Genomic DNA, 59,178 nt, shown 5'->3' with positions numbered 1-59,178 from the left:
GTGACCTTGGGTAAATCACTAAGCTTTGGTTTCTTAAACTATACAATGTTGAGAGTGTCACAGGTGATTTCTAACTCCCTCCTAGCACTGACTGTTCTATGTGTTTGAACTGGTCTGTAGGAATTTCACGCATCAGAAAGTTTAATATCATTTTGATTTCTGAACTCTCCAGGTGGCCATGAACATACATATGCACATGTATATAGACACACAATTCTTGTTGCCTTTTATCTTTGGACAATTGGCAGATTTGTTTTTTCCTTTTGCTCTACTTTATCAAAGGTAAACAGTGGTGATGGAAAAGACAGAAATCATTATAATGTCAAAAATCCCTTCATGAATTAGGAATGGAGCATGCTCAAGGAGAAGACATTATCAGTAATGTATAATGTAGTAAGGATTTAGCAATTATATGGATCTCATCATTATAGAAAATCAAAGTAGGTAATTTAGGCCATTTTTTTTTAGATTAAACAGGGCAGTATTGTCTTAATTTCCTTTCAATTTGCTCACAAAGGACATCATGCCCTGGGACTATGCATGCCAAGTGCTAACGTCAAACTGATTTAGGTGTTAACAAGTGGTTTACTGGTTTTCAAACCCTTTACATGTATAGACTAGTACTGATGCATGGAGGAGAATCGATACTGCCATAGACCAGTGGGTGATTTCACCCACCTCCATAACTGCAGCTATTCCTAGGAGTCAAATTTAGGAGATGTCAATTAAGCAGATAACACCGACAACTTCTCACCTATTTGTTTACAATAGATCTCATTTGTTTCAAGAGCAGCCAAAATAAATGGCTCAGCTCTGCTATCCTCTGGTCCTTTCAAGTATTCAAGAGTCCATTCTTGACAAATGCTATAGGGAGTGACCAAGGATAGACACAATTGAAAGGAAAATGTGTCTATTAGAGAGATACCTTGAACTTAACTCTATTTTTATTTTGTCTTCAAAAACAAAAGGTAATTTGATCCAAATTACTTCTTATTCTAAGCTGTCATTAAATTAAAAAAGGGGGGGACTCCTCTAGGAAGTTTACCAGTATCTTTCATAGGCTATTTTTTCAAACTAGGGAGAAAATAAATATGACAGGAGACAGTTCTTTTCATTAGAAGTATGCACTTTTATGAGCATCATTAAAAAGAGATGAGATGGTGTTTTGTGAGGCTTCATATTAGATTGCAGAATAGATTGGCAAGAATCAGGTTTTTTCTGTGAGTTATGATTCTCAGATTGACTGCAAGGCTTGCGCTTTGAGGGGCTGGTAAGGTCTGTTGAGAAAGGATGAGTGGATCACTAGCCCCTGATTAATAAAACCAACCAGACCAAAAATTCTAGAGGCAGGATATTCTTAAAATATAATTTTTCTTCTTCGACTAAGACCCTTCTCTCAGAAACCAATTCCTGAAATTTGAATGAAGAACCCTCCTATTTCGCTACAGCTCTAGGAACCAGAAGCTTATCCTGACCAGAGGAAGGAGTAAAAGAATACACTTTGTTTTGACTGAGCTGGGCTGCTCTTAATTACTTGTAACATTGTAAGGAAAAGCATATGTTGCAAAGGCTTCAGTCTCAGAGTATCATGAAATCCCAATGGAGAGGAGGAACTTCTGTAGACAGGTTGAAATCCCTATAATAATTAGGAATTAAAATAAAAAAAAAATGCTGCCCTTCCCATCCTAGTCCATGGGGTAAGAGAATGAAAGCAACGACTACTTTCTGGCTGTCCCAGTTAAAGATCTCAGGATGTCCAGGAGGACAAGGGCAAGCTGCCAACATCTCTCCCATGCTTGAGGCATCTAGAATCTTGAGGGCCCAGACTAGACGATGCCTCTACCAAGTTATTATCCTGTTGCTTCCTTAAGGATTTCTTAGGCTGTAAACAGCAATGGCAGGAGATAAGTTTGCTCATATGTGGGTGCTATTTCATGCTGTTTTGATGGAGCCATGTGGTTCTTTAAAGCAATAATTAAGGTGCTTCATCATTCTTTGAAACAATGAAATGAGTTCCGAAGTCGAAATTATTGCCCAATAATTTTTAGGATCATTAAGGCTTCTTTAGCTAGGATCCAGACCATTACTTCTCCCTCTTCTCTTTCCATCCCACGTCTGCCTCCTTCCACTGTCTCCCTCCACCTCCTCTGTTTCATCAGTTTGTTCACCTTGTTTTTGAATCCCAAGTCTGCCAGAAGATGTGGATGTATTTCTGAGGGGGTGGGGAATGGGGTACTGGCGTGGGGACTAGAATGGCTTAGTAGCTCCTGTCTCATTTGCTCTAAGGCTGTGATTTCTATTCTTCCTCTAGCTCTTGCATTTTGAAAAATTCAATGCTCTGGGAAATGTTCACTGGAACACTGAGTCAGTAAGTCAGACTATAGAGAATGGCAAGCCAAAAATATACCCTTCAGAGAGCGCAATAACAAAAATTATACTCTACGTAAAGCTATTAATCAGCTTTAGGGCAGAACCAGGTCACTAACCTGGGGGGTGAAAGATGCTGACTGGTGACAAGATTCTAAGCACGATGGGTCAGTCGCCCTGCTTCCCACTTCCTCACATTGCCTTGTTTTAGGCCTGCCTTTCTTCAGACTCAACTGTGTTCTCGTGCAACTCCAGAAACCCAGTGCTCTATGTAAACACACCTGTCTCCTGAAGTGGACAGAGGTCAGTGGGAAGTGGGTCCTCATTCTGGCACTACCTCAGGCTCACCAAGGAAATATAGGTAAGCTAGCTACTCCACCTTTCTTGGCCCAAACACCCCCTGTAAATAGAGGGTGTTGAAGGAGATTTATCAAAGCCAAATTCTGGATACTTTGATGGGCTGATCAAGAGTATACTGTGTGTTCTAAAAAGGTTCCATTGCTTCCCCATTTCAGTGTCAGGCTTGGGACCCCACCCCAGCCCTTCAGTGGGCAGGTAGGGAGAAATTAAGAAAGTAGAGCGTCTTGGTCCTCAAAGAGATTATCATCTTAATTTTCTGGCCATGAAAGTCTTAGGTATTTCACAGTACAGATGAAACTAACTTCTCACCTGAGAATCCCATCCAACATCAGGACAACATTCTGCTCTTGTAGTTTAGCATGTATGTCCTGTAAAGACTGTACCCCACTTCCCAGGGCAGTTGTTTGAATTCTCTATGCCAGAGACTCTGGAAGAATCAAAGAGAAATGAGTCAGAGCTGAACTTTTGAAATACCCCTGCGGAAATAACTGCAGCAACTCCAAGTTCCCCCTAGCTTGTCACCACACATCGTTTAACGGGCAAGACTTAGAAATATTTTCCTCTGTCCCTCTCTCCCTAGCTGCAGTTGGAGGCAGAAAATAAAAGGGGAGGGGAGATGCGTCATACCATTGGGAAGGTTCATCTAAATTCATACCACTAGCTAGGTTATACAAATAAAGAGAAGAACTATTATAGCAAGTATGGTGCAGTAGAGCCAGCTGTCTGCAAACCCTCCCCTCCCCCAAACAAACCTCATCCTTGCAACGATGTTCCTGAAATCATTTCTGTAGCTCCAACAAACACTGCTTATAATCAGAAAACACTGCTCCTGCCTTTCCCACCAGGGATGTATTTATGCTTTGTAGCAATAGAATCTCTTCAAAATGCTTACAGGATGACATGACAAATAATCTTCACTCCCTTCATCTGGCCCTAAAATTAATGGGAATAGTGCAGACTGAACTTTTTTCTGGTTCCAAATTTTTAAAAATTAATAGACTTTTAAATGATAATGCTTCCATTAGGAAACCAACTGCTTCCTATCCCAGCTCCCCATCACTGTATAACCACTTTCTCCTTTGTCCCCAGAAGATTCAAGCCAGGCATATTTTAAAAGACCTCTAGAATGGATAGGTGTGTGATAAAACATATATAGTGAAATAGTAGTTGTATCGTCACTGTAAAGTTCTATTTTCCCCTCAGTTTCCCTGTCTCTAAAACAGGAGTATTGAATTAGTTGAGCATGAAGTTTTCCTAGCTGTAAAGCTTGTTGATTTTTTTTTTTTAAAGGCTACTTCTCCAGTTGTCCTTTAGTTGAAGAGAAAAAATAAGGACTTTCCCAGACTCTGTGATGGTCTTACTCTTCCTCTTCTCCTCTCAACTTTCCTCTCTAAACCCACTCGTGATTTTCCTAGTACAGCGGAAAAGACATGAGCTCTGAGTTAGAAGGCTGACAACCAAGTAGGTGAGTGATCTTGAGCCAGACCATCACCCCTCTGACTCTCAATTTCTTTCTGTATCTGGGGATAATACTCACATCACAAACCCACTGTGTCAATAAAATGACATAATGTTAACTCCATCCCCTTGTTGTAAACTGTAGAGCATTTTCATCATCTCAGCCACTCTGAAACTCCTTCTTACTTCTTCCTGTTTGCCAGACGAGGTCACCAAAAAGCTTTCTTTCACAACTGAGGCTGGTACCCAGAGGGCCAAAACCCACCCACCCTCCAGAGCAGCTGATTCATGCTGGGAAATTTCATGCCTAGGGAAAATTCATGCCTAGCCCCAAGCATTCTCTCACTGGTGGATGAGCTCACTTCAGAGGCTGTACACATTCCAAGAAACCTAAATTCTAGTACTGATTCCACTTAACAAGCACTGCATCCCTTTTTCCACAGACACCATTTGAGTACTACCTAAATAGAAGCACTGTATTTAGTAAACTCTGTGAATAGTGCTCAGTCACACGTAGGCTATTAAGATTACTGTATGTCAGTCTATAACTTAATTCCCACAATGGCCCTCATCCTATGTCTTCTTTTATAGATGAGGAAACTGAGGCTCTGAAACCTTATGTTACTATTACTAGCCCAAGTCCCAGCCTTGCCCAAGTTTGACATCATTATAGACAATGGGAAGCCAAGTTTTGAAACAGGCATGACATTTTTACCTCTTCCACTCATCCGATTTTGACTTCAACAAATTATTTCACTGTGACCTTAGTCACCTGCTTGTAAAAACCTCTTATCTTCCCAAATTGTTGAGTATAAAGTCAAGCAATTGATGTGGTAGTTTACTTTGTCATTAAAAAACAGTATATCTAAGATACAATAGTTTAACTCAAAATATTATCTTCAATCTTCTGATAACACACACGGTTCCTTTTGCTTAGGTACATCCCAATATACATAAATTTAACCTCCCGTAACGTTACATGCCAAGGCATACCATTTTGTACTAGACTGGAAATCAAGCATCATGTAAATCAAGAACCAACCAAAATAATCCTTGGCCTCCCTCTTGGTAACAAACAATACAAACCAGCCCACCTTTAAAGACTGAGAGCCTACTAATCCAGTGTTTAGTACATGAAGGATCTGGAAGTGATATGGGGCCATTTTCTGGCTATAGAACTGTGGAAGCAAGCAAAATCAGTTGACAACAGGGCAGAGTGGGAATAAACAGCATTTGGAGGACAATGAGAACACCTTGTTTGTAGTCCTGTAGGAGGGGTCACTGTGACCTGGAATGGCTTAGATTTGGCTGGACTCAAGGGTAAGAACTAGACCTTTTCTGGAAGTCTTACTTAGATCCCTCTAAAACACTCAACCAAGAATCTACTCCAAACAGTACATGGCACAGGAACCAAAAGTAATTACAGAACTTAATTTATGAAGGGAAATGTGATATGGATATGAATAACTAAGCCAAAAGATATGGTAACTGATGAGACAGAGAAATCAGGAGAGGTCTCTTGGAGGATGGCTATCTGGGCTCAAACTCTTAACAAGAAACTGCTATTTGCATAGCAGTTTACTTTTTAAATCACCTTTCAAAGTGTTAAACCCAAGATCACCACTTCCTTCAAGTAGCTGAGGAGGTAAAAAGGGAGCAACTCTTTATATGAACATAACCCACTGCCACTCCCAAAGATTTTTAATAAGCTACTACTTGTCTCCTTATGTTTCTGACTAAACAATCACCTAGGTAACTTGATGTGTACAAACCAGTCAGACCAGTTCATGGGAGTAGGCTTCTTACATTTCTGAGGTCCCCTTTGGCCTCATCCATGACTCTACAGTTGCACCCACAAGTCTGGTCTTTGGCATCACAGGACCATGAGCTATAAGCAGCAATGCCAGGCAAATCTTGGCTCCTGCTCTGAGGGCCAGAGCTGTATTCTGTGTAGCTGTCTGGATGCTGGTGAGCAAAAATGGCACTCTGAATGGACCCTACCTAGTGACCACAAGTCAGGTTCAGCAGGTCTCCAGGCAACTGTTGAGTGCTTGCCTTTAGGTGATTTTTCAAAATGTCTCAGCCTAGAGAAAGCCGTTTAGGCCTTCAAGGTTTGAGCTGGAAGCTCAAGGGGGAGGTTTCAAAAGAAAATGTTATAGCCAGGACTAGAGTTTACATATTCTTTCCAGTTTTCCTATCAGCTTTGTTTTTAACCTCCCTACACCTGCCTGTCTTCATCTACCAGCTATTTATTAAGTCTACTGCATCAAGGCAGTTTACCATGAAAGCACGGTATCAGAATATAACAGAGCTTCTTTTCTTACAACACAGGAAGGGATAATAGAAGTTCTGAAGTAATTACTAGTGTGGAATGCGGGAAATATGTGACAGAGAAAGGAAGGTGCCATGGACTGTGCAGAAAATAAATCACGGAACGTTTCATGGCTGACAGGCCATTTGAGAAGTAGGAACCTTAAAAAACATGGGAGATTTTGACAGATGGGAGAAGAGTATTCTGGCAGAAGGAACATGACTAAAAATAAGGAGGTAAGTAACAAGGGGCACAATACAAGGCACTGTGATTATCCATTTGGCTGAAGTCTAATGAATGGTAGGCAGGTTTGGAAAGACAGATTTGGAGTACATCAGGACTACCTTAAAAGTAGAAAAAACCAAAAGGGTATCCCCTTCATGGTTTGTAAAGTAGTTCATTCCATCCCCTCGCCATTAGCTGATATTAATACTTCCAACCCAATTCAAACTTACCGGTACTTTCTTGCAGGAAACTCAACTTTATCTTAGCAGCAGATATAGTAAGTACCAACTAGAAATTCACATCGTCAAGGACACCAATTCAAGCCAAGTATTAAGCATTTAGTTTGTGATAGGTAAGCAATAGAAGAAGGACAATAAAGGTACATTCAGCTCGCTATTCTACAGTGATTCTGAGAAAGTTACTTTTAGAGTTTTATCTTTTGTCAAATATCATGCCAAGCCAATCTTAGTACAAGGCAAGTATTTGTAAAGGAGAGACTTGCTCCTAATATTATTACATTTTGTTGATCTGAAATATTAAAGAGATGACCTAGAAGACAAGTACAGTTTAGCACACCCCTTTTTTTTTTCAGCTTTAAAATAATTCTCCCAACCCAGAGACCATCTCTGCATTCAAAGCACGCAATCATGACTATAAAGTAAAAAGTGTATGGAGGGGGAAAAAGTCAAATATGAATAGGAAAAAAAAAAATAGACAAAAGTAACTGGGTTTTAGTAAGTCATTGCCTATGGAAGTATATAAAAAGAATAGTTTCTTTCTGAATGATTTACCTTTCTTCAGAAAGAATATTTTTGGGAAAGAGAAGGTTAGTATTACCTATCCTAGTAAATGAAAGACTGCCCCAAGTCTCTTTTAGAAGTGGTGCTTACGTATCAAATAATCACTTTGCTAAACTCAGTTTTTCCCACATTAGATATATTTCTACCTCATTTAAAGGTGTACCATGCTCAACATGTCATTTAGCCAGACTACGTAAGAGACAGAAAAAAAAAAAAAAATGGACATACCACAATGCATTTCAGAGCATTTTTTAAATCCAGACTATTTCGTATTTTGATGGTTCAATCTTCCCATATTGGATCCATTATATTTTCAGCACTAACAACAGTTAAAATGAGATGAGTAAATTAAATCCCAAAGTGTGCATCTTTGCTACTTAGTATATTGGACACAGATAAAATACCTACCCAATGTGATTTTTGCACACATTAAACAAAAGTACAATGTTCTTAAAAAAGTTTTTTTTTTCAAAGCAAGTTAAATAGCCAAGTTCTACTTTCAAGACAAACACACCAACTGACTTGAGCAGCCTGCAAATAAGTTTGAAAAACAATGCAATACACACCTTCACTGTTGTAATTAGACTTGACATGTACAACATGAACCACAAAGTGTCTAAGACAAAACCCTTAATGATTTTATGCCTGGAGGTAAGGTTGCCAAAGTGTATCCCTGTCTCATTGTCTGGATCAGTCCAAACTCAGTTTATCTAGAATGTTTCAAATCACTGCAAGCAATGTAAATTAACTAGTGTCATTCTGGGTGAAGTACATTTGCAAAGTACAGTGACTGCTCACTTTCTAAGTGTTCAGACATACTAAAGTGCTTCCAAACCACACATTATCTGGTCCTCGTCCGGACAAGCCATTTCCAGAGACCTCATTCTCAAACTTGACTGACCCAGGGAACATGGGACATGACGAATTACCTTGCAACCAAAGTTGTGAATGCCCTAAGGCCCTACTTGGAAACTGGCCCATAGACAACTGGGGATGAACAGGACTATTTGATATCCAATTCATAGCTAAGTCAACATTAATGAAAAAGCAGTTAGATTAATCTACAACATTCCAAAATGAGTGATAACATTATCAAATAAATGCTCAGTCACTGTACCTTATTTACATAATTTATCTTAGACTTTCTTTTTTGGGGGGGTGGGAGGGGACATGATTCATTCACTGAGATGGGCCAATCTCAAGATTTCCCCTCAACCTTGCCAAAGTAAATGACTTCTGCATCACTGGAAGTCAGCTCCAAAGGACTTGCCCTTCAAGCTTTCCCCATTTAACTCATGTAGATATTTGCACAAAAGATCTGCCCTTTGTCTTAAAAGTTTCCTGACTTGATGTTTAGGCAGAAGAGCAAATCCCATGTATGATACTTCTGCAAGTAATTTTACATTTCCTTTTTTCCGAAAAGGTAACTGCCAACTTAAATGTGTGATACAGTGGAGATAAAAGTTGATTACTAAGGGACCTTCCCTGGGAGGTGTCCAGTGATCAAGATTCTGCTTCCATTGCAGGTGGCATGGGCTTGATCCCTGGTTGGGAACTGAGTTCCTGCATGCCTTGTGGCGCCGCCAACAAAAACAAAGTTATTAACTTTCGGTGACTCTAGGGGTTGTTACCTGAAACCTCACACTCTGGTCATTACACTTTATTCAAAAAGTTTTCTTTTAACTCCAAAGAATAGAAAGGCACCGTGTAGTTCTTCAGGTCACAATGCCAACACTGACTGTAGAGTCTGTTACAGGTAAGACAAATGCAAATTACAATTCTGATTGTAATTACAGTACTTTTGGGGAGATGTAAAAATTATGCTGGATTGGGCAGTGTTAGCTAAGCTGCTAAATGCTTCATCATCCATGATGGAAGAGGTTCAAAATAATTCATAGTTCCCTGTAAGAGACTGCAAAAATCACAAGCCCACACAGCAGTAACTGACAACTAGCCAAAGTAGAAGACATTTCTCAGTAGCCTGGGGACATCTTAAACAATGAACAGGCCTGGAAAACTGGGTCAGAATTACTCACAAAGCTCCTCATCCTTTCCTGGAAGAAAATGTGATAGTATGTCTTTTATATGGAAATTTCTTTGTATATATGTATAAACTTGGTATGGCCTTAATGCTGCAGTTAAGGATTTGTTTGGCTACCACCTTAAGCAGCGTGTTAAGCAATCGCCTCCTTATTGTATATTTTTACTTCTCCCTGGACTCTTAACCTTGAACAACCAATTCCCCTTTGTCCCTTATTCAACCCTGTTTTTTGCATGAAGTCATAAATGTTATGGCAGTTATTTTTTGGCTTGTAAAAAAAAATCTATTTCTGCAGTTTGAAGATGGAATGTAAACTTTCTGTGATACATGTATATATAAAAATATATTTATTGAACCATCCATATACACACATCCATGCTGATTCCAATGGAAAAAAATTAAAAGTTTTCTGAAATTTTCCCTGTGGTTAAGTCATAGTTGTTACTACTTAACCAACTTGATATTAGGAGCACTTTTGAAATCTTGCAATTACCCGAGAGAAACCTATGTATCATCTGGAAAACATCATTTCACTTAAGACAAGGCTTTATGCTGTTCATTCAAGATATATTTATTGATAGGTGCTATGGGATACAAAGATGACTGAAACACAGATCCTGCCCATAAGGAGCTTACAGTCTAGCAGAAGACAGAACACGTACATGGGATACATGGTCAGAGCTAGGTTTCAGTAAGATGAATCTAACGTTGTGTAGAAAGTAGACTGGAAGTAGAAAGAGGTAAAGAAAGCTGAGAGGCCACTGAAAGGAAGTGAGGAGGAAGGATGTGAAAGACTGCTGAGGTAGAACTGACAGGAATTAGCTGGAGACAGGATGTAAGGAGTTAGGAGACAGGAAGCAGGTGACTAGGGTGGCTTTGACTTGTAGCACGGGTGATGGCAAACTGAGAACGGAGTGGGTGCACAGTGAGAAAGGGTGTACAATGAAACTTGGCACATACAGCTCCTGCGCGTCAACACAAAATGCCCAGGATATACTGGGCGCAATCAGAAAGAAACAGGTAATTGCCCAGACCAGGGATGGAAGTACTTCAAAATGACCAGTGACTTCTCCCTCTTCTGCCCACCCCTCCGATATAAAATGCGTGATGCCTATAATTTACTGAATTAGTTTCACACTAATCCCCTCCGATATGAAATGCGTGATGCCTATAATTTACTGAATTATGCCCAATCCCTAGGCATGCCTCCCTCATAAGCATGAAAACAGGAATACATTATTCAACTGAGTGAGTCCTCATTTAAGGGTGCTTTCATTTTCATGTACCTCCAGGAGGAATGGATTAATCCTCCAGTCCTTGTCCTCCAGATTATGGTATGTTCTAGTTCTAGGTTGAAGGCGTAAGTTATAAGCTAAGAGAAAGGTATTAAATATTCTAGGAACACATTTCAAAATGAAGATTGGGATAGAATTTCCAACAGGAGGGACAATGTGGAAGAAAAGCAGATGAAAATAAATTTGCTCCTTACTTCAAATTCTGGACAGACCAACCCCCACAGGGTAATGAATTAACCTCTCCTAAGACATCTTAAGACATCCTTTCTCTTAGGGAGAAAAAAAAAGCTCTTGAACAAGGTCTTGGAAAAAAGATTTTGATGGTAAGAGATGGGAGGTGGCGGGGGAGGGGAGGCAGGGAGAATGCAGATACAAGTCTATCTTCAGGGGAGTGAAGGCACTTGAAGCCACGGAATCAGCAATACCTAGCTTGTCAGCAAACCATACACATCCTTCCATGAAGAATAGGAAAAACCACTGGAAAGGCAGATTAGGACCCTGATTCAAACATGGTGCTGCCAGGCACTGAACAGGGTATATGGCTAAGACCAAATTGCTGCCCCTTAGGAGCTTACAGTTGTAACAATACAAGGTGGGGAAAGCACCACAATGTACAGAATGCAAAATGCTGACAGGTTTAGGAGAAAATTACAGCTGAGTTTCAGCTATTAACACATTAGGATACCCAATAGCTTTCTGACGGCTAGTAGTAAACCCATCCCTGAGGGGAACACAAGTTAATGTCCGTATTGACAAAAGGCCCTGGAACGGGGCATTAAAACAGTTGGAAGAAAACAAAACACGTGGGTATGAAAACTGAGCTAATGAAGCAACTGGATAAGCATACAGTGTGGCTCCTTCCCTTTTCTCCCCACATCCTACCTTTTAACAGCTTTGGCTTACTAAAGCAAACGCAGGCAGGGCTGGAAACTCCTGAACGTGCTGTACTAGTCACCTGAGTCATCCACCTTTTGAAAATTGCAAGGGTTATACAAATCACCTTAGTCCTTTCCAGCACTGCTATTCTAAGAAATCTAGGAGTCTCCTCCTGTTTCTTGTGATAACCATCAGTACAGGGGGGAAAAAAAAACTTTACAGAAATAGTTTCTCACTTAAAATTATGATTTTCTTTTATATAAACCATAAATTATTCATATTGCATCAGCTAAATTCCACCCCTATCCCACTCTTCTTGAAAACCTATGTAGATACCTATGCAAATTTATTTTTAACACAATGTTATGTTCTACATAGTCTACTTAAATTGTACACTGAATCTTTAAAGGAAGTCCCTTCTTTCCTAATTCCTTATGTCTTCATTTAAAAGGGCCAAATCATTGTACACACACTCCTCATAAAAACATTTAAGAATCTAAACCAAACCCAAACAGGTGACAACAAAACTTGGGGAGAGTATCAGTAACCAAAGTGGTTAATTACAGCAATAGTTAAAACTATATCCATATTAAATGATATAATCATCCCTCTAATTACTACCAAAAATACAGGAAAACTTCCCACAAGTGGGTTTCTGAAAAATAAATACTTGCTGAAGTACTTCAATAGTGAATTTTTGGGTAAGCATCACTTACTTTTAAAAAAACAAAACAAAACAAAACAAAGACACACTGAATGGATACAAGTCCCTTAGGAATCTGTGACACTGGACACATTTCAAAGTAATAACCCTGCATAGATTTCTGTAACTGACCAGGTCACATGGTTTATGGAAGTAACAAGAGAACTGATTTCCAATACTATATTCTTCTCACTGGGGGCTACCATGTTTGAGTGGAAACTGAAGAGGAGAGACTTCGAAAGTCATGCAATCAAAAGACAACAACTTTGATTCTAAGCCAATACATAAGCATGATCAAAAGTAAAACTGGTTAAGGGTTGTAGGCCACCTTTAATCAACTTTTCACTCATTCAGGCCATTATTAAAGACTGCTTCAGGAAAGCATGAGCAAAGCAATCTAATTTCAGCATCATCCAGAGTTAGATACATATCCACTAAAAATAATAAAAATAAAAGTTTTATCTCACATGTGCCACTGTATCTTTAATTCAGTCTAGTAAGTTCATAAGCCCATCTATGGTCCCCAGAACCTTGATATTACAGTAAACACAAATTCCAAAAGGTATTACTACCCTAAAACCAGAAGTCCTCATTTAATGATCTAGTACTACATGACAAGCAACTTTAACCTACAACCCATCCCAAATAAAATATTGCTAAGTTTCTAACACATTCTTTAAGGTTTCTAAAACATTTGCAAAAGACTACCTCTAACTGTCCACTGCCAATCTGTGGTACATTAGGCACTTAGCTAGAACTCCATATTCAAATAAATGTTGAAGTTGCTTCTTTTACAAGATTCAAAATTGCTAAACTAAAAGTTCAACAACTGTGTAATTCGTATACAGCTCCTACAGAGATTCTTTTAAGTAGCACAAAAATAAAGCTTTAATATAAAAATTATTTTTATAGATCAGTAGATTTGACAAATGCAAACAACTTACCTAAAATAAGCCACAAGAGAAACAATGGACTACAAATTTAAACTTCATAGAAAGAAATTTTCATATATTCTAACAAACGGTATCTATAAAGTGCCACGTTCTCCACTAAATCACTAACTCTACCAGGTTTCTCAAATAAAAGGATGAAGAAAAGTATCAGAGGATGGCAGTTATAAGCATAAAACACAACTAAACTAACCTGGATGATGCTAAAAATATTGTCTTCCACATCCAGATTAAATTGTACTAAATGTATTACCAAACCAGATGAGAAAATAATCTAGTAATTCAATAGCAATGTGTTACAATACAGTCTGCAAATAAAAAGAAGCCCTACAAAATTAATGTTTAACTACTTTACCCTCATGGAAATAGAAAATGGTAATGCTAGTCTTGACCTGAAAGTTTTGCAGACTCAAGTCTCTACACTGTAGTTATTTCATGCCCTATTCCCTTAATGGTATTCAAATGTAAATATAGGTAGGCACTATGGTTCTAGAAAAAAAGCATCAGTTTTGGACGCCAATCTGCTCCTACTACATAGAGGTTCGTGATGTACTTTCTTCACCTACTACTTTGGGAGGGGAATCACACCTAATTCACAGGGTATAGCTGTGAAAAATTTAGTTGTCTAACCTAAAACTAAAGTGCAATTCAACTAACATGGTGGTAGAAACCTACTGATCCAAAACCTAACAATTATTCTTGCATTATCCATTTCACCACTTCGCAGCAATAACTCAAAATGTTGAGAACACAGGAAAACACAAAACGGCCCTCAATATAAAAGCAAACAAAATTATTTTTGTACAGTCAAAGGTCTATTTATTTTCAACAGGTCTTAAAAGACTGAGATCTACTGAACCAAACTAGTGTACCTTAGCTAAAATGTTCATGTGTGAAGGGTTTTAAGCTCAGGAGAAAAGAATTACATGTTGGGGCCATTCCAACAGACAAAAAATTATGTTGAATGTGATGAGGTGATGCTCCCTACAGAAAATCTTGCCCTCATCTATTTTATTTTCACTAACTGTGAAACATGTGAATAGATGTGTACCTAGGGTAACATGTTTATTACATTCAGCAATAAATGTAATCAGTGATAGCTAGATACTTGAATGTTAACCAGGGTGCTGAATCCTATTTATAAAGTCCAATGCAAGTCACAACACCACAATGTCCCAATTACGGTAACTTGAAATTACTGAAGCAACCTTTTGTGAAATTATGCAGGAATTCCCTGCAATAAATTACAAGCAGCATATAGTATATTGCTACCTCTCCAAATTAAAACACAACACACACACAATTGGTACAAATAAAGTAAAGTTGGGATTAATTACTTACAGTAGTTGTTACTATAATTCCTGAGAGATTTCTAGTTGCTATTTTTCTGAGACTCTATTTCAAAGGAATGAGTCTTCACTCCAGTTATCCTATTCCACCATTCTACCCACCATGAATTACAGGAGTAAGGATTCCCTGTGTTCTCAGTGGGGCTGCTTCATTTTCCAAGAGCATTTTGGCATCACTGGCCCCCATTCACCAAACACCAGATGCAGGGTATGCATCTCCCTCCACCCATCTCCCCACCAAAAAACCCCACAAATTTCTGCATGTCCTCTAGGATAGAACAATAGCCCCAAGTTGAGAAACACTGTATTTAGTTAGTGCCCTTAAAGCTCCGCTCTGAGGAGGAAAAACATTTAGAAATGTATGGTTTAGTATTCACTTATGAAAAATGATTTCTAGGTTATCTATATTTTATCACCTAATAGTTACTGCAACTTAATTTTTTTCCTCAAAAATAACTCAGGCTAAATTTTCTTCTTTCTACTACAAGCTTAATATAAGCTACAAAAGTACAAGCTGAATTTCTTCTAATTCTGGGCCAAATGAAGTGGTTACCAACTAGTTGTTTAAACTGACCCAAAAACCAGCTACGGGATTCAGTTATGTAAGTTTTTTTATGTTGTTATATATGAAGGAGATGTTGCCAATTTTCAAATATTTGCGGTACTAAGGACCAACTGATAACATCAAAAACTTCATTTAACATTACGCCCTTCAGTAAACCTAGTTTCCCAGTACAGCAAAACATTCCTATTCCTACTAATATACTAGCCTCAAACAATAGTCTTAAAGATGAACACTGTTAAAAAAAAATAAGTTTAAGTTGACAACCTCATTGCCCTTCAATTGGTAGTGACAAGTTATCACACAAAGGCTTGCTACACAAATGTGTGAACAAAGCCTTCACCCATCTCACACACAGCACTCAACACACACCATGCAAAACGAGTATTAGTCTATATCGCCAGATCTTCCAGAAACGTTTTAATAAAAATTGGCCATTTCCAAGAAATACCCACTGCATGCCCACCAGGAAAAGGGAACCATAACAAAACAGAAAATTTACCATATGGCTATGATTAAAATTAAAAAAAAAAAAAAAAACACCTAGCACTCACTCAAGCACACCATCAAAGTCCAACATTAATGTCACATTCTTTCTTACGGGCTATGATTAGGATTCTGAATAGACACTGAAATAAAACTTAATACAAATACTGAACTATTCAGGTCAAAGGACTCTACAGAAGCATCTGTACTCAAAGGCATTCCAGTTTGAAACTCAATTTCAGAATAAGGCATAACAAAGGCACACAAGACATACAGGGTAAAAAAGGGGTCATAATTCCCAACATACTCTGAACCTGATAGAACAAATCTAGGGGTCTTTCTTTTTTTTATTATTTTCTTTAAACAATTGCCAAGACTGGAATCAAAGATAAATAGAAGGCACAACAGTTTTGCTCTGGTTTTGTGTTACTTAGATTTGGAAATTTTTTTTTGTTCTTTTTTCTTTTTTTACAAATACAAATTAAACATGAAAAAAACTCTACTTCAAAAAAAAACAATTCAAGAAAAGCTTATCAGTTGCATTCTAGACATTTAAACCTATCTCACAACTTAAATTCCAATGTCAAAAACAGTAGATTTTAGAACTGTTTTGTGATCATGTTTTAAAAGAAAACTCGAACACCTTTTATTCAGTTTTTAACCACATCAACGAGAATCAAAATTGTCAATTTTTCCAATGGCAATTTCTCCACACCAGAAGATAGTCATGACTCTCAAAGAGGAAAACAATTTGGGTTTCTCCGGTCTTCAAAATGTTTATCAAATCCTGTAGTTCTCACAGGCTTTTGAAATACACAGAAAGTAAGTAAGAAATAGTCCAATGAATGAAACATACCAAATGTCAGTAAGAAGCAAGACACATTCCTTTGGGGAAACTGTTAAAAAAAAAAAAAAAATCCAGTCTGTATATGCAAATAAAGCAAAGAAATTCAGTCTTTTTTTTTTCTTCTTTAAAAATCCATTTTTCCTAAAATATTCCACAAAATTGGAAGTGAAGGACTAAAAGGTGGGGGGCAGGGGAGAGAAGGAGCACACACCATTAACACAAAAAGTAAAATTGTACAAACTTAAGCAGTTTATGATAGACTAGGATCTTATTCCAAGATACCAAGGTTGGCTGAAGAAATTCATCATTCTGTGGGAGCTAGTTTGTACTGCTGCCTGAAGACTGGTGAAGAGCAATTCACTGCCTTGGAGCAATGCTCCTGCCCACTCCAAATCCTGGTTTCTGCACCATGCCTCCACGAGGTGGGCCTCTCATGCCACCACCCAGCCCACCTCGAGGGCCTCCAGGCCCCCGCAGGCGGTTATCCCGGCGGTCCCCTTCACGGGCAGCTCGAGTCTTCTTTTCTTCCACATTCAGACGGACCTCTCCTCTGAACATGATGGGCTGTAAGAATCAAGGTGAACAAATTTACAGAGTGCTTATGAACTACTCTCAAAAGAGTAGCAGAAGAGCTTATGAGCTAGCTCTCAAAGATAAAAGAAAGCTAGAAAAAGAAAAACAAAGAATCAGCAGCTTACAAATCAGCTGTCTTCTCACAGTTCACTTTTTGTCTCAAACTCAGAACATGTAATTTTTCCATTAACAGATACATGAAAAAGCGATTAGGTATTCAAGTTAGTTCAAAAGTTTAAAAGTCCACTTGTACACAGCAGTACAGGTAACTCTTATTAAAGTAAACCTTACCTTCTCATAGAATTATGTAAGTGGGATATAAATAAAAATTGCCACCTTCTCCAGGGACTGGGAGACTTAGAATAAAATCCCATCATCATGTAATGTGGCAAGATTTTGCTGTACATGTTTATGCAAAGTACACATACATCTCAAAAACATCATGAATTTCATTTCAATATAACCTTAAGAAAATGCAATTTGCCTTAACAGAATTTGGGAAAATACTAAAATAACAATACTAGATCTTAGTGCAGGGGGAAAAAGTCTTGGGTCTTCTTTTTTGCCAAAAGAACTATAGTAAACAAAGGGTTACTCACGATTTCAATCAACTCAATTTATGTTCCTTGCGGGCACTCTGTGGTTTTCTAACAGAAGTATTTTTTCAAAATAAATACCTAACAGTTCTTACTATGCAGAAGTGTTCTATATACTTCACTTTTATTATCTCTTTTAATCTTCACAACAACCCTTCAAGGGTTATTATCACAACTATTTTATATAGACCAGCAAACTGGTACTAGGGAGGTTAAAGAACACATACTACACAGGTCACAAGTCTAGTGAGTGACAGAAGAGCAATGTAAACCCAGGCATACTGACAGCAAAGTATAAGCACTCAGTCTACACAGCATGGACAGTCACCAGTTATATTCTACAAGCTATTTCTGTACACAAAAAACTGCTGAAGGGAATAAGGTAAACTTCTACCCAGACAGTGAGGTGAGGCTAAGTGTTAGTCGCTCAGTCATGTCCAACTCATTTCTTGCTCAGTTATGTCCAACTCTTTGCAACCCCATAGACTGTAGCCCACCAGGCTCCTCTGTCCATGGAATTCTCCAGGCAAGAACACTGGAGTGGGTTGCCATTCCCTTCTCCAGGGGATCTTCCTGACCCAGGGATCGAACCTGTATCTAAAACCTTGCAGGCAGTTTCTTTACTGTCTGAGCCACCTAAAGCAAGCTACATTTGAAGCTCCCAAAGTACACAGACATGATCTGAAAGTGCATGTGAGGAAACCTGCACAGGGGTTGGGCAGGGAAGTCCCTTTTGAGCTCTGATTCTAATTTAAATTTTATATTCTGATTAAGCATATATTTGTATATATATAAATATCTTAACACATCCAATATTACAAATATTTTATATATACACTATATAAATCATACACATTAATATGAAGTGCTATTCCTGGCAATGTTCTACATACAGTGAGAAAAACAGAAGTATTTTAATCCTGAAAGATAAGAGGTTGTGACTGCAGATATTTTAAAAGGTAGTTATAGAAGACATCTCTAACGAGGTATCAAAAGGACAGAAGCAATCTGAATGAAAAAAGGTACCAGACATACACCCCTTTCTGAGGAACTTTACTTCAACAATTCTTATGCCTAAAGATACCATGACTCACCCACATGCCGTCAATGAAACACCAAAGCCCTCCTCTTGGATAATTAACTAGGAAGCAATCAGCTCTGACCTTGTTTGGCCCCACTGGGATTATCACACCATTGAAAATACAAATTCAAGGCTGCACCAAAAAGTGTGACCACTGAACTATCACATGCTTAATGGTGAATTTACAACAAGGCCTTCAGGACATTTCTGGGTTCAGTATTCCTGTGTTCTGGGTGAGATAAGCCATTATTTTCTCCACATTTCTCAGTGTTTTGCAGGAGATGCTTCACAAAAATAGTGGTCAAACAGTTTGATAGATAATGCACATTTCCAAATGAAGGCTAACTTATAACCACAGCATTAAACTTTGTAGTATATCCACTAACATTCTGGAGAACATCAGACATTCTGGAGAACCACTGGGAAATAATGATCTGCACCATTTCTAACTAACATGGTTAATAAAATGTGTAAGCTTTAACTGGCAGAGACTCAAAATAGACTAGTGGTTGCCAGGGGCTGGGGAGAGAGGATATGGGCAGAGACTGCTTAATGGGTAAGGGACTTACTCTTGATGAAACTGTTTGCAACTAGACAGGTGATGGTTGCACAACAATGTGTATTAAATGTCACTGAATTGTACCCTTTAAAATGTTTAATTTTGTTATGTGAATTTCACCTCAATTAAAAAAAAGTGAGGTCTTAAAATGCCCACACCCATCTCAGTAAATTAACAGTATTTATATCTTTGTTTTTCTCTACAACGACTACTACTACAGAGCTTTTTTGCTAATGAAAGATGTGGGGGAAGGAAAGGACTCTATAAGGACACAGAAACAAGACTCCAATTCTACAAATTCCTCTACTACTGGAGAAGGTAGACTGACTCCAAACCCAGACAAGTTAAAGAACAAAAGGAGACGCTCCTCGTAGTTATACCCGAACAGTTACATAGGAAAACTTCAAGTATAGCTGGTAAACAAACTGATTCTAAGTTCTTGGCTAAAAGACACATAGTGCTTCATTCATCTCTTACAACGAATAAAGGAACTGCATAAATCTCAGAGTACTGGCAACCACAGTTACTTCACTCTCCATCACGCAACTTAGGCAAAAACTATTTATATGATACTTTTGTTTTGCTAAGTTCCCAGGCAGTTCTTTTAACAATGGTTAAACATGATGAAAAATATTACCCAGACAGGTTGGAATAAATTGCACTTTACATGTAAGACACAGATTTAAGGATGGATGAATACATTAAAATAAAAAAAAAATACAAGATGAAAAATTGCTTACCCTGTTGCTAAGCACCTTCTGAACAGGCTCAGAATCATCAAACACAACAAACCCAAAATTGGGTAATTTCCCACCACTGTTAATACGCAGTTCTACCACATTCCCATAATCTGCAAGTGAAACACAGATTCTCAAATAAGTTAGAACACTTTTAAAAGTATTACATGCACATTGTCCACCAACAGCCACCAGGCACATGTGGCTATAGGGAACGTAATCTGTGGCTACTCTGAAAGATGTGCCCTGTGTGCCAACACACACACAGGATTTCAAAGACTTACAACAGGATCATGGAAAATATCTCATGTTTACATATATTCAGATAATGTCTTAGACACACTAGGTTAAGTGAAATACTAATTTAATTGTCCAGTTCTAAGAGTCGGGCACGACTGAGCAACTGAACTGAACTGAAACTGTAACTACAGGGTGATCTAGTGGTTAAGAATCTGCCTGCCAATGCAGGTGACAGGGGTTTGATCCCTGGTCCGGGAAGATCCCACATGCCGCAGAGCAGCTAAGCCTGTGTGTCACAACTACTGAAGCCCAAGCACCCTAGAGCTGGTGCTCCGCAATAAGCCACTGCAAAGAGAAGCTCGTGCACCATGACTAGAGAAGGCCCAAGTGCAGCAACTAAGACCCAGCGCAGTCAAATAAATAAATATATCTTAAAAAAAATAAAGTGTTACTAGAAAACTTAAAATTACATATGTGACTATCTTCTATTTCTATTGGACAGCAGATGAATCTAGTGTTTAAAACTCAACGTGAGTGGGAGGGAGGTTCAAGAGGGAGGGTGCGTATGTATACGAGGCGTGATTCACATTGTTGTGTGGCAGAAGCCAACACAACGCTGTAAAGCAATTATCTTCCAATTAAAACTAAATCTTAAAAAAAGATGGAAAAAAAAACCTTAATAACCTACTTTGAAAAAAGTCTTTAAGCTCTGATTTATCCACCTCATGAGGCAGGTTGCCAATGAAGAGCTGGTGACTGTCAGGGTGTCTCACAATTCTTCGGGGTTCCACATCGCCTTGCTCACCAGCCTCACGGACTGAAGAGGAAACAAAAACAGCAAGGAATGAGAAAGAAGACACCTTGCAGTAACTGTTCCATTCAACAGTTTTCTCTCTACCCCTAAACACAGATAATTCAATTCACTCTGCAATGTATTTTTAAATCTAAGTACCCACAAATATCAACTGCCCTCCCAAAACAAGCTCTCATCCTCAACATGCCCAGCGTAGAGAAGCCCTTCTGAGCTCTCACCTGGTCTGGGTCCCCTCTGGGGAGGAACATTTATTCGCTGTTCTCGCACCCTCTGATCCCTCTGAGGCCTCTGAAGTGGAATCTGAGATTCAGGCTTAGACTCCGGGCGAGGCTGAAAAATGTATGCATCAAAATCAAAGCAAGCTTATCTTTTTTTTTCCTTTTTAAGTGTTCTAACCAACAATAAGTGCCGGGAGCCGGCGAGAGACATTCCACTCGTGACAAAGGTCATGAGGAAGGAGGCTCGGCATACGCAAAGGCGGGATCGAGCCTCGGGAGTGCCCCCAGATATTCTCGAGCATCTACCCCCAAAAAACCAGAGTCTGCCTACTTTATTGCTTTGTGCTCTCACCTCTGACTTTACTGGGGGCTGTCCCCCACCACCATCTCACTCTCTCTGTCAAAGAGTTAACTTACAGCTCCAATTAATAAAGTTCCTGGAAAATTAGGAGTGTTTAAATCCAAACCCCTCAGATGGCTCTCTAACTCGCCTGACAAGTTTACCCGGACACCTACAGCTATGCATACGATTGTTTACAGTCTCCCAGCCTCTAGAGGCACGGGAAGCTTAAGATATTCAAATAGCTTAGAGCCTCTCAGAGAGTTAGAAACTGTCCGAATAAAACTAGTAAAAGATTTCATTGATGAGCCAATGCTTGCTGCCAAGTTTCCACATCCCCTGTATTGTATCCTTGAATGTGTATTAATTAATATAGTTGGTATGTAGAAAAAATAAGTAGTGGCCTTGGTGTTAGTAACTTTAGACCCTTAAGGTAATAAATTCTTTCCTTTGTAAACCCATTACACATCCACCCTATAGGAATGTAATTTTATCTTCGAAAGATGGCGCCAAACCTTAAAATAATTACTCTTAGAGAAAATAAGTCTTTGTTGATAAGTCCTTGTCAAGAGTCAAAATGTTAATAGGCCTCTGGCCAGAAGATGATGTAAATCACCTAAACCATTTGTATACAATAAATTTGCAGGAAAGAAACCCTGGTTTTTGATAAACATCAAAGACTGTTGACTTTGCATCCCCTATTATCCTCTATGTGTAACTTAGGGTATATAAGCCCCTGTTGAAAATAAAGCTACGGGCCTTGCTCACCAACGCTTGGTCTCCCCATGTCATTCTTCCCTTTAACTTCCAGCTGAGTGTCCATCTGGAGCGCGGATATCCTCTGCAACAATTATTTGCCTGGGCTTCTAAGACCCACTCGAGAAGGTGTCTAAGGTGGGGCACCTTCTGCTATTCGAGAGGGCGCCTGCGGCCTCCGTGGTCAGAGCTAACCTGGTGTCACGGGTTATATTGATTTTCCACGTAAACCAAGCCACTCAGCTTCTTTTCTCCACTGAATTTTCCTACTGAGCTATCCTCTTTTTATTACTCTTTATTATCTCTAATTAACATTTGAATAGGTCGCCTAGCCATCTCTCCTTCGAATACCCTGGATCAGCCGGGGCTGGACCTCGGCAAATAAGGTTTAAAACTAGAAAATAACAATTCTTGAGTTCTCTCACCATTCCCTCCAAAAAACCCAAACAAACAAAAATAAAAACACATTAAAAATCACCTTATACCCATTCTCCTCTGCCTTGTTTGTTGCTGTTGCTGTTCTTGAGTTGCCAAGTCGTGTCCAACTCTTTGTGACCCCATGGACGGTAGCCTGCCAGGCTCCTCTGTCCATGGAATTCTCCAGGCAAGAATACTGGAGTGGGTGGCCATTTCCTTCTCCAGGGCATCTTCCCAACCCAGGGATCGAACCTGTGTCTCCTGCACTGGCAGGTGGATTCTTTATCACTGAGCCATCAGGGAACCCTGTCTTATCTGTTAAACCTCTCTAAATTCACATTACGTGAAAATATAAGTAAATTTGCCTAACATGCAAATTTAATTATAAACTCACCTGTGAAGCTGGTACTTTAACAACATGTGGGGGTATCCCAGTAACTGGAACAGCTCCACTGGGTGGAAGGTTCTTACTGGTCACAGATGCCCAAGAAAAGGTCTAAGGGAATACCACCATGAGTTGTTATAATACTTAGCAAAACAATATAAAAGTTCTAGGCTTTTGATTTGTTGTACATTATATGTGTATCACATTCTCAAGAGGCAAGATGGTTTCTAAGTAGCGTGAGATTCCTTTGCCCCAGCACTTAAAATTTAGTACTAAAATTCCTTAGGTCTTATCAAGTATCAGCAAAATATGAGCAGCTACTTCCACTAAATTTCAAGTTTGTGAATCCAAGAAAATTCTCCCTCCAAAGCCAGCTCTTCCTCCTTTGATATTCTCACTCTATGATCCAATTATACCAACTTTAGAATTTTCTTGAATTATTTCAATCAGTACCAAAATCACCAGATCTTATTTACCTCTTATCTCTTCATCTTCACTGCCATGACCCTAATCCAAGATGTCATTACCTCTCTCCAGGACTACTACAGTTAAACCACCTAATTTGTCATCTACTCTCACTCCAGTAAACATAATTTTCCACCTGCAAGCTATAGTTATGTCACCATTTCTCTTTACTACTCACCTACACACCTATCTTATACAGAACAGCAAACTACAAACCAGGGAGGTTACTGACAGTTCCCATAGAATAATGCTCAGAAAATTTCAAGACACTTAATAACTCTTAGACAAATAACAATTTAAGAACCCTGGCTGCATAAATACAGCCCTAAAACATACTCCTTCACAGAGCATCAGCTGTAAAGGTCCTGTGAATTCAGCCAGTATCATCCTGTTGTGACTCATGAGAGGTAACTGAAAAGCTTCAAACTTTTGAAATCAGTTATTCTAATTAGAACATATTACAATTAGTTTCTACTTCTACTGTAAAGTTGTCCTCAATTAGATTTCAGGGAAAAGTCTGCTGTGCCATGTTATTTTTTTGAAGATACACTATCCTTTTTTTGTGTAACAAGCACATAGTAACATGCAATTTGAATGTAGTATTAAAAAGAAGGTTTGTTGATATGGCAACAATATAGCACCCAAAACTTCTTGTCTGAAAGTATTCAAATTTCCTTAGAGGAGGGAAAAAACTCCTTTTGACTTTATAATGCAATATGCATCTTATCTGAGGTATGGTTCAATATGGAAGAATTTCCCCAAATGAATACAAAAATTCACCTACAAAAGTCATCCTAGCGACAAAAACGAGAAGAGAGATTTTTTACAACAGAAAGAAGCAGAATAAAACTGAAGACATGCTGCATACTCTCAAGTCCTCCTGCACTGTCTGGGCTATGTCTGCTGGTGCTGGAGAAGAACTCTTCTGAACATCCTCAGGAGCAGTTTCTTCCAAGACTGGCTCAGACTTTTCCTCCTGGACTTCAGATACAGGTTCCTGCTCTGGTTCTGGTTCCGGTTCAGGCTCTGGTTCAGCAACAGGTTCTTCTAAATGTTCTTCTAAGTCATTGCTTTCACAGTAAAATTTGAGAAATATCATTCTGCTTCCATTGATTTAGCAAGAAATTCCTATAGCGACCTGAACCTAAAAATAGCTCCCTCCTCCCCACAAATATCTATAAATTATGTATTTGAGTATTCAAACATGAGAACTTTTCAGAAAAGCCCTCGATGAGCAAGTCAGATTTGCTAGATTCTGATTAAGTAAATGCATCAAGCATATCAAAAGGAACTAGGCCATTGTTTGGAGAAGGCGATGGCACCCCACTCCAGTACTCTTGCCTGGAAAATCCATGGACGGAGGAGCCTGGTGGGCTGCAGTCCATGGGGTCGCTAAGAGTCAGACACGACTGAGCGACTTCACTTTCACTTTCCACTTTCATGCACTGGAGAAGGAAATGGCAACCCACTCCAGTGTTCTTGCCTGGAGAATCCCAGGGACGGGGGAGCCTGGTGGGCTGCCATCTATGGGGTCGCATAGAGTCAGACACGACTGAAGCGACTTAGCAGCAGTAGCAGACCATTGTTTCTCAAAATCTCAAATTATCACAGTTTACCTATTACATATCACAAAACTCTTAATAGGCGGTGGGCAGGGGGGAAAGGGAGCTGTTTAATAGGTATGGTTTCAGTTGTGTAAGATAAAAAGTTCTAGATATCTGTTGCACAACTGTGTGCATATACTTCACACTACTATAAAGTACACTTGAAAATGGTTAAAATGTCATGTGGTTTTTACAACCCAAACATTTTCTCACACTAAAAACACAAGGAATTTTGGAGGAAAAAAAAATCAGCTGTAATTCAAAACAGTTCTTAAACTTCCACATAAGTCATAGGAACAGTCTTTTAAAACTGCATATGCTTTCCTCCTGAACTTCTAATTTGGTAGGCTTGTGGTAGGATAATGAATCTTCATTTTCAACCAGCAACCCAGGTGAGTAAAGTCAGTCCCATCACACCTTCTAGTTCTCTCAAAGCACTTAATGCTATGCCTTTATGTATTAACACTTGATAAATCCCAAATCTATTTCCACTTATGGTGAAGAAAAAAACTGAACCAAAAAGCTACTTATGGATACTATTTAAGTAGGTCTCAGAGAGCAATCTATATTAAACATGCTTTATATATTTATGTTAGACACCAAAAGCAAAACCTTTCTTCTGGGAAATTATCACTAAGACAATTCTGAGCATTATGGCTGCCCTCCAGCAAACAAGACTACGCAACTCAAGTTTTCACACAGCTCTGGACAGATGAACAAAGTTTTCCTTACCTGACAGTTTGATCATAAAAAGTTCCAGAATCATCAGGTACCACCTCAGGTGTCTGCTGTCTTTCTTCAGGCTCCTCTACTTCTTCTTCAGATTCTAAATGAGAAAAAAAATTTAACATCTTTCTGTTCACTTAATTCACAAATATATTCACTTTCACAATGTTCATCTTGACAAAAAAAGGCAATGATATGAGTACATAACACATAAAAGATAAAATAGGGCAACTGGATAAAATCATGAGACAGGATTTAAGGACAGAATTAAGGCTATTTTAATGTCCGGATTACAAGCATGGAATCTGAGGTAATCCAACAAATGTTCTACCACCTAACTAGCTATATGACATCAAGGAAATGACTCCTGTGCCCTAGTTTATTAAATGGGAACAACAGTACATTACGTACTTATCTGTAAGGTTGTTGTATTACAGCCTTAAATAAATACAAAGTACTTAGAATCCTCAGTCATATAGAAAACACTAAAATACAGCCTCTCTCCAGAGCAATGGGCAGGCATATTTGCTGACCATTACAAGGTTTCAATTCCTAAAACTTAGGGTTCCACTCTAGTAACACACCCCACTGCAGTGGAGGTACCATCTAAACTTCTGCAGAGTCCTATGCAAACTGCTACCAAGATGCTACTACTGCTGCCATAACCTGTCTACTAACTTGGGAGTTCAATGTGTCCCATCAATACCAGTGGCATAGACTAAGCGGTTGGCCTCAAGTAGGTTAAAATTGCCAAGATTTCTTATATCTTAACAATTAAAAGTTACTAATGAAAAATACAAAGAATTATTAAACCATTCAAGAAACTTACACTCTCTTCAAGTCAAACTGATGCCATCCAAAAAAAAATTTAGACAAGTAACTTACCCTCCTGAGGTTCAGTGATAAAGCCACCAAAGACTTCATCTTGGTATCTGAAGATATCGTTGTGAACATAGAACTTATTTGCAACAGAGCCCTGTAATACCAACAAAAAGTTTTCATTTATCAGCAGGCTTTTCAAACACAGTTACCCTACATCAACTTACCCTGGGCCATTAGTTCTCAACTAATAGCACTATTGCCCATCCCAAGAGACATTTGGCAACTTCTGGAGACATTTCAGTTCTCCCATCGAGGAGTAGAACTGACAAGTACTGAGTGGAGGGCAGGGATGTTGCTAAGCATCCTACATTGCACAGGATAGCCCTGACAACAAAATTATCCAGGCTCAAATTTTAAGTCAAGGTGGAAAAGATCCTTGCTCTACCCTCAAATAGGTTAAAATCTCCAAGATTTTAAGACTTAACATGTTTGTTAAGAAGCACTCATATATACCGAGTGCTTAAAATACCACCAGATGAATATCTAAAAATTGACCAATTATTTAAGATGCCAAAGCCCAAATCTCAAATCATTTCTTGAACAATAAATACGTTATTACCAACTACATATTTTAAAATCCCCTAAATCTGTATCCAAGAATACTGACACAAGCACTCAAATGTGGTATAGCTAAAAGGGTTTGCCTACCCTAGGTATAAGACACTTATGTTGAAATCTATGTCATTTATTAGTCATTCAATTTCTAAGACTGTTTCTTCACCTGTAAAATGAGGAATACGGACTCAAACTAGAGTTTTGATTATTAAATGAGACAGTTTATGAAACAATCCATTATACTTAGGTAATATTGAAATCTTCCTCTTGAAAGATAAGAAGTAAATTTATTAATATCCCATGATTTCTTGCATATTTAAGTCAATCAACAATTTTAACACTACAGATAATCTAAGCCTTCTCAAGAAATCATGACTAAGCTGACTTCACGTGATTTTTCAAACAAACTGAGTTTATATTTAAACGGTAAAACAACAGGGATTGTAGATTCATTGTCCTTCAACAGAACATTATCTTCAGGGTAATTCTAGAGAAAACTTCCAGCCAGTCATCATGAGCCCCTTCCACATGCTCACACAGATCACAGACAGGATTCCTAACTTTGCTCATTCTGGACCTGGCAAGAAGACACTTCAAATGCAATTAATCAACATAAACCTGTGGTCCTTTCATGATAACTAAAAAAAAAAAACAAAAACAAAAAACCAGGACTCCTTAAAGAAACAGTTGATCCCAAAACCGGGTTAGAGGATGGAGCAGGGAAAATGCAAGGTGATCCTGAAACCTCCTGTGCCATGGAGTGCCCTGTTTCCAAAAAAACCCCCAAACAAACAAAAAAACCAAACCCACTCAAAAGGGTTCACACTTAGCAGATCTGGGACATTTTAGAAATCAATAAAAGTTATTAATTAAATCTATTAAACAAAGATCCCATGATAGGAGAAAAGGTAAAGTTACTTACAGTAGAATGCCAACGAATAGACAAAAAAAAAAATTTAGATGATCACCATTTGTACCCATCAGAGTAGCAAGAATTCATGAATGCTTAAAACTAATACCTAAAAAGTTTGATGAAGAACATAAGTACATGCACAGTCTCAAAGAAGCCCACAAGGAATCCCCTGGTGGTACAGAGGATAAGAACCCATCGAGCCAATGCAGGTCTGGGAAGAGTCCACAGCCCTGGAGCAACTAAGCCCGTGAGCCACAACTACTGAAGCCCACGCACCAAGAACCTGTGTTCCACAAAAAGAGAAGCCATTGTAATAAAGAGTAGCCCCAGCTCGCCACCAGGTAGAGACAGCAACAAAGAGTCAGTGCAACCAAAAATAAAATAAATAAAAAAGAAGCAAGCATAATTTACATTCTGATGAAAAAAGTAAAAACATTAACTTTACATGTCAACCTGGTGACCACCACCTTAACTAAGTAATACTAACAATAGGACTAAGTGTAAGTGTTAGTCGCTCGCTCAGTCGTGCCCGACTCTTTGTGACCCCATAGACTGAGCCCACCAGGCTCCTCTGTCCATGAGATTTTCCAGGCAAGGATACTGGAGTGGGTTGCCATCCCCTGCTTCTTCAGGGGATCTTCCCAACCCAGGGATCGAACCCAGGGGGGTCTCCTGCACTGCAGGCAGATTCTTTACCAACTGAGCTACAAGGGAAGCTATGTGTATGTACATATATATATACATATATATATATACACACACACATATATATATACATATACATATATACACACACATATTCTTTTCTTCTCCTTCATCTCTCCTTTTAGAAAACTGTAGAGTTCCCTGGTGGCTCAGATGGTAAAGAATCTGCCTGGATTTGGGGTTTGATTCCTAGGTCAGGAAGATCCCCTGGAGAAGAAAATGGCAACCCACTGAAGAATTGTTGCCTGGAGAATTCCATGGGCAGAGTAGCCTGGTGGGCTATAGTCCATGGGGTCGCAAAAAGTCAGACACGACTGAGCAACTAATATCTCACGTCCTTCAGAGTTATTACAACTCTCTTAATTCCATTGCTAACCAATATGTGTTTTTGCTGCTGCTGCTAAGTTGCTTCAGTTGTGCCCGACTCTATGCAACCCCATAGACAGCAGCCCACCAGGCTCCTCCGTCCATGGATTTCCAGGCAAGAGTACTGGAGTGGGCTGCCATTGCCTTCTCCAGTAATAATAGGACTGCTAAGTCACTTCAGTCGTGTCCGACTCTGACCCCATAGACGGCAGCCCACCAGGCCCCCCCGTCCCTGGGATTCTCCAGGCAAGAACACTGGAGTGGGTTGCCATTTCCTTCTCCAATGCATGAAAGTGAAAAGCTAAAGGGAAGTCACTCAGTCGTGTCCGACTCTTAGCGACCCCATGGACTGCAGCCTACCAGGCTCCTCCGTCCATGGGATTTGCCAAGCAAGAGTACTGGAGTGGGGTGCCATTGCCTCCAAATAATAGGACTAAATGATATCAAATGCGGAAAGACACGTATAACCTAAAACTAATAAGGAACTACCAGACAATTTAAACTGACACATTCTACATGGTAACTTGATTGTCCTCTTTAAAAATGTCTGCTGCTGCTAAGTCTACATCTTGATAAACAAAAGGTTAATGAATTACAGCAGATTAAAGGAGCCTCAAAAGACATAACAGCTAAACACAATGTGTCATAATGAGCTGAATCTTGGATAAGGAAAAAAAATACTATTCTTTGTATGACTGGAACAGTAATCAAAATTTAAATATGGACTATAGATGGATAACTGTATTACATTTTTTAAATATTGTATTTATTTATTTATTTGGCTGTGCCAGGCCTTAGTTGTAGCACATGGGATCTAGTTCCCTGCTGCTGCTTAGTCGCTCAGTCTTGTCTGACTCTTTGCGACCCTACGGATTGTAGCCCGCCAGGCTCCTCTGTCCACGGAATTCTCCAGACAAGAATATTGGAGGGGGATGCCAAGTCCTTCTCCTTCAGGAATCAAACTTGGGCCTGTTACACTGGGAGGGAGAGGAAATCTTAGTCACTGGACCACCAGGAAATCCCATAAATACCTCCTGACTTTGATTAAGAAATGAAGTGCTCATTCTTAAGAAATGTTCACTTCAGTATCTGAAGATGACTAGCCATAATGTCTCCAATTTACTTTTCAAACAGTTTAGAATTAAAACACACAGGTAAATAGAAAAAGAATTACATAAAAAAATAGAATTATAAATGTGTGGGCAAATGTGGCTCTAGGTAAGATAACATGTAGGAGTTACTACTGTACTACTTCTGTAAATTTAAAATTTCAAAAATTAACAGTCTTTAGAAAAACATGTACGAATTTTTATATCTTTTTTTTTTTCATACCTCAGGAGCAAGGACAAAGGTCTGCATGAATCTCCTCAAAGCCTGGTTGTTATTAGAGAGCAAGCCCATCACCTGGACCACCACACCGTCATTCAGAGTAGCATGAGCATCAACGTGGCGGATCTTAGTGTGGCAATTGGTGAAGTTTTGTGACATCACTTTCCTATGGATTTCCTAAGGAATCAGGCAAGAGATAATGCAGAAGCTCCAATAACAAAAAACTTTCTAACACAACAAAGAGCATTTATCTGTGCACATCTGAATTACAAACTACAGAGACCCCACTGTAATTTGTCTTAGTATACTATATTTCCAGTGACACCCTGACTTTTTAAAATTATTGTCTTCAATTAACATATCTAAACATGTTTACAATAGGTGATCTCCATGCTAAAACCAATTATCTTCAAACATAAAAAAACTTCAGAATGTATCACACCAAATGAACAAAAAAATTTTCAATGACTAATAAATCAAGAAGTTACTGAATATCTAAATTTCCAAACAGAAGTTGACAATTTTAATTCTCAAATATCAACAAACATTAAGCATGTATCCACCTCAATTCTATGGGTTATTTCCTAGCTGATCAACAGCCTACATAAAGCTTGTTATGCTTATGCTTACTTTCTGTCCATAGACAGCATCTGCTGGCTTTCCATTTGAATCCAATCCCCCATGGACATAAGAAGAGTTCTTTCCATAAAACCTGTAAAACAGAAAGATACTTGTCATCTTTAAGCATCCTAAGACCAGGTATTTATTGTTCATGTTTGAACCCATCTGCTTCATTAGTACATTCTTGGAGGCACAAATGTGTTTTCTTTCTCCTCTTTGTATGCATCCACCCCCTACATTCATAACATTTGCTGAATGGGAATGAATTTGGTCAAGGAATTTTTGCAAGTCAAAAGTTCCAGGTCTCAAGAAAGAAAGATCGTGTTGGAAGGGATCTTGTAGTGCACCTCAGGAAGGCCACGTAACACACAAGTTCCTGTTTTCACTCACGGGGAAGACAGGTAGTCTTGATGATAGGTAAGGATTTCTATGGATTTCCCTGGTGGCTCATTCCTGCCAATGCAGGAGACTCAGGTTCCATCCCTGGGTGGGGAAGGTCCCCTGGAGAAGGAAATGGCAACCCACTCTAGCATTCTTGGCTGGGGAATTCCATGGACAGAGGCGCCTGGTGGGCTACAATCCAAAGGGTTGCAAGAGCTAGACAAGACTAAACAGCTATTCTCTCCATAGTCTTGGAGAATCCTTTTCTATCTGAGAATGCATGTGATGAATTCCCATTAAAACCTAGTAACTCAGGCAGAAGAGTTTAAGGAGTTCCATTTTTGCTGATGCATTAGGAGCGTCAGACTTAATTAATTCTCCATACCTTTAATTCACCTATATCTTCAACTGTTTTGTTTTCATTACAACAATACTGAATTAGGAAGGTGCCAACAACTTCCGCCCCAGCCCTGCCAACACACACATGCAATGCCCTAACTCGGGGATAATCACTATTAAGATTTCTTGGCACCTGTATTCCAGACAAACGATCTTTCACAAACCAACCCATATTTTTCTCTATCCTGATTGTGTCCCCCATGCTCCCCAAAAAAGGGACAGATCTGGGCCCTTAAGGATACCTGAACTACCTTTCAACTTTTTAAGTTATTAAAAGGCTCCACATTAGCCAGCCACTTAGTTCACTGCTGGCTAATCCACTTTTCATTGTATCTAAAATGTACCTCAGAGATAAAATGTGAAAAAATACATGTGTTAGAATCAATAAGTAACAACAGTGACAAGAAATATATTTGGTTAGTTTGTTTCAACTCCTACTCCATTTTAAATTCTAAATGTATCTAACTACTAAAAGCAAAGAATACAATTGACCAAAAAATAACAAAAAGAGGGATATTTCTAGTTTAAAGACTTATTCTATTACTCAATAGTCCTGTGAATACCAGCAAATTTTTAAGCCCTTAGCGTCTTTAGCCGGAGAAGGCAATGGCACCCCACTCCAGTACTCTTGCTTGGAAAATCCCATGGACGGAGGAGCCTGGGGGGGCTGCAGTCCATGGGGTCGCTAAGAGTCGGACACGACTGAGTGACTTCACTTTCACTTTTCACTTTCATGCATTGGAGAAGGAAATGGCAACCCACTCCAGTGTTCTTGCCTGGAGAATCCCAGGGACGGGGGAGCCTGGTGGGCTGCCGACTATGGGGTCACACAGAGTCGGACACGACTGACGCGACTTAGCATAGCATAGCATAGAGTCTTTACCTGTGAAATGAAGTTAATTATTCCACAAGGCCTTACACTAAGAGCTTCTTTTTTTTTAAGGATCAAGAAAGGTATAGGAGAAAAAATAGTTCTGGTCCAACAAATACACATACATTTTGAAATTTCTAAAAAGTATTCTAATAATTCCACAGAAATAGACTGAGGAGTGTTCTACAATGCAGCATTGTTTATAAGAAGAAATACTGGAGGCAACTTATATATTCATCATTAGTGGAGTAACATAACAATTTTTTAGAAAATAAAAATTTCATGGATATTAAAATTAATGATACATGCACTATCCTTGTAAGATAACAGCTTAAGGCTAAAACACAGCATAATAAAAATATTTGCATCTACATAGAAAAATTAGCATTGTTTTTCTAAAGACTCTCACGTTTATTTCATACATCTGTTTTAATTTACAACAAATCATTTCCACAAAAAAACATACATCCTAATTTTTTAAAGCATATTAACACAAAAATATGTCAGAACAGGAACAGTCTTGTAGCTTCAATACATTCATAACTAAATAATTCATGGTTCACCAAGAGAAAAATACGCAAAAAAAAAAACCAAAAGTACAAATATACATTTATATTTAAAGCATTATATTTCTGATAATGTATAGGAAACTTTGTCTAATTTTCAAATATTTACATATTGTACTATTATAAAATTCGAATACCCATCACTTTTTGGTACTTACAAAGCATTTTTATGCAACAACCCTAGAAAGCGCATAATGAATCAGAGAATCTTTTTTTTAATTCTCAACTGAAGATTAATTACAATATTGTGTTGGTTTCTGCGATATATCAACATGAATCAGCCATAGGTATACATATGTCTCCTCCCTCTTGAGGGAATAAGAGCATCTTAAATACTCACTAAAACACAGAATTAGGTGATACTCAGGGAAAAAAAAATTTACCTGTGTAGCATGTCTGGGGCCTGGTTCAACAGTGTGTAATACTGTCTCACAAATTCCCGCCCGACCAGCAGGGGACTAGGCTTCTCCATAACCATTGCTTTGGTCAATTCAACCTGGAAAAAAAAAAATCAAATATGTTCTACCTGATAGATCAAGTATAAGGGGAGAAAGGAGCAGGGGCGGAGACTGAATCATTTAGTTGAGATTGACTCATAGACCAAAAAGATCACTTCAGCAATTCTTGGGTTTTAAAAGGAATAAACATTATAAGAAACAAAGCAAACCCACATAGACCAGTGAGATTTTATACGTTCAAATTTACTGTAATCAGACAAATGCTATGGGGAAAAAAATATCCCTATGAAGAATTAACTCATCATTATTCCCAATATTCAATTTCTGTAAACTGAACATAACAACGTCAAAGGTACATATTTACAACATGCATTTCAATTTTCCCAAGCTACTAAACTCAGTTAAAAGGGTTCCACCTGTAACATTACAACATACTGCCGTGGTGGTATTAGGTTCAAGTGCGACAATACAGCTTTGACAATACAGATACACAATATCACATTTTTAGTCAAACTAAATCAGAGATTTTTACTACCTTTAAAAAATTCTAAATTGCTTATTTTATATCTAGATCAAAAAATGAAATCAGGCAAAAAGTAACAAGCAAGATGTTTTTATTCAACAAAATAATCCCTGCCATCTCAAAATTAAGACTTAAAGTGAGTGCACTGGAATATTTAAAAAGGCACCTGGCACATGGTAAGTTTTCAAATACTGTCACTCACTACTTTTAAAAACCCTTTCAAAAACGTATCTGGCATGAGATCACCCAATTTTTCATTTGAGGAGATAAAATCACCCTGAACTTTATAAACATAAAGACAAAGAGAGGTATGTATAATTAACTACAGCTTAAAGAAGAAATAAGAGAAACTGCATTACAGTTTTCTTAAAGAATGGGCAAAATGGATTGAATTTGGTTCTTGCACAAGCAGGATGTGGAGACGTTTATCCTTCTCTAGTCTATGATTGCATTATTCCTAAATTACCTGTACCATTTATTACTTGTTTCACCAAACTCTACGAAACTAGACTAATAACATCAATCTAACTGTATCCTTTGACACTGCTAAGTAGTTTCACTATAAATTTCTAAATAATACTTTATCAAATACTGCTTACCACATTCAATCTTCTCATGCAAAATGATGAAAATCCTCCAGGTTACAATATCAAAGGTTAAGAAAAAGAAAAACTTACAGACCACATCTACAACTTCTCCTTTCCCTTTGAGATTATCTAGATAATTCAAATTAAAAAAAAAAAAAAAAAAACTCCATCAGCTCGATTACACCATTATCATCAATGCTTTATCTTAGGTCATTGCCATAAAGCCACGAAAGGGAAACTTATTTATATTTATATAGCAAATCGATCTTTACTTCATTTGTGATTTTTTTCTTTTACTATTATAATTCTGAAGCTTCTCAGAAAAATCTGTATTATTCACCAAGTTTCTTATTAGTTTAACAGTTTATAGAATTGAGTATCTTGCAAACTAGGGTCTCAATTAGCATTTTAAAATGTTTCAAATAGATGACACTTTATTTCAGGATTACCTCATATAGTCTTGCAGACTCCCAAGGATTATATTCACACTATAAGCACTATATGGTTCCATTAAATTGGAAACTCCAGCTCAAGTCTCTCCTTTAAGCTCATCTATAATAAATATCAACCAATCAGCTCAAGGGAAATGGTAGCACTACTTAAAAATAATACCTCTGTCAACTACAGAAGTTGACAGATACTTCTGTCAACTGTATCTCAATAATTGAGAAAAAAATAAAAAGTAACAGAATACACATTATTTTAGTGCTAAGAAACTATATTGCTTCAATGCTTAAAATAAAGGAGGGGACTGATTCTTAAAATAGCCAATGGCTTCAAGAATTCTATATAAGTCATGGTCAGATAAAAAGAACATTTGAAAGAAGGCTGCAAGCTTCCTTTAAGAGTTAAGTTTCTTAAGAGACCATTTCTTATGTAACTTTCTAGCTCCAAAACTGTATCTGACACACTCATGAATAAAAAGCTTTCTTTCATTCATCATTTTCATCACAAAAGAGGTTTATCTTTTGTTTTTTTGGTTAGAATTTTATACAAGCAAAGCAGATTTTTGATCATCCATTTGTCAGGCTGAACTGTCAAGGTTGTCCAGAATTCAGATTATAACAGCAGATACTTTTTTTTTCAATGATTAAGAACAGGTCAAAGAGAAAACTAAGCAAAGATGCTTAGGAAAAAAAAATCTAAGCTGCCTGAGAGGGAACAGACTGGGAAGGACCTGAGGGGAACTGCCTGGGGTGAGAGGACTTGACGCATTTGAGTGATGGCTTATTGTACAAAACTAAAAATCTTTTCAAATTGAACTTTAAAATTCTATAATTTTGTGGTTTGCAAATTATGCCTCAAAAGTTTAAATAAATAAAAAAAAATGATATGATATTGAAATGATAAAATGTTGTAGAGTAATTAACAATACTGAACACCCAACAGCACCAGTGACTACAAAATGTTTGGGGAAGTTCTTCAGTCATCTAAGACCATACTCTGCAAGTTTTGTGAATAAAGTCAGCATTTCCAGTAAAAAACAAACTGTGGGACTTCCCTGGTGGTAGAGAGGTTAAGAATCTGCCTGCCAATGCTGGGGATGCAGGGTCGATCCCTGATCCAGGAAGAGTCCACATCCTGAGGAGCAACTAAGCCCGTGGGGTCCAAGTACTGGTCGCACACTCCAGAGACTGCGAGCACCAACTGCTGAGCCCCGCGCACTGGGGCCTGCGCTCCACAACAAGAGCAGCCACTGCAGCCAGACGCTCACACGCAGCAAGGAGACCCAGCCCAACCGAAAATACATTTAAAAAAGAAAACTTTGGCATTTGAACCCAAAGGATTTAGTCTATATGAGACTCAATCAATTCTCATCAGAAAAATTTTATTTGGTTAATTAGCTCTCTGAAATCTCCATCTTCATTTCTAGTTCAAACATAAAACAGAAGCTATGAGGATATGTTAACATTGTACCTTCTGAGAATAAAGTCTCACCCTGGTTCATTAGAACTCTCAGTTCTATCAAATTATATCTAAAATAATGAAAGCAAACAAAATCAAATTGTATCTAAAATAATGAAAGCAAACAAAATCAAATTGCATTTTCTCAGAAAAACTAATGTTTTACCAGTTCCTGATCTATTATAATTAGAAACTATGCATACCAATGAAAATATATGCTAAAAATTTCTCAAGATCCTCCCTTATTTATTAAATACTCCTGAAACACTGTGCCCTTCTAGAAAAGCTTTTGCAAATTTAAAATACTATGGATTCTGGTTATTACTTATATAACAGCACATGCCTATGGATACATTACTGGTTGGACTATGAAGCATGTACCATAATCAGAAATAGGAAACAAACTAGATAGTCTTATCCTTTTTAATTATCAACAGCAAATCCTCCTTCCTCGTGCTGATGTGAAGACTGGGAGACTTCCTAAAATATAACATACCACTCCCAAGACTAAATAAGTAAGTCTGCTGAACATTCCAATTATATCTAATTTGGAGACCACTCTCTTTTAACACTGCTTTCAGATCTAAAGGACAAACTTTTGGGGGCATATATTACAACTCGGAAATCAGTGTAGTCTAGAAAGATCAGTGATGAAAGAAACAGGACCTGGCAAAAATAAAGGGAAAGGGAAGAAATCACTCACTTTCATTCAAGTTTACATTCCACTAATTTTCTATCCAACTTTGTAATGTTGTGACTGTCATAATATGCCAAAATGGGCATAGGGGACAAGAAAAAATTTTAAAAATTATACTTTCTCTTACTTTTTCAAGAAATACTTTAAAGGTCCTAGGTTAGAGAAAGGGGAATTACAGAACAGTTCTTGCTCTAAAGAAGTAAAGGAAAACATGGCCACTTAGACATACATCCACTACTGTATTCCTGAGCTATTAACAATTTCTCTAGTGCCCCTCAGTTCTTTCATCTCTAAAATTAAAATCATAACTGCAAGAACTAAGTGTATGATAGCACTTAATATTAACTGTTACAATATATTGATATTGTAACTATTAACTGTAACAACCAACTGTAACAAAACTGTAACATTTCTACATTCCACCATTTTCTGTCACCCAGAAGACTATTTCCTTAACCATTTTGCTAGCAAAATAAAAACAGGATTATCTCTTTCAAGAATAAGTTTTCTACAGAGTTCCCTTGGACTACAAAAAGCCCAAGCACCTAATATAAAACTATGTTTTACTGAACTTCTAGGCTGACTTGATGACAAGTGTTCCACTCATGAATGCCACGCAGGAAGACTCGCCCGTATGCCCGCAGAATGTGACTGGTCCAATTAAACTGTAAAACCAAATCAAGTGCACGTCTTAGTATCGTAACTTTTAAAACATGCATCGTGAAGATAAAATAATTTTAGTGTGTTCACACTACGTTACATTTAAAAATTTCTACTCTTTAAAAAATATAAACAAAGCATCATGTATATTTTTGCTCAGTGGCTCAGTCGTGCCCAACTCTTTGCCACTCCATGGACCGTATCCATGGACTATAGCCTGCCTAGGTTCCTCTAGGCACAGGATTTTCCTGGCAAGAATACTGGAATGGGTTGCCATTTCCTACTCCAGGGGATGTTCCCAATCCAGGGTTCCAACCTGTGTCTCCTGCACTGGAAGGCAGATTCTGGGAAGCCCCAAGATAGTCACATAAGCACTTAAAAGATTAAAAAGTGATACAATTGATAACTACGCCAGTTTAACTGGAGTGAATTTGAGTATTTCTGGGAAACTACAATATAAAGTCACCCTATTTATAGCAGTCATATAAAGTCAGTATGAACTAGATCTCAGAAACACAGTCACTTGCCAAATAGGTACTTGTATGATAGCCCTGAAACGTTCTTAAGTGTGTTCAGTATATGTAAGTACATTGTTCAGATACACAGGTAAATATATTTTTAAAATTGTCTGGATATAAAAATAGACAAATAGACCAACCAAACAGAATAAAGAAATATACTCACACATAAATAGACAACTGATTTCCAAAAGGGCAGACAATTCAGTAGAAAAAGGGTATTCTTTTCAACAAATGGTGCTAGAACAACTGCATATCCATATATAGAGAGAGAACCTCAATTCAAGCTTCACAGTATATTAAAATTTAACTCAATAATTTTAGATGAAACCTAAAACTATAAAAATTCTAAAGAGAATCTTAATGACCTTGGGTCATTTTTGGATATAACAAAAATGTATTCTATAATAAGACAGATTGATAATGTGAACTCCCATCAAAATTAAAACCTTTCAGGGACTTATCTAGAGGTCCAGTGGTTAAGATTCAGTGCTTCCAATGCAGGGGGTGCAGGTCTGATCCCTGGTCAGGAAGCTAGGATTTTGTACACTGGGTGATATGGCCAAAAAAGTTTTCACTTTGCAAGAGAGACTATTAAGAGAATGCAAAGGCAAAGGCTTGCAGTAAATATCTGCAAAGCAACTTATATCCAGAATATATAAAGAACTCTCAAAGCTGAATAACCCCATGAAGAATTAGTGTAAGACCTAGAGACAATTCATCAAAGAAATTATGAAAAATGCTGATCAATATTATCGGTAATTACAGAAATGCAAAACAAAACCACAGTAAAGTACCACTGACACACCTGTCAGAGTGACAACTTCAAAGGCTGACTCTACAGTGTTGCAGAGAAGGAAATGGCATCCCACTCCAGTGCTCTTGCCTGGAGAATCCCAGGGACGGGGGAGCCTGGTGGGCTGCCGTCTATGGGGTCGCAGAGTCGGACACGACTGAAGTGACTTAGCAGCAGCAGCAGCATACAGTGTTGGCCAGGATATCGAGGAAAAGGAACATTCAAATACTGCTTGCAGGAATGTAAAACAGTATAACCACTTTGGAAAAGTTAGGCAGCTTTTTAAGAAGCTCTATTTGTAATAGCCAAAAGCTGGAAACAAACCTATTTCCTCCAGAAGGTGAATGGATAAACAAATTGTTGTATATTATAGAACAGAATAGTCAATACTAGTCAGCAATTTAAAAAAAAAGAAGCACATATTGTATGATTCCATTTATATAAAAATTCTAGAAAGTATAAACTGATCTTCAGTGACAGAAAGCAGGTAAGGGATCCCTGGGGGCAGAGGAGGAGGGGGAGTGGACAAGAGAGAGAGAATGCAAAGGAGCACGAGCGACTCTGGGGGATGAGCGCTATTTTCACCGCGGTCTTGGCTGTGGTGATGGTTTGTTTCATGGGTATAAACAATGCCAAAAGCTATCAGATTCTACACTTGAAGTATGTGCAGTTTACTGTATGTCAATCATACCTCAATAAAGCTATTTTTTAACCCACTAATATAACAGCTTGGAAAGACAAAAGGTTGTCTCACAAGAAGAGAGCAGAATGGGAACGTACACATGAAAATAAGCAAATTTAAAAGAGTGATGCAAAATGTTAACTGCCAATTCTGAGACAGAGACATTTAAGAAATTTTTTTACTCTATTTTAATACCTATCAAAAACACTAAGGAGAAATAAACAGTGAGAGTTTCTGTCTACTAACATAAGTGTACTAAACTATTGTGAAGTTTGCTGCAAGGCTATGCTATGTATTCAAACACGTGAAATCTGGCTTAACTATCAGAAATAAAAATGCTTTCCAGGAACCAGAGAAACTATTGCAGAAACCAAGCTACTCTAGCAAGAGCAGCATAACCATCACTGAACTTACTACTGTTCAATCTATTTTCCAAACTCCTCACATTTACCACCTGTTACCCTCCTTCAAAGTTCTTCCTGACAACTCCTTGGAGAAATGGGACAGGCAAAAATATAGGGTGAGTCTGAAGTATCTGATAAAGGAAATGCTTAAAAAAAAAAAAAAAAAAGGCAAACATCAAAAGGACACAAGTCAAAACTAGAACAACTGAAGCAATAAAGTAATAAGTAAAAAAGCAAAATTAAGTTTGAAGAACACTGGATTACAACCCCCTAAAATAACTAAAAATCTAAAAATTAATGGGTAAAGTGTTTAAAAAATGGGAAAATGAAGTTCTTAAAAAATATAGCAGGACTTTTCTGGTGGTCCACCAGTTAAAACTCTTGTGCTTCCAATGCAGGGAACCTGGGTTCAATCCCTAGTCAGGGAACTAGATCCCACCTGCCATAATGAAGAGTTCAGAGCCACAACTAATGATCCTGTGTAAAGACCCTGCACAGCCAAATAAGTAATTTTTTTAAATGAGAATAGACACCTTTCTTACAAAAGAATTTTAAATGTAGAAAAAAACAAGGGAAATATAGAATTACCATGAGAACACCTCAAGAGCTGCAGGCAACATCTACTAATAAATGAAAAAATTTAGCAGGGAAACTAGAGAAACAGAGTATCTGCTTAAGTTCCAAGTGTCTTCCCCCCAAAATGTTCAGTTACCTACAGTGGCAGCTTTAATACATGTTCACAAATTCTAAGGCTCTCCTTCCTTAGTGACTAGCTTCCAATGAAAATAATGCAAAGGAAAGAAATACTACCTGGGAGCCACCATATTATCAAGTGATCAAGGTTAAAGTCAACCAGGATTGATATTATGTGCCCCGGGACATGGTGGGAAGGCTAAATCACCTCTGGTATTTTCCCCAACTTCTATAACCTTAGTCTACCCAACACCAAGTACACTCAAATTGAGATCAAGTGTCAAGGTCATTAAACACAAAGAAAATACAACAAACTGGCACAGATCAGAGGAGCGAAACCAGGGAGACTGGAGGACTAACTGCAATGTGGTATCTTGGCCTGGATTCTGAAACAGAAAAAAGGACATGAGTGGAAAAACTAAGGAAATACAAATAACGTCAGTCCTTTAGTTAACAGGACTTTATCAACATCAATTTCTTACTGTCGATAAATGCATCATGATTAGGTATGATGCTAACAAGCAAGATGAGTGAAGGATATACAAGACATGTCTGTATTCCAACTCTCCTATAAATCTAAAATATCTCAAAAACAAGTTTCCCCAAGAGAAAAAAACTTAAGAATTGGGAAACTTAATTCACTAACTTTTCTTGGTTTTTAATATCCCTCCCCCAATCCAGCAGTAAAACCCAGTCAACTAGATTTACAATTAAGCAAAAATCTGGCCTAAGACGAAAAAATACTTTTATAATACTTTGTCTATGAAATTCCTTAAACATGAATTTCCTATGCTTTAGATCTCATAAAGTATAGGTGGATGTATGCCAGAAGTAAGCTTAAGATAGTTGATAAACATGGGGTATACTTGAGGCAGGTTAAAAAAAAACCTAAAAAGGCAGGTGCCACTGATGCCTTCCAAGATTCTAAAACCTTGAAAATTTTTTAAATAAGGAAATATATCTAGCACATATCTCTACTAGATACACCACGAGCTTTAGAAAATAGTTTAAGACAATTACTTGGGTTACGGAGCTCTAGGTCTTATAAGCAAAAACATGAGAACACCTAAAATGTGTGAAAGAACTTCAAAAACACATAAAGGGTTATACAAACAAGCAACGATGCTGCCACACAGCCACCGAAGGATGACATTCCCACCAAGTCAAAGTGTGTCCCATGCAAGAAGCCAGTTTTTTCTATGAACCATCTCTAGTATTTGCTTTTTATTAAATATCTGAAATACATCACACAGGCTAAACAGCTAAGCAGACTGACATGAGAGACTGGCCAGTGGTCAGAAGTGGAAATCTATCACTTGATGTCGTCTAAAGCCTTGATTTTATTTACAAAGGCCAGTCTTCAAGAGAACTTTTAATTACTTTCTGCTCTGTAAAGCTCCCTCTTCCCACTCTTCATGTGCAAATTTTTCCTAACTCTTCACCCTCTTCACCTAATCAGGTTTGCAATTAAGTTTTCCCAACCAAAGCCAGATGACACGACTAAGGATACTAAAAAAATAAACAGAATGCTGATTTTTGAGATTTAAAAACATAAATGTAGTTGTTCACCATAGAGTGATCACCAACTACAAGTGATTATAGTGCTGAACCTCAAATTTAACTCCATGGCTGGAAGGATAGTATTGTACTAAATGTCCTATAGCTGTTAAAAACTCACTAGCCAGAGGTGGGAAAAAAAGCTTTTCTTACCTACCTACTTTAACAATCATCTTCTTTTTAAAATCAGTAAACCTTGCCAAGGCAGTCTTAAAGCACAATTAAATGAATATACAATTTATACTTGAATTTTGAAATATTTTAAAAAACAAATCTGCAAAATGCTGAGATCAAGTAACTAATGTTATAAACTGGCAAAAAGAAAAATTGGTTTAGGTCATACATGCAGGCTTTATATCAAATTTCATCTTTTAACACTGCCCCATCCATCTTAAGTATATACAGTTCACAAACCTATACAAATTTAAAACTAACTTCTGCCCTTTACTTTCTAGCCAAACTACTAAAACAAACTATTAAAAATGTAAATTACCAAAACCTGCTGTGAAGTAGGTCACCAAGAAACATTACCAAATCTAATGTTCCCTTAACAGACTGTCAGCTGAGAACAGCAAACCTGAGTTAAGTAAAAGAACAAAGAACTACCTACTTTTCTACCAGTTAGAAGAGGTACAAAAGCTTATATTAAAAGGATTTAACAACAAAAGTAATCTCTAGTTTGGATGGGAGACTGGAAGGCAGACAAGTCTTATATTATCACAATTTGCTTCAATTAATTAATTTGCTCCAGGTAAATGAAAGCACAAGTCCTCAACCAGGCTACCAATCTGTGAAATACATTTTCATACTCCTACCAAACTGGAACCCATTTGCCTGAAGTCAAGAGATTTTTTAAAATATCTAAAGGGGAAACTAGCAAAAATTTCCCTCATTTAATGCACAAACTTTCATTCTGATATTTACCTCAAGTAACAATTAGTGGACTCAAAATTAAGTTTAAATGTTGGTCATTAGTGTTTCAACGTTTGATAACTTAAAATGTTACTAGTTAAGTGGTGTCTAAATGCAGGTAACTGTAATGGTTACAAGAAGGCAGGTTCGGGAACTTCCCTGGTGGTCCAATGGTTAGGACTCCGAGATCCCAGTGCAGGGGGCCCAGGGTCACTCCCTGCTCAGGGAACTAGATCCTACATGCCTCAACAAAGACCCAGCACAGGCAAAAAAAAATTTTTTAATATACAAATTTTTTTTAAAAAGGCAAGTTCCAAGGAAAACAATGTTCTACTCCAAGCTATCTGCCATTCAGGAAAACACCAACAAAGCTTAAGAGCCTATTCATAAGATATTTCGATCCTGTATTTACTGCTACTTTCAGTTAAGAAATATGGAAATTACTGGGTAAATGGAAATACAAAAGTGTTTCAAAGCTTTTTAATTTACTTATGAAGATGTGAATCATGAGTTCCCTCCAGCAGCAAAATAAGGGCTTCCCTAGTGGCTCAGACAGTAAAGAATCTGTCTGAATGCGGAAGACCTGGGTTTGATCCTTGGGTTGGGACGAGCCCCTGGAGAAGGGAACAGCTACCAATCCAATTTTCTGGCCTGGAGAATTCCATGGATAGAAGAGCCTGGCAGGCTACAGTCCATGGGGTCTCAAAGAGTCGGACATGACTGCGCGACTTTCACTTAGCAGCAAAAAAATTCTTATATAAAGGTCAATTCTAAAAAGTGTATACACACACAAAATAGATTTTTAAAAGAGAGAGAAAGGAAAAGGTTGACAGTCATTTCAATCAAAATTAATTCGGAAGAGTTAGCTCCAAAACTCATTGCAGCTTTAGCTCAAGTAGAGACATTTGTGATGCCAAGTAATGATTCATACCTGCAACACAGGAATATTTATTATTTCATTAAGCCAAGGAATAAACTAGCTTTGAAAAATCTCAAATGTAACTCTACTAGAAAAATTTACACTCAAGTTTTTGAAAGTGTCTTCTACCTTTACATATAACGGGAGCATCTACAAAATACTAAATAAATGTATGAAGACAAAAGCTTTTCATCCATAGAAGTTCCTAACTGCCAGAAGGGTAAGATTTCCAACACCTCAATCACCCCTAATTCATCCAGCTTAGGCTCCACAGAGGGTCAAGCCTGTACTGTAAGTGGGCACCAAGCTTTCCACTCCAATTTCAAAATTTCACTTACACATGCTGGCCAGACTTGAACCTCATCGCTCTGCAACCTCATTTTTTTCAACTTCAGAAAACGAGGAAGTTAATCTTGTGGAAGGTCTTTCTCAAAACCTTGCTCCAATTAAAAAACGGAGGGAAAAAAAGATTCAAGATCTAACATCAGAGCCTAACTTCCTGCTGGCGATAACTTCCCATCATCAGGCCGTGAAGATTGAATCCGAGGAGGAACACTGTCCAGAATCACCTGGACGTATTGATTTTATTCTACACTTTCCCCAGAAGCATTTAGGGCAGCAAACCTATTGGAAGATGTGCACAAAGGAACCCTTTCTTACCCTTTGTCATAATCCCATGTCCAACCCTCTTCTCCCTGGAAACCCGCAAGTGGCCCAAGTACAAATAAATGCCTCTGCAGTCGGTCTTCCGAGGCTGCGGTTGTCCCCAGGGACTAGAGCTCTGGGGGCAAAGATACCCTGTGGCCGCACAGAACGCTGGAACAAAGAATGAAGCAGGTTCGGGGACTAGGAGTCAGAAGGCCTGAGTTCAAACAAATACCTGCCCCTTATGGGCCCGTGTGCCTCTGACCGTGTCACTCCATCTCTGAGCCTTCGAGTCGGCTGTAAAAATAGGAAAATCACTGTACCTACCTCATCGGGGCGTTTCAGGAGTAAAGAAACACACAAGTTGCTCCGCACAGTGCCTGGCACATAGTGAGGGCTTAGAAAAATGTTAGTTATTATCATCACTCAATACCCATGAACTCGCTGCCCCCCCCTTTACTCCCTGTACAAAAAATCGAAAACCTAGGAGCAGCATTTCGGCTTCCAGTGTCGACAAATTCTCACTGCACTTTCGTGCCTCACCTCCCCTCACCCCCTCCTCCCCCACCATCAAAGAAAAGCCTCCTCTGGTCTAGGTTAAGCTGGAGCCCCCACCAAAGGAGGAAGGCCTCGCTGGCGCGCGGGGAAAGCGAGCGGGAAAAGCTGACGATCCGGCCGCGCGGGGCCCCAGGCCCCCAAGATCACCCTGGGGCCCGGGCGGCGGCCGCGGCTCGCTCTCGCCCCGCGTGGCCGTTGAGCGCGGCACGCGCACGCGGCGGACGCGGACACGGCCACGCGCGCCGGGCCAGTGGGGGCGGGGGGCGGAGAGTCGCCGCGCGCCCGTGCGCCCGCCGCGCGCGCCTGCGGCCGTTGGGGAGGGGGGGGCGGACGGTGGGCGCGCCTGGCGCGGTCGCCGTTCGGACTTCTCCTCCCTCCCATCAGAGCCCCAGTTAGTCCGCGTCCTGGGGCCGCCAAGCCCCGCCCACGCTCCGGCTTACCTGCGCGGCTGAGCGGGAGAGGAACAAGCTCTGCTCCACGGCACGGCAAAAGGTAAAAAAACCCCTCACGCAACTGCGTCCGCACACACGCGTGCTCCGTCGCCGGGCTATATAACGGTGACTCAGCCTAACTTGTTGCGGCCAGGTCGGCCAGGCTGGTGGCCAATCCCGACTGCGTCCTCTGGGCTTTTCGAGCAGCAATTGGGTACTGACTCAGGATGAAGGCGTGGCTCTTGATTGGCTTTAACTCATGCCTATAAGACTGTGAAGAGCTCGTTTCCCTAGTAACGAATTGGCACTGAGAGAGGCCAATAAGTGAAAGGTACGGTGTGAAGGAGGGAGGGAAGTTCTTTGATCGATGTCCATTGTAGCCAATAAATATGTGGGGCCGCTCCCATTCGTTAAAACGTCTTCCCCTGGGCGGAGATCAGTTCTCCCTGCAGGAGCGGTTGCTCCACAAGGTGGGGCCCGTGTACTTTGGGGAAGTAAACCCCAAGCAACTAGGAGGTGGGCGCCAGGATGGCCAAGGAAGCCCCCGGCCAATCGCAGCGCGGGAAGGAGCTGATTGACGCGGGGGTTGGACAGCACCAAGGAGACCGAGCCCCGGGTCTCCGTGCCCTCTGGGGCGGTTCTGAGGTTCTACTGGTCCCTACTTCTGTCTCCTGTTTCCTTTCCTTTCTTCACTCCTTGGGTGCGATCCCTGAGACCCCTGATCCCACGTTTTCCGCACAGTTTGATACCAGGGGAACCAGGTGATAAAGTTTCCCGTTGTTTGGTTGTTTTGTTTCTTTTTTATACCAACTTTATTTCCATGTGGCCGCCTAAGGGCACTTGGTGGCTCCCACCATTAGTCAGCACTATTGGACAACTATTCAGGGAAACCAGAGGGGAAAGTAACACCCATTGTGTACCTAAGATCCTGTTTAAAAAAAAAAAGTCTCACGTGAAGAGCATTGAGTTTAAAGACATACATTTCCACCCCGCGGTGCTCGGCAAGTGCTGCTGCAGGTCATTCGTGCGCGTCCATCCAGAAACGGGAGTTTGTAAATTCTCCTAACGGCTTGGGCCTTCCTGCAACATCCTGGGCGTCACCACCATTGTCATTCAGATTTCCAATGCTGTGGCTGTGGGGGTTTATTTCTTCGGGTCGTTATGTCTTGACAAGGTAGCTTGTCAAACGCCTTTGTGAACACCCCGAAGCTTTCGCGAAACACTTCATGCGCTAAGTGGTGCTCCAGACTGGTCCTGTCTACGTCTGTTACTGTTTTGTTGGGCCCTCTATTGGTCACCATGAGCGGTTTTATATGGAAACACAGGGTCACGCCTCGGTCCCGTTCTCCTTCCAGGCATGTGACCCTGCAGCAGGGGCTCGCGTTAAGTTTTGCAAATTTGGAAATGAAGCACGTGGAGCCTCTCTATTGGAGACAAGGGGGCGCGGACAGCAGCCGGTGAAGTCGGAGGTGCGGCCCCAGGAGCCAAGCAGGAGCATCCCTTTGGCCCCCTAAGCCCCATCCAGCAACGACTTGGCTCATTCAGCATTTATTGGGCTCCAGGGTCTGGGATCAGAGACGATCGAGACGCTGTCCCTGCTGGCTGTCATCCATTCAACAAGCCCGGGCGCCGCGCCGAGAGCTCCCCAAACTGGGGAACCGGTGTGTGGGGCTGTGGAGGCACCTGAGGGAACTCGGCTCAGGCAGAAGCTGCTAAAGGTTTTCTGGAGTAAGGAACCTACAGGATCGTGTTAACCTTGCTAAGAAACTTGAGCTTTATTCTGAGAGCGGTGGAGAGCCCCCGAAAGGTTTCTTAAAAGGGTGGAGTAAGACTTTTGCATTTTACAAGACAACTTTCCAAATTGAAAAGCTAATGAGAGCTGGTTAGCAACCCTTGAAATTCACAGATTGGTAATTTAACCCAGTTGGCCTGAGATCGGGGGTCCAGGCTATTCTTGATCACATTTGGAGCGAATTTTAAGTGATACAGACAGTTCTTTTTGTAGGACTTTTGGCAGTCTGTTAAAATTGTGTTTATTTCCCTTCTTGCTTGAAAGCCATGTGGCTTTACCAAGAGGCATGTACTTGGTGTTCATTACAGCACTGTCCACTTTGTTATGATATTTAAAAACTGAAAACATAACTACTCATGAATTTGCAAACTGACTAGCCAGTAATATACCCATAATATAGACTACTGTACAGCAGTTTAAAAGAGAATGAGAAAAAACTAGAAGAGAATGAGGTCAAACTATACTGATATGAGCTGATATCCTGTTGTTAATTGGATTAACTGACAAAAATCAAGTTGAACAAAATATACCATGAGTTCCAATTTATGTTAAAAATGAAAAACCAGAACTCTTGATTTCCATATGTTTAAATAGGTATGTAAGTGTGGAGGAAGGTGGGGGGGGGTGGGGATTTAAAACAAGTCATTCCCCTAGATTGGGAGTGGCAAGGATAATGTTACTTGAAAGTGTTACAATGATACTGTTTTCCTCTATGGTTTTGTCTAATATGTCTGTAGGAAGAAAGGAAAGGGAAATAGATTACCAGAGAGAGAATGTGGACAAGACCCCTCAGGTGGCTGTGACTGTCTTCCACAGGAGAGAGCAAGTTGGCATCTTCCTGTGGTCATTTCTGTACTGGAATCATAAACCCTCAGGAGGCAGATGCTGGATACTTAGTAAATGTTCAGCGAATAATTTGCCACCCTGGAAGTGTCTGGAGTGCTGGTTCTCAAGATGAGGGAGATTTTGCCCTCAGGAGACATGATCTTTTCATAACTACGTAGAGGGGCTACTGGCATCTAACAGATGCAAGCCAGGGAAGCCTAGGAGAGCCCCTTGATGAAGGGGCCAAATTAATACTGCTGGGGTGAGAAACCCTGATCTAATCATCTAAGGGAGAGTACCCGCCCTCCTCCTAGTCTTTCCACTGGTAAGCAAATTGTGCAAACCCCTCAGAATATGACTTCACCCTTTTTTTCCTGCCAGTTCTCCCCAGAGCTCTGAGAAACAGGGTGGAAAGGAAACAGGGCAAGATCCTGTGGGACTCTTCAGGTACATATCCTTTCTATGGCTTATTTCTTATTTTGGGGGGCGGGGGGGGGGAGATTTCAGCCTCCTTGACCCTCCTTGAGTTCCAAAGGGCTGGTTCAAATTGTTGGTAGTCAGGGAAGGGAGAAGATGCAAAGACAAAAGGAGGAGTAGTCAAGAAAGGATAGTGCAGCCTGGGGGTAGGGTCCCGGTTCCTCCTTAAGAAATATGCATAACAATATCTTTTGAGTTCTGCGGGAACTAAGGCCCCCACCCAGGAGGAGGATGGTAACTTAAGGCTGAGAGTCAAGTTCCCTAGAACCATCCCATTACCTCACCACCAACCAATCAGAAGAAAGTCACGGGTGGTGGTGGGGGGGGGTGGCCAAATGGGACCAAGATGGCAGACAAGACTAGACCTTGATCCTCAATCAGCAAATGAAATGACACACCCAGAGGCGCCATGACAGTTCACAAGACCAAGGAGTGGGCATGGCCCAACTCCTGAAAATCTCCACCTTTCTCCAAAATAGATGGAATAATCCTCCCACTCATTAGCATATGAAATTACCCAGCCTATAAAAACTAACCATCCCATATTTCAAGCCCATACTCGCCCTCTGCAATGGCCCACATTGTCTGTGGAGTGTGCTTCTCTCTGAATCTGAATAAATCCACTTCTTACCTATCACTTTATCTCTCACTGAATTCTTTCTGCAATGAGACTTCAAGAACCTGAGCTTCATTAGGTCCAGGTTCCGTGGGTTTGGGCTGGATTCAAGTCCCAAGCTGAGGTAAACAGTTTCACCCTCACCCCAAATTTTACCAGTAAAAACCACTCTGAAAACAGGGAGTTTGGGGGTTTTTTTAACCTGACTCACCCATTCCCCATGCATGACCCTCCAATAAACCTTTCTCTGCTCCAACTCCAACATTTCAGATTGTTTAGCCTCACTGTGCATCTGGCACATGAACTTCTGTTTATTAATAGTAACAGAAAGATGCATGGGCAAGACCCCAGAAAGTACAATTTTGTGGAGAGAATGGAAGGGTGGTGTATTAGGTAAGGAATGCTCCTAAGAATATCATCAGAATGAGTATGTCCAACACTTGTGGTACAGTGGCTATGGCTCTGAGCTCCCAAGGCAGGGGGCCTGGGTTTGATTCCTGGTCAAGGAACTAGATCCCACATGACACAGCTAAAGATCTGCAGGCCACACTAAAGATCCTGCATGTCACAACAAAGACTGAAGTGATTGCAACTAAGACCTGGTGCAATGTTTTTTTAAAAAATTGAATCAGCATTTCCCAAATATAGCTAATTACTCAGAAACGGTGATTAACTACTTGCAGTAGAAATAGGAAACAACCTAAATATGGAACTATATGAGACTAGGTGGATAAAATACAACCATACAATACACTCTTGCAGTGGACTGTCAAGCAACCATAGAGAAAATGAAGCAGATCTATGTATATGGTTATAAAGCTCTCCAAGAGATGTAAGTGAAGACAGGAAGAAAAGGGTGTGTGTGGGGTGGGGGGGGGGGGAGGGGCGGGGAATCATTATTAATGGGACAATTATTTCTATTAAGATATTCTGTATTGCTATAGTTGTCCATGCACAATCCTGAATGGTTTTGCTGTACATGCACAGGTAATATCTTGAAGGTGGAATCATAAGAAACTGTTAATGATTGTTAACAGGGAGATGAAATTGGGCCAGGGTGGGAGAAGGGCTTAGTTTTCATTCATTCAAAGCACCCTTTGGTACTTTATAATACTGGAGTGGATAGCCATTCTCTTCTCCAGAGGATCTTCCTGTCTCAGGGATTGAACCCAGGTCTCCTGCATTACAGGTGGATTCTTTACATCTGAGGCATCAGGAAAGCCCTAATTTTTTTAAACATGTGCATGTATTTTTCAAAAATTCAATGTTAAGTATGGATTTTACTTGATATGAGGAGACTCATAACAGTGATATGAGGAACTACACATATGAAAACTTTGATCTTTAAAACAAACAGGATGGAATACTCTACATTAGCCCTTTAGGTATACAAGGTGTTTGGGAAATGAGACATTAAAGTTTTAATCTGCCTCCGTCCCAGATTGCTAACCTCTTTTCCTTTTTCCCCTTACCTTACAAAAATCATACAAAGATCCCAAAGACCCTTCACTGGCTTATAAATGCATGCCTAACTGAATCCCTCTCTCTTTTGTTACTGTCTGCAGACACATCACATCTTCAAATTGTGACCATGAGCCAGGCATCCTGCTAATGTTCTCTATAAAAATAATCTCATTTAGTAGTCACAACAACCCTATCTCAGAAACAGGCTCAGTGAGAGTAAGCAACTTGCCCAAGGTCACACACCGAGGGCTAGAAACTAGGACTCCCTGACTTCAAGTCCATCTTCTTTTACCCACTTGTCAGTACTGCCCAGGGAAGGACAATACAGCAGCCACAGGTAGAGAAATGAGGCAGGACCTCCTCAGAAACCCCTGAGAGGCTGGGATTTTCTTTCCTTCTCTCGGGCAAGGCACCAGGTATTGCTGCATAGACAAAGAGAGTTGAATCCACAGCAAATCCCTGTAAGCTACAGCCAAAGCTCTTTGCAAAAAGAGCACACTCTGGTACCATCTATAGACGTAGGTGTCCTCACTTCCCGTGGCTTCAAAGAGGGACAAAACTTGGAACTGCAAATAACGTAGCATGTATCAAGCACCTACTGTGTGATAGGCATGGTGCTCTAGGCACCATGTTTGAGTCGCTCCTCACAAAGGTGTTAAGAAATCACCTTCCAAGTCAGCGGACTAGTGTTCAATCCTTGGTTGGGAAACTAAGATCCCACATGCCGCAGAACAACTAAGGCCACGAGCCAAAACTAAAGTGCCCGTATGCCGCAACTATGACCCATCACAGCCAAAAATAAATAAGTAAATAAATCAATACTTTCTAAAAATGTTGACCATGGTGTGGGAAAAGAGTTACTTTCATATACTATTAGTAGAAATATAAGTTAGCATAACCATTCTGAGGGCTATTTCAAAGCAACTGTTAAAATCCACCAGGGATGGGGTAGGGATGGATTGGAAGTTTGAGATTAGCAAATGCAAACTATTAAGTATGTATAACTGAATCACTTTGCTGTACCAGAAACTAATTGTAAATTATACTGCAATAAAATTTTTTTAAAAATTCATAACCCTATGACTCAGAAGTTCTACTTTTCTACACTTACTCTGAAGAAACACTACAACATGTATACAGTGAGCAAAGATGTTCATTACAGTATTGTTTGTAATACTGAAAAATAATCTAGACATCTCTCAACAAAGGAATATCTAGATTTATAATAATAAATACATACTAGAGGATTTTATGTAGTGATTTTAAAGATTGAGCTAGTTTATGTATATATGTGCATTTATATTCACAATATTCATATTTTAAGTATATGCTACAATAATATATAGCATAAATCTCAAGAGGATATTAATTAAAATAGAGCATCTCGCAAATTATGTACAGTATGTCATGTATGCTTAAAAAATACCAAAACTTAGAGCTTCCCTGGTGGTCCAGTGGTTAAGGATCCATCTGCCAGCTCAGAGAACAGGTTTGATCCCTGGTCTGGGAACTAAGATCCCACATGCTGCAGGGCAACTAAGCCCATGCACCACAACCACTGAAGCCTGTGCACTCTAGAACCTGTGCTCTGCAACAAGAGAAGCCACAGCAATGAGTAGTCCCCACTCTCTGCAACTAGAGAAGCCCACGCATAGCACCAAAGAGCCCGTGCACTGCAACAAAGACTCGGCGCAGCCATAAATAAACAAAATACCAATAACTATTATGTGCATATGTTTAGCAGTGTTTGTAAATGCATAGGAAACTATCTGGAAAGATGTGGAGCAATCTGATCAGTTACTACCTCTATGGAGGACAGTGACCTAAGAGTTTGAAGGAGACTTTCACTTTATCTGTATTATTTTCCAATTTTTTTTTACATTAAGAAACTTTTCCTATATTATGTAATTTTAAAATTAGCTTGTCATAACTCTAAGAGTAGGTTTTGAGTCCTTTTATGTACCAGGCACTAAACTGATAATTTTATGAGCCTTGTCTTTTTTCCCACAACAGCACTATGAATACAGGTCAAATTATTAATATTATCTTTATTTTACAGGAAAAGAAGCTGAGATTTGGAAAGGTTAATTGTCCAAAACAGCCAGGAATTGAACACAGGTTTGTCTGGACTGTCTCATGGAACACAGCTTTAAAGCCTAGAAGCCTACAGTAGTTTAGCAGAGAATAAAGGAACAAGCTCCAATACTTTGGCCACCTGATGCGAAGAGCCAACTCATTAGAAAAGACCCTGATGCTGGGAAATATTGAAGGCAGGAGGAGAAGAGCATGACAGAGAATGAGATGCTTGGATGGCATCACTGACTTGATGGACATGAGTTTTAGCAAGCTCCGGAGGATGGTGAAAGACAGTGAAGCCTGGCATGCTGCAGTCCATGGGGTCACAAAGAGTCATACACGACTGAGTGACTGAACAACAACAACAAAGGAACAAATGGAGGGTGTCTGACAAATATCCTCTTTACTTTTGGCCACAGTGCTCAGAGTCCACTGAAGCATGCTGGGGACTATGGTGGCCCAAAGAGCTTGTTCCTTGTCTGAAGAGTCCCCAGCAGTCATCAGTTCAGTTCAGTTCAGTTGGTCAGTCATGTCTGACTCTTTGCAACCCCATGGACTGCAGCACGCCAGGCCTCCCTGTCCATTGCCAACTTCCGGAGTTTACTCAAACTCATGTCCATTGAGTCGGTGATGCCATCCAACCATCTCATCCTCTGTCATCCCCTTCTCCTCCGGCCTTCAATCTTTCCCAGCATCAGGGTCTTTTCAAATGAGTCAGCTCTTCACATCAGGTGGCCAAAGTATTGGAGCTTCAGCTTCAACATCAGTCCTTCCAATGAACACCCAGGACTGATTTCCTTTAGGATGGACTGGTTGGATCTCCTTGCAGTCCAAGGGACTCTCAAGAGTCTTCTCCAACACCACAGTTCAAAAGCATCAGTTCTTCGGTGCTCAACTTTCTTTATAGTCCAGCTCTCACATCCATACATGACTACTGGAAAAACCATAGCTTTGACTAGATGGACCTTTGTTGACAAAATAATGTCTCTGCTTTTGAATATGCTATCTAGGTTGATCATAACTTTTCTTCCAAGGAGCAAGCGTCTTTTAATTTCATGGCTGCAGTCACCATCTGCAGTGATTTTGGAGCCAGCAGTCATCAGGGAGATGAAATTGGGCCAGGGTGGGAGAAAGGCTTAGTTTTCATTCATTCAAAGTACTCTTTGGTACTTTGTAATACTGGAGTGGGTAGCCATTCCCTTCTGCCGGGGATCTTCCCAACTCAGTGTTATTTTCGAATCCTGTGGTTTCTCCTCTTTCCTGGTTCCTTGCAGGAATATACTTTCCTGTCCCCTTCATTGTTTATTTTTTGAAATGTTTATTTATTTGGCTGTGTTGGATTTTAGTTGTGGAACTCCAGATCTTTGTTGGGTGTTGCAGGATCTTTCAATGGGACTCCAGTTGTGGCCTGAGAGCTCAGTAGTTGCTGTACACAGGCTTAGTTCCCCTGCAGCATGTGAGACCTTGGTTCACTGACCAGGGATTGAACCATGTCCCCTGCATTGCAAGGCGGATGCTTAACCACTGGACCACCAGGGAAGTCCCTTCCTGTTCCCTTTAAAGATAGACATGACCATGCATTTTGCCTTGACCAAAACAGTGTGAGCAGAAGTGACCCAGATATCTTCCAGGCAGAGAGGTCTTTTGAGCTGGTGATCATTTGTCAAGGTTTTCCCTACCCATGCTCACCCCAGTATTCAATGTTATCCCATATGGATAATCCCCATCGACCTGGATCTCTGGGCAAAAATAATTTGCACAGAGCCATTCCTCCAGGGTTCCCAGTCTCTGATGGGCAAAATGCATGAGCAAGAAAGAAATTTGTGCTTCAAGCCTTTGAGGTTTGGGGAATGTTTGTTATTATTAATACCACAGCATTACCTGGCCTATCCTGCCAATTACAGATAGGTTTCCAGATCTTCCAGTTTTTCAGGAGATACTCAAATCTGGGTCATCATATGACATCACTCTGTTGTTTTTCTTTTTTCTTAACACTTTATTAATGATATACAACTGTTTTGCTCTCACTTTAAAAAAAAAGCAATGAAATATTCTAGGACTATAACTGAATTTATTCTTTTTTAAAACTTTATTTGGAATTTTAGTTTGTTTTAAATGTGTCCCTTGGGCTTCCCTGGTGGTCCAGTGGTTAAGAATCCACCTGCCAATGTAGGGGACATGGGTTCCATCCCTGACCTGGGAACTAAGATCCCATATGTGGCAGAGCAACTAAGCTCATGTGGCACAACTACTGAGCCCAAGCACCTGGAGCCTGTCTGCAACAAGAGGAGCCACTGCCATGAGAAGCTCTCGCACTGCAATCAGAGAGCAGCCCCTGCTCACTGCAGCTAAAGAAAGCCCACGCACAGTAACAAAGACCTAGCACAGCGCCTCCCACCCCCCAAAATGCTTCTCAGTTCTTGTAACAAAGAAGCAACTAATTTTACATGCCATTCTACAAGTAGATTTTTTTTTAAGTAGATTTGTTTTTAATTGCAGTAAAATACACAGAACATAAAATTTACCAATCTGACCATTTTAAAATTTATAATTCAGTAGCATGAAGTACATTCACAATGTTGTTCAACCACACTCAGTGTTTTTAAATGTGGTCAGCTACTCCAAAAATGTTTTGAACACTTTTGGAACTGAATAAAATATGTCTACAGGCCAGACTGAGTCAGTTTGAAACTTTGCCAGATGCTAGATTCCCCCTCCCAAGCCTGCAGCCCAAGCTATCCTGGCTTTGTACCCCCTCTCTTCTCATGCCTGGGCTTCTCTGCAGGCCCTTTCAGCTCAGAACCTTTCAATCTAGACTAAGTGTTCCTCAGTGGATAAAGCAATGAAGCAGCTAGTGCATACCTTTATTATAACACAGAAAACAGACACTTGGTCTACTAGAGGGAGTAAACAGCAGCTACAAAAGTCTCTCTTTGCAAAGCTTAAGCCCAGCGTAAGGCTTTCCTGGTAGCTCAGCTGATCAAGAATCTGCCTGCAATGTAGGAGACCCCAGTTCTATCCCTGGATTGGGAAGATCCCCTGGAAAAGGGAAAGGCTTACCCACTCCAGTATTCCAGCCTGTAGACTGGTGGGCAAAGAGTTGGACACAACTGAGCAACTTTAACAGACACAGACAAACCCCAGCATCTGCCATAGGGTCACTCTAGTAGGTGGAGTTTAGAGGTAGGGTATTCCTGGAAGAAAGCACCACTTAATGTCTGAGAACCCACCCACCACTCAGTTCAGTTCAGTCGCTCAGTTGTGTCTGACTCTGCGACCCCATGAACCGCAGCACGCCAGGCTTCCCTGTCCATCACCAACTCCCAGAGTCCACCCAAACTCATGTCCATCGAGTCAGGGCTGCCATCCAGCCATCTCATCCTCTGTCGTCCCTTTCTTCCCACCTTCAATCCTTCCCAGCATCAGAGTCTTTTCTAGTGAGTCAGTTCTTTGTATCAGGTGGCCAAAGTATTGGAGTTTCAGCTTCAACATCAGTCCTTCCAATGAACACCCAGGACTGATTTCCTTTAGGATGGACTGGTTGGATCTCCTTGCAGTCCAAGGGACTCTCAAGAGTCTTCTCCAACACCACAGTTCAAAAGCATCAATTCTTTAGCACTCAGCATTCTTTATAGTCCAACTCTCACATCCATACACAATCACTGGAAAAACCATAGCCCTGACTAGACGGACCTTTGTTGGCAAAGTAATGTCTCTGCTTTTCAATATGCTATCTAGGTTGGTCATAACTTTCCTTCCAAAGAATAAGCGTCTTTTAATTTCATGGCTGCAATCACAGCCTGCAGTTGTTTTGGAGCCCAGAAATGACATCATCCAAGATGCTCCTATTCTTATTTTTTCTGCAATTGATAAAATATTCTCAGAGAAATGGCTGACCACTCCAGCCTTCTTGCCTGGAGAATTTCATGACAGGAGCCTGGGGTTGAAGAGAGTCAGACATGACTGAGCAGCTAACATGAGTAAAGAGGGACTGGCCACTGAGAAGTAAAGAGAACTTGAAAGAATAAAGGAGTAGCAGATTTGGGGCACAGCCACTGGCCATAGGGCTAAAATAGTACAATGGTTGTGCCCAACGAAGAATCCTGCACCCCACACACCCAGGCTAAGCTCCAGCCCTTGTGAATGGCAGAGGAGTGGCTATGGTACCATGTTGGTGGAATGTGCTAGAAATTCACCCTATAGGCTGGAAAACTATCCACTAGGATGCTGGAGAAAGCTATTCATAGAAAATCATCTCACCCCAGTTACTGTATGGAAGCACATAAGCAGGGTAGGTCCTGGGGGGAGCTGCTGGCTGCTAGGTCCTGCTGGTCCCTTACACAGCAGGAGCCTGGTGCTGGGGAAGTCATCCTCAGAAGCTATGCTATGCTAAGTCACTTCAGTCGTGTCTGACTCTGTGTGACCCCATAGACGGCAGCCCACCAGGCTCCCCTGTCCCTGGGATTCTCCAGGCAAGAACACTGGAGTGGGTTACCATTTCCTTCTCCAGTGCATGAAAGTGAAAAGTGAAAGTGAAGTCACTCAGTCGTGTCGGACTCTTAGCGACCCCATGGACTGCAGCCTACCAGGCTCCTCTGTCCATGGGATTTTCCAGGCAAGAGTACTGGAGTGGGGTGCCATTGCCTTCTCCACCTCAGAAGCTAAGCAGAGACCAATTACACATACTGCAAGAGCCTAGAGAATGAGCACACCAGAATCAGAAAGGAAAACCTTTTCTCCTCCAGTGTCTCTCCAGGGTCTTTATTGGCAATGCTTAATATCATGCCATTAGGCAATAAAACAATGTTTAATTGGTTCAGATTTTCACAAGCAGGCAAAAGGGTTGAATTGGAACTGAGACAATAAATCAACAACCAGCACTTTCTCAAAAGGGTTCCATGTATGTACCGAAACTATAGTTTGGTACTTCTCTGGCAGTCCAGTTTCTAAGACTCTGTGGTTCCACTGCAGGGGGCACAGATTTGATCCCTGGTCAGAGAACTAAGATCCTGAATGCTGTGCAGCATAGCAGAAAAAAACAGAAAATGTCTATAGTTATGTTCAACATGGTTCCCCAAAACCGGAAGGAGAACTATAAGTGCACCTGGAAACTAAGGGACAGTATATCTAAGGAAAGAACTAGAAATCTGAGTTTTTAATAAGCTCTCCAAGCAGTTTGACTGGTGAGAGAACTTTGACACTACTAACTTGGACGGTGGAGCCCCTTGGATATTACAAGGATAGAACCAGCCTG

At 39.9% G+C, this 59,178-nt stretch overlaps 1 protein-coding gene and 1 long non-coding RNA gene across 5 annotated transcripts; one reads left to right on the top strand and one right to left on the bottom strand.

Moving 5' to 3' along the window:
- Window positions 1-15,696: 15,696 nt before the first annotated feature.
- On the bottom strand, window positions 15,697-46,863 carry G3BP1 (G3BP stress granule assembly factor 1). Of its 4 annotated transcripts, none has more exons than XM_055558992.1 (12): window positions 46,684-46,863; window positions 34,113-34,225; window positions 31,522-31,603; window positions 30,895-31,068; window positions 27,027-27,117; window positions 26,148-26,241; window positions 24,680-24,881; window positions 23,356-23,457; window positions 21,449-21,560; window positions 21,105-21,233; window positions 20,180-20,289; window positions 15,697-17,194 (listed from the first exon to the last, which is right to left on the bottom strand). In XM_055558992.1, the coding sequence occupies exons 2-12, from the start codon at window positions 34,205-34,207 to the stop codon at window positions 16,988-16,990; spliced, it is 1,398 nt and encodes a 465-aa protein (XP_055414967.1). In that variant the 5' UTR covers window positions 34,208-34,225; window positions 46,684-46,863; the 3' UTR covers window positions 15,697-16,987. The 4 variants fall into 4 exon arrangements, with proteins under 4 accessions (XP_055414967.1, XP_055414951.1, XP_055414960.1 ...); XM_055558976.1 differs by lacking the exon at window positions 46,684-46,863 and adding an exon at window positions 35,310-35,400; XM_055558985.1 differs by lacking the exons at window positions 23,356-23,457; window positions 46,684-46,863.
- Window positions 46,864-47,292: 429 nt separating this feature from the next.
- Window positions 47,293-49,081, top strand: LOC129635817 (uncharacterized). Its single transcript, XR_008706471.1, has 2 exons — window positions 47,293-47,435; window positions 48,030-49,081. It is a non-coding gene; the product is annotated as an uncharacterized LOC129635817 (long non-coding RNA).
- Window positions 49,082-59,178: the final 10,097 nt, after the last annotated feature.

This window comes from Bubalus kerabau, chromosome 1 (assembly GCF_029407905.1).
Source record: "Bubalus kerabau isolate K-KA32 ecotype Philippines breed swamp buffalo chromosome 1, PCC_UOA_SB_1v2, whole genome shotgun sequence".
Classification (NCBI taxonomy): domain Eukaryota; kingdom Metazoa; phylum Chordata; class Mammalia; order Artiodactyla; family Bovidae; genus Bubalus; species Bubalus kerabau.
This window is presented reverse-complemented; position numbering and strand designations above follow the sequence as displayed.

What these genes read in the sequence shown, in the direction of transcription:
- G3BP1 (XM_055558976.1), bottom strand. An exon ending in CAGTGCAGGAGGACTTGAGA is followed by an intron (nt 23,458 to 24,679) that starts GTATGCAGCATG and finishes GTATTCCCTTAG; the next exon opens with ACCTTTTCTTGGGCATCTGT. An exon ending in TTAAAGTACCAGCTTCACAG is followed by an intron (nt 21,561 to 23,355) that starts GTGAGTTTATAA and finishes TACATTTTTCAG; the next exon opens with CCTCGCCCGGAGTCTAAGCC.